Source organism: Magnolia sinica, chromosome 17 (assembly GCF_029962835.1).
Source record: "Magnolia sinica isolate HGM2019 chromosome 17, MsV1, whole genome shotgun sequence".
Classification (NCBI taxonomy): Eukaryota; Viridiplantae; Streptophyta; class Magnoliopsida; order Magnoliales; family Magnoliaceae; genus Magnolia; species Magnolia sinica.
This window is the reverse complement of record NC_080589.1, coordinates 1556696-1628784: the sequence shown is the minus strand read 5'-3', so window position 1 is coordinate 1628784 and position 72089 is coordinate 1556696. Positions and strand designations below refer to the sequence as shown.

The window sequence follows — 72089 nt, the reverse complement described above, 5'->3', positions numbered from 1 at the left end:
CTTGGATTGGTTAGGAAACTTGAGGAGAGACGGTAGCCCCATTGGTAGGGCTACCCAAGTCTAAACCCATGAATTTGGGCGGGTGCGCGTGGGCGGCAGTAGTTCTACTACATAGGCCTCTTGTGCTCGATGTCGTCCGTCACGTGCTCGCCTGACTCATGCGGTTTAGCCTATTTACTGTCCAACCCTGGTTTACAGCCTGGAGTTCCTGGAACATGAAGCACAAATGCACCTGTCGACTGAAATGAAAGAGAACTAGCATATATATACAAATATACACACATATACATGACCAAGAAAAATATAAAGGGTCACACATGGTGTCACCCAACAAAATCACAAAGAATAATATGTCAAAAAGGAATAAAGCTGAGCCCTCTGCGCAACGATCCAACGACCCATCTACTGATCCGACGGGTCCTACTCATCAACTGGAAGTAAGGGAACTCGTCCTCCTCCTCGAGGTTCGCATCGCCAGGCTCCATGAAATCTGTATTACCTGCATCTATGAACGGGTCTGGTTGGTGTTTTAAAACACCATCCCAGAGTGGGAGTGAGTGATCAACTCAGTGGATGCTATTAGCCTTAAGTTGCAACAAGCATCAATTATAATAAGAATTTAATGAAAAGCAATCAATCATAAACATCTATCTAGTCTTGTTAATGTGCATGGATGCAGGATGATATGATGTATGCCCTCACCACAACGCTCCCTCGTGCGACAACATCTAACGATCGCCAATGCAACACTCCCTCGCCAACCTAGCTAATGCCATGCAATGATGATGTTAACCAGGTTTTTAATTAAGTCCATTCATCCAGCAGATTTGGGAATCTGATACACCCTACGTATCAAATGCCCTGAACTAGTTGCGAGGCCAAGACCCCCCAATGTGTGAGGCCGAGACCCCACGATCCTTGACCCCGTCGGGTTTCCCCCATCCCCGACTTCAAGCACATGGGGAGTCTAAGGTGGGATGACTCGCGGTCACTACGGGGAGCGCATGACCCGGCGTAGGCCGACGGCTCGGACATAGTGTCCCATTCCACCATGCCCGGCTCACGAGGCGTGGATCAATATTCTATCCGGTATCGATAGATACAACGGTGGTGGGGTGTTCCGATTCCATACATGTGTGAGCAAACAAGGTTAACAAACTAGGTGGGTCGGCCAGTGGACTGAACCGCACGAGCTCAGAGGCAAGTATGTGGCGGAGCGACATCGGGTACAAGCGACTCATATAGCCTAACTCTGCCGCCCACACGTACTCGTCAAACCCATGGGTTTAGCCTCGAGGTGGTCCTACCAACGGAACCACCTTCGCTCTCCTCATGTTCCTTGACTAACCCAGGGGTAGGAATAGTGATTCATAGCATGCCAACTACTAATGTAACATTAAACATATTCAACACCATGCTCTCATGTTGTTCAACATACAACTCAAATTTTCCTATAAGCCAAAATCATCAATATTATAATAAAGTGTATGTGTGTGGTGTGGGTTATTGAGGAAGTTAACACTTCCTCCATGTTGAGAAATCATACACACAAGAGTAATGAAATCATACGAATTATGAAGCAACAACGTATAAAAATCAACACAGCATGAGCATGAGCATGTAATCATTCATACACTAGATCATGAGAGAGGCAAAATTAACATCAAAGAGAAATAAACATGCAAATCATACAATTCCAACAACATGTCATCCCTAGGTTCCTCTAGATTCTTCCATACAACATACCAAGCAAACAAAATCATTAAACTCTAACTATAATTGGTGCTAGGCCACCTAAGGATAATAGTCCGCACCTTAAGAGGAGATTTTCATTCTTTGAGATCTTAGGGTTTGGGGATTTGGGTAAAACCACCATTTCCTAAATCAAAATCAAGAAGACAACATTAATGCCTATAAATCTACACTAAGTTGCTCTATTGAAGAGAAATATACCATTCTTACCTCCTCTTCTTGGCATGGTGGGTTTGGTGGAGGTTTCCTTGAAGAATAGGTAGAGAGTTTGCAAGTTTGAGCTTCCTTGGGCCCCACCTCCTACCACATACTCTTTTCCTTTCTTCTTCCTCTCTCTTTCTCCTCCTTTCTCCTCTTTCTCTTCTCCCTTTTCTCTCTTCTCTCCTTCCTTCTCTAGGGCAATTTCGTATGGGGAGAAGGGTGCCCTAAATGAGCCCCTTTTATATAGTGCCAGATTTGGTGACAATGGCCCCAAGTGTTGGGTTGTTACTATATTAGACCTATGAGAGGGTTTTTCTAAGCTCTACGGGCCCACTATGAGGTGTACAAGTCAATATACACCGTAGGATAGCTAGCCCTAATGATGATCTACGTATGGATATGATCGGCCCGCCATTTGGATGCGCCGATCGACAGATATGATAAGAAGTCTGTTCAACGGTCACCGATAGTCGATCAGGGCCGCGGTTATACAGATATGAGTAGAGAAATATCCTTAATCCATGGGTAAAGTTTGGTCGCAAACCGACGGTCCGAAATCCTCAACTTTGCATAAGAGTGGACGACTCAATTCACTTAAGTTCCAACTCCTTCCTTCAGGGTATTTGCACTTCTCATGCACTCATCCTTCAGCTCAAGTTGACCGGTTCTGGACCGTACCCAGGTCCGATTCCTGCGATGGATGTCAAGCCCAATGAGACGGACATTATTCTATAGTTAGGAACTAGTGGTCCACCAACGAGCTGTAGAGCTTGTTTGGATAACTAAGGCAATTTCTGGTGGTCCTCTGGCCATGAAACTTATACGATAGGTGCTTCATGGCCCGATGAAGGGCCATGCAAATTTTGGGAATGATCGGATATGGGGTTTGGTCGCACGGGTCTGATTCGCGGTCACCCTGCCACGATCGGGACCCAGAGTTTTGTGGGCGGGTGTAGAAAAATACATTAGACCCTCATCATAAATTATGAAGAAATCGATGGCTGAAATGTCTTACATTTCGAGTTTTATTTACTCGTGCGGTTAATTTTGGCATTGGTGGGCGCATCGGCAAGTGCCGATTACACTTACAGGTGTCCACCGGGTCCGTGGTCCGCGATGGTCCTCAAGCCCGGTGAGATCTATGCTCCTCAATTTTTATAATTTTCGACCTTCCTATGTCGCGATATAGCCCGCACGGGTTGCCAAGTGTAAATGGTCATTTGACTTGACGGCCCGCACTTGGCCCAATCACAACCCGACCGGTCTACTCTAATGGGCCAATCCTAACTTAATTTAGTTATGGTACCAAACCATGAGTAGTTTAAGCGAAGCGGTCTTGCGGAAAATCCTGAGGACGCCTCGGTACATTGCAGTTAGACGGGACGTTACATGATTAACCTGCGGACTTGTGCGGTTCTTCAGTGGTACACCCATAAACTAACATTGAGTCTTAATGGTCATTAAGTAATATTTAGGTTAATTAAATAAAATAAAAATTGATGGATTTTGGAAATCCAAAAGCAGTGAAAATCAAGGATGTTACAACATGAGCCTCTTGTGCTCGATGTTATCCGTCATGTGCTCGCTTTGATTCATGCGGTTTAGCACATTTCTTTATCGTCCAACCCTGGTTGTTAACCATATTTGCTCACTTATGTATAGAATCTAGAACACCCTACCACCATTGTAGCCTATCAATACCGGATAGAATATTGATCCACGGTTTCGTGAGCCGGGCATGGTGGTATAGGACGCCATGTCCGAGTTGTCGGCCTACTTTGAGGTGAGCCTCTCCGTAGTGACTACGAGCGATCCCTTTCTCTCGGCCTCTCCATGTGCTTGAAGTCGAGGACGGGGAACCCGACGGGATCAAGGATCGCGAGTTCTTGGCCTCACACATTGGGGGTCTTAGCCTCGCAACTCGTTCAGGGCATTTAATACGTGGGGTGTATAGATTTTCAAATCTGCTGGATGAATAGACTTAACTAAGAATCCGGTTAACATCATCATTGCACGACATTAGTTAGGTTGGCGACTCGGCGGTCGAGGTCGCTCTAAGGGAGTGTTGACATATGCGATCGTTAGGTTAGAGTCGCTCGAGAGAAAGTTGTGGTGAGGGCATACATCATATCATCCACCATGCATGTGCATTAATAAGACTAGTTAGGTATTTGTGAATGATTACTTTTCATTAAATTTTTATTATAAGCGATGCTTGTTACAACTTAAGTCTAATAGCACCCATGAGTTGATCACTCACTCCCACTCTGGGGTGGTGTTTTAAAACACCAACCGACTCTGATTTAGATGCAGGTGATGCAGATTACGTGGAGCCTAGTGATGCGAGTCTCGAGGAGGACGAGTTCCCTTACTTCCATTGATGAGCGGGACCCCGTCAGATTCAATAGATGGGTCGTTGGATTGCCGAGCAGTGGCTTAGCTTTATTCTTTTTGGCATGTCATTCTTTTTGTGATTTTGTTGGGCGTCACCTTATTGCCCGTTTATATTCTTTTGGATATGTATATATAGTTGATTTTCTTCCATTTCAATAGACTTGTGTGATTGTGCTTCATCTAGGAAATTTCAAAATGCGCATTTAGTGAATTAATCGCATATTAATGAAAACCGGTTATAAGTGACCCAGGAACTCGTGAGTCGAGCGTATGCACGACCCACGATTTCTAGGGCGTTACATATATTAAAAGGCTTATGCTGGGGTACCGCGCCTCCCGTAGTGACCGCGAGCGATCTCATTTCTCCCGGCACTCCTCATGTGCTTGAAGTCGGGGATGAGGAACCCGACAGATCACGGACCGCGGGGTCTCGGCCTCACACATTGGGGAGTCTTGGCCTCATAACGGTTTAGGGCATTAATATGTGGGGTGTACCAGTTTCCCAATCTTGCTGGATGAATGGACGTAACTAATAACTCGGCTAATACGATCGCATTGCATCGCACTAGTTAAGATGGCAACTCGACAATCGAGGTCGCACTGAAGGAGTGTTGTCATACGTGATTGTTAGATGAAGTCGTTCGAGGAGCGTTGTGGCGAGGCATGCATCATATCATCCTGCATGCATGCACATTAATAAGATTAGTTAGATATTTATGCTTGACCTGCTTTTCATTAAAGTCATATTATAATTGATGCACTGTGATAACTTAAGATTAATAGCACCATTTGAGTTGATCACTCACTCCCACTCTGGGGCGTTGTTTTAAAACACCAACTGGACCGTTCATAAATGCAGTGACTCGGGTGGAAGAGCTGGCGAGGCGAACCGGCGAGGAGGATGAACTATCCTACTTCCCAGTTGATGGACGGCTCTCCATCGGCTTGATGGGCATGATTGGGATTGCTGAGCAGTGGGCTCGGTATTATTATTATTTTTGGATATAGGGATCTTTTGTGTTTTGGTTGGGCAACACCTTGTACAACCCAATATATTTTGGACCCTTATATATGATAGATTTCTTTCATTTCGGTAGACTCATGTGGTTGTGCTTCATGTTCCAGAAAATTTCAGGCTATGCATAAACCGGATTAAATACACATTAATGATTATCTGTTAATGGTGACTCTCGGGGACTCGGGAGTCGAGTGTATGCATGACTCCCGATTTCCAAGGCGTTACAATCCCCCATGGGTGCATCTAGGGGTGCACACGGCTGGTTCGGTCCTGGTCACCCAGTTTCGAACCATTACTAATGGTTATGCAAATATTGAAACCGAACCGGACCATTAGAACTCTAGAACTGAACCAGAACCGGATCGTGAAAAACGGTTCGATCCCAGATCGGTTCCACGGTTCTGAGCTTTTGATAATCCAACCCAATTGCATGTTTAATTTTATTATCTAGCCCATGTTCATCCATGTTGTGGTCCATTTGATGAATGATTTAGATATTGTATAAGGTGTGCAAAAATACATTTATAAAAATAATTAAATAGTATATTATAAACCATAAATCATGAGTCAAATATGGAAACAATCAAAGGGTTCTTGGTTCGGCTCCAAGTTCGATTCTAGGTTCAGTTCCACAGTTCGGTTCTACGGATCGAATCCACAGTTTGGTTCTACGAATCGGTTCATGGTTCGGTTCGGTTCTACATACCCCCAAACCAAGAACCGAACCGATATAATCGATTCTTTAATTTTTGATACTGGAACCGGAACCGGTGCATCAACGGCGAACTCGGCTCAAACTTGGCTCAAGCTGCCCAAGCTGTTGACCGAACTGAGCCGAGCTGGCCGGTCAAGTTCGAGGACTGAGCTGAGCTGAGGTCAGCCAGTGGCCGAGCTGAGTCGAGCTGGCCTCAGCTCGACTGGGCTAGACTCGATGTACACCCACCATCATCATCTAAGGATCGAGACTATATCCAGACCATTCATTTGTGTCAAATCCATCTATCATGTGGGCAGTGGGCCGCCAAGGGAACCTGGATGCTTCTGGATTATTCTCCATCATTTCCCATGAATGGACTGTGCGTGTTGTGTACATGCAATCCAAGCCGTGCATGATCTGAAAAATCAAGGTGGGCCATACCATTAGAAAACAGTTGACAACCATTCAAAAGCCTCCAAATTCATGCGAACGGTCTGATTTTTGGGGCATTTGCTTTTATAGGTTGGAACACCAAATGAACGGCTTGGATGCTATAAACGAACCCGCCTAGCAACAAGGTCCTGTTGAGTAACCGACCTCGGATACCATCCACGAGGAGTGTTGAGTCAAACTATGGACTTCGGAGGGGACGCGGACAGTGTACTCAGTGGCTCACGGACTAAACTTTGTGGGCCACCAGGATGTATGTGTCATTATCCAGGCCGTCCATCCGCTTTTCCATCTTATTTTGAGGTCATGAGCCTAAAATTGAAGTATATCAAAAGTTCAGATGGACCACACCAAAGAAAACAGTGGTAGGGTCCACTGTTTGAATGGTATGGATATCTATCTGATCCAAGTCGTACGCTGGTAGGAGAGAGATGAACATAAATCATCAATCTACGTCCTCTATTCCCTTTTCCTGGCTAAACGGTCCATCCTAAATAAAATAATGATTTTTTTGCCGATGGGCTATTTTGAGCCATGGATTTAAAGCTCGAGCTTGGTCCTTAGGCCAGGGTCTAGGCATTCATCCCTATGTGAATTACCTTATGAACGGGCCGGATGGCACCTGAACATCAAGGTGAGCCACAAGAAGGCTTCAACGGTGGACATTTCCATCCCCACTATTTTGTGTGCTGCACTCATTTGGATTGCCTCATTTTTAGGACAAGTCCTAAAAAATAAGCTGTGAAACGGATAGATGGTGTGGATATAACACAAACATCACGAGTGGGCCCCACAAAATTTAGGGTTACATGGAAATTGGCGTCCTTGTATTATACTATTCAATCAATTAAAATCTAGACAAATTTAGGACCGTGGACCCCACCTTTTATCCCGCTGTTTTTATGAAACAATAGACCTGCTCGTACGGACAGCGAATTTGAGGCAAAAATACCCCTCCTTTCCCGGAACGGATTGGGTAATCCGCCTGCCACCAGCCAATGGCGGATGGTCGGTGGTCTGTGGGCCTCACCATGATGTATGCTTTTCATCCATGCCGTCCATATATTTTTCTAGATCATTTCATGGTATGAGACCAAACATGAGGTATATCCAAATCTCAAGTGTACCACATTGCAGAAACAGTGTTGAATGATCGTCGACCATTAAAAACTTTTAGGGAGCCCACTGTGATGTTTGTGAGAAATCCTCCCCGTCTAAGTTCATTCATAGGGTCGCAAAGATCAGGATGAAGAGGAAAAACAAATTTTATAATGATCCAAAACTTCTATAACTCCTAAAAGGGTTTCAATGGTATACATTCAATTCCCCACTGCCTTTTACATTGTGGTCCACTTGATAGTTAGATTTATCTTATTTTTCGTCTCAAGCCTTAATATGAGCTCGCTAAATAGATGGACGGTTTGGATATAACACAGACCTCATGATGGGACCCATAAAAGCACAAAAAAAAAACATATAGGCAGCCACGGCAGTGCCGCTGAACCGGCGGCAGTGCCGCAGAAGTCTGGCAAATTTTTTTATTTTTTATTTGGGGAGAACTTTTTCTCCTTTACATTTTTCTCTAATACATAATTATGTGTGTGTGTGTATATATATATATATATATATATATATATATATATATATATATATATATATATATATATTTCTATCTTTTAATTCATTTCTTTATCTATTTATTCAACAAGCATATCTCCTAAACTAGAATGATTTACTTAAGTTACCATATATGATTTTGAGGTAGGAGATGCTAATTTAGCCAACTGTTAACAAGCATATCTCCTAAACTAGAATGATTTACTTAACTTACCACATATGATTTTGGGGTAGAAGAAGCTAATTTAGCCAACCAACCTAGTTATTTTCCAAGATTCCATCGAGGTTGATGGTGGAAAATCCATTTCATTCACTTCGTAGCCAATTTCAATCACTTTGCGGTCAAATTGAAAATTCAGCGATTGACCAGAAATTGGGCGGGACAAGCTGGAAATTGAGCGAGGCCTAGAAATTGAGCGGGATAAGCTGGAAATTGAGCGGGCGGCCCAAATTGAGCGGGACGACAAGCGTTGGATATACATCATTGAGGTTTACTGATAATCTTGGAGTGCAAAAATTCTCAAATCTGTGCATTTCAGTCCGAGTTCATTCTCTAATCACGATGGCCTTGGGAGGGTTGATTGACTACAAAAGGGTATGCACTCCAAGATTACTGTAAACCTCAACAATGTATATCTAACGCTTGCCTGTCCCGCTCAATTTCCAGTTGGCCTGCTCAATTTTCAATTTATCCCGCTCAATTTTCGATTTTGATTTGTCGTGACTTTTGTCCCGCTCAATATCCGATTTGTCCCACTCAATTTCGATGGAAATGTTTGAGGCAGTTTATCCCGCTCAATTTTCAGTTTGACCGCGAAGTAATTGAAATTGACTACGAAGTGAATGAAATGGATTTTCCACCATCGACTCGATGGAATCTTGTAAAATAACTAGATTAGTTGGCTAAATTAGCTTCTCCTACCCAAAATCATATGTGGTACTTTAAGTTAATTATTCTAGTTTGGATCTTTACTCTTGCTCGGGTGGTAGACTCTTAGGAGCTTCAACGATCGATCAAGTGTTCGAGTATCCATAGGTGGTGAAATTCCACTAGTGTGAGTGTGTGTAAAAAAAAAAACATTCTAATTTAGGAAATATGCTTGTTAAATAAACAGGCAAAGAAATGAATTAAAAGATAGAAAAATATTTTTATATACTTATATATACATATTTACGTAGTTATGTATTAGAGAAAAATGTAAGGGAGAAAAAGTTCTCCCTTAAATAATAATAATAATAATAATAATTCTGCTAGACAGCCGCGGCACTGCTGCGGTAGTGCCACGGCTGTCTGTGCCTTTTTTCTTTTTTTTTGCTAAGTTGCTTTCATGGGTCCCATCATGAGGTGGTGATTGCATAGCTGTACACGAGTCGAGTTAGCCCGGTCAGCTCTCTCGGCTCTCCGAAAAGCTGACTCACCGTCTACCATTGAAACCCTTTTAGGGGTTACAGAAGTTTTGGATTATTATGAAATTTGTTTTTCCTCTTCATCTAAGCCTTTGTGACGTTATGACTAGATTGGATGGAAAATAAATGTTATGCTGGGCCCTACAAAATTTTTAACGGTGAAAATCAATTTTCCCGCTACTCTTTGTGGTGTGGTCCAGTTGATCTTTGGATATGATTTTTTTTTTTTTGGATAATGCTCCGAAATGATCTCGAAATATGGATGAACGCTGTGGATATAATAAATACATAGCTGTGGGGCCACGTAACTTTGATCTCTTTTGAGCCGTTCGTGCAACTCTCGGATGGAGGACCGTCGGCGCTCGTCTTCGATAGGAAGGGAGGGGTATTTACGTCCTCAAATTCGCTGTCCGTACGAGAAGGTCTAAATTGCCCAACAAAGTTTGTATTGTTTTATAAAAACAGCTGGATAAAAGGTGGGATCTTAAATTTCTCGGGAATAACGGAAACGGATTTGACTACTACCCCTGCCACTAGCCCGGTGGCTGATGGTCAGTGCTCCGTGGGCCCCTTCATAATGTATGTGTTTCATCCATTCCTCTAGTCCATTTTTACAGATCATTTTTAGCGCTTGATCCAAAATTTTGGCAGGACATAAATCTCATTTCGAACACACCATAGGAAAACAATAATAACCGGATATACATCATTAAAATCCTCCTAAGGCTCACTGTATTTTTTATTTGACATCCAATCTGCTTATCAGGTTATACAGGCCCAAATGAAGTTAAAAAACAAAAATCAGCTTGATCCAAAACCTTTATGCCCCCAAGAGGTTTTTAATGGTCGACTATTATTCAAAACTGTTTCCTGTAATGTGGTCCACTTGAGTCTTGATATATCTAATTTTTAGTCCCATGGCATAAAATGATCTGGAAAAAAACAGATGGACGGCATGGATGATACACATACATCATGGTGGGTCCCACAGAGCACCAACCATCAGCCATTGGCAGGTGGCAGGGAGAGTAGCCACTAGCCAATCCGTTCCCGGGAATAACGTGCTATCTGACAAGTGGAGCTATACCACGCCGGCCGGCAGAGTACGACAGTTGATAGTATTCGTCCATAGAAACTGTACACGTGGCATGTATTGATTCGAACGAAATCTTTTAAATTTATGCACCCATTGCAGATAAGATCATCCTCCCCGAGTCAGATTCGTGGAAAAATGCTAACCTCTGATTGTTGGAACCAAACCGGTAAAGTTTTTGATCTTAGCCGCCCATCAAATGTCCACAGATAGGCTTTAGATAGATATTGAAATCAGAATAATTTTGGGTCCATATCTATCCAAAATGGTACGGATGTTGTGGAATGTTTGAGTTGGTTAGTTGCATTCGCTGCATACAATTTGTTGGCTCCTGCGTATCAATTACCGTACTCTGCCAAACATTAAAAAATAAAATTATTCAACGGTCCAAATTCAATCAGAGTTTATAGCATTATTCATCCAAATCAGATTTGTGGGTTATGATCTACCCACAGCGGGTCCCGGAATTTGGATACTAATTGAGATCCATGTATGCCACGTGGCCAATTTGAGTGAATGTGTATGAACGAATCATCGCGCTCGGCCAAAGTACCGAAATAATACGAAAGAGAACAAATGGGGTTGTTGAAATTGAATGGAGTACCCTGTTGGGAATTTATGCCCTTATATTAATAAAATAAATAAATAAAATGCCATTGTCGATTTTTGGACGCTTATGACCTTTTATTAGTAACTAATAAAAGAGCTCTCAAGTCAAACTAACCCTAATTTACTAGCCATCTAACGGATAACTTCCAACCTATCTCAGACATCCAACCTTTCCAATAGATTGGCCCCACCTTGAGGATCACCTTATCGAAAAATCAGCCCCATTCACTCATCAGGTGGGCCACCCATGGAAAATAAAGTCCAACCTCTTATAAATAATAAAAAACAAATTGTGGTCCACATGATTAGAGGATGTGGCTGTTTTTTGCACAAGGTGATCATAAAGATAGGTCAAATCTATTGGACGGTCTAGATGTTATGTGCACATGAAAGGTTGGAAGTTATCTACTAGGCAACCATAACTTATGGTCCATCCAAATGGACTTAGGCATTCTCTTAGTTAAAATATCCTTGGATTAATAAAAATATAATAAAGATTGAAATGACAACCTACTCCTTGGGAGAATCTTAATCATACCTATTAATTGCTTTCCTCCTATATTTTTACTCCCCTAACTAACTGTAACTTTTCTTTTCTAACTTGGCTTTTCTTTGTCATTTTTATTTTTATTTTATTTTACTACGTTGCTTTTCGTTGGATATCTTAATTCCAAATTTGCCCTCATGGTCCAATAAGATCAAGTGGAATGTGTTCTTTTATAAGGTGGCCCAACCCTTTTTTTAAAAAAAAATTTATTTTTTACACATGCACAGACAAGCTTACACATGCACACACACACGCGGTGGGATTTCACCACTGATGGGTACTCGAACCCTTGACCTGGTGTTGAAACTCCTGGGAGTCTACCACCCGGATAAGAGTAAGGACCCAGGTGACCCAACTTAGATAGCCAAGGCTTTAGCTCCTAAACTTGGCCTGAGGGCTGAGCCTTAGAGCTTGAAATGTAGGTCCAATTAGGGCTAAAAGTTGGGCAGGTTCAACCTAGTCGATCCATGACCGACTTGACATCGGGTTAGGTTCTAACAGGGTGTGTCAGGTTCAGTTTCAAGCTTAGGCTATACAGACACTAACTCATTAAAACTTGGGTCGAACTCGAGTTAAGGTCTAGGGTTGCCCAACCCAACCCAACCCAACCCAACCCAAACCCAATCGAAATGTAAGTTACTTACAAACTATAATTGAGTGTAAATCATCTATGTTAAAGGCACTGGAAATTCCAATGCCATCGGGTCTCATCAGTCCGCATCATTTTGAGTGACTCAAGCTAACAAGATACATTGGATTTCTCTCTCCCAAATAGATCGTGTGCTACACAATGCGACTTCAAAGGAGTAATTTACCTATATTTTAGTTTATTTATTTAGAAAAATGAAGTTCTTTATGATAAATAATTACATATATAATTAATAAAATTATAGGTACAAAAAATAAGATTTGTATTAAAATATAATAGACTAATGTAATAGCAAAAATATTAGCGCGAAGTGCCTGGAAATGACCATGAAGTGAAGGTAATTGACCGTGAAGTGCATGGAAATGACCGTGAATCTAAACAGAATCGCCAGAAATGACCATGAAATGCATGGAAATGACCGTGTAGTGAAGCAAATTGACCATGAAATGCGTGGAAATGACCGTGAAGTGAAGGGAATTGATCGTGAAGTGCATGGAAATGATCATGAATCTAAATGGAATCGCCGGAAATGACCGTGAAGTGAAACGAATTGACCGTGAAATGCGTGGAAATGACCGTGAAGTGAAGGGAATTGACCGTGAAGTGCATGGAAATGACCGTGAATCTAAATGGAATCGCCGAAAATGACCGTGAAATGAAAGGAAATGACTGTGATGTGAAGCGAATTGACCGTGAAATGTGTGGAAATAACCGTGAAGTGAAGGAATTTACCGTGAAGTGCATGGAAATGACCGTGAATCTAAACGGAATCGCCGAAAATGACCGTGAAATGCATTGAAATGACCCTGAAGTGAAGCGAATTGACCGTGAAATGCATGGAAATGACCATGAAATGAGGAGAATTGACCGTAAAGTGCATGGAAATGACCATGAATCTAAACGGAATTGCTGGAAATGACCATGAAATGAATGGAAATGACCTTGAAGTGAAGCGAATTGACCATGAAATGTGTGGAAATGACCATGAAGTGAAGGGAATTGACCGTGAAGTGCATGGAAATGATCATGAATCTAAACGGAATTGCCGAAAATGATTGTGAAATGCATGGAAATGACCCAGAAGTGAAGCGAATTGACCGTGAAATGCATGGAAATGACTGTGAAGTGAAGCGAATTGATCGTGAAATGCATGGAAATGACCGTGAAGTGACGCTAATTGACCATGAAGTGCATACAAATGACTGTGAATCTAAACAGAATCGCCAGAAATGACCGTGAAATGAATGGAAATGACCGTGAAGTAAAGTAAAATGACCATGAAATGCGTGGAAATGACTGTGAAGTGAATGGAATTTATCGTGAAGTGCATGGAAATGACCGTGAATCTAAACGGAATCGCCGGAAATGACCATGAAATGCATGGAAATGACCATGAAGTGAAGCGAATTGACCGTGAAATGTGTGGAAATGACCGTGAAGTGAAGTGAATTGACCGTGAAATGCATGAAAATGACCGTGAAGTGAAGGCAATTGACCGTGAAGTGCATGGAAATGACCGTGAATCTAAACGGAATCGCCGAAAATGACCGTGAAATGAATGAAAATGACCGTGAAGTGAAACAAAATGACCGTGAAATGCGTGGAAATGACTGTGAAGTGAAGGGAATTGACTGTGAAGTGCATGGAAATGACCGTGAATCTAAACGGAATCGCCGAAAATGATCTTGAAATGCATGGAAATGACCGTGAAGTGAAGCAAATTGACCGTGAAATGCGTGGAAATGACCCTGAAGTGAAGGGAATTGACCGTGAAGTGCATGGAAATGACCGTGAAATGCATGGAAATGACCATGAAGTGAAGGGAATTGACCGTGATGTGCATGGAAATGACCGTGATGTGAAGGCAATTGACCGTGAAGTGCATGGAAATGACCGTGAATCTAAACAGAATCGCCGGAAATGACCGTGAAATACATGGAAATGACCATTGACCGTGAAGTGCATGGAAATGATCGTGAATTTAAAAGGAATCGCCGGAAATGACCGTGAAATGCATGGAAATGACCGTTGACCGTGAAGTGCATGGAAATGACCGTGAATCTAAACGGAATCGCCGAAAATGACTGTGAAATGCATGGAAATGACCGTGTAGTGAAGGGAATTGACCGTGAAGTGCATGGAAATGACCGTGAAGTGAAGGCAATTGACCGTGAAGTGCATGGAAATGACCGTGAATCTAAACGGAATCGCTGGAAATGACAATGAAATGCGTGGAAATGAGCGTGTAGTGAAGCGAATTGACCATGAAATGCGTGGAAATGACCGTCAAGTGAAGGGAATTGACTGTGAAGTGCATGGAAATGACCTTGAAGTGAAGCGAATTGACCATGAAATGCATGGAAATGACCCTGAAGTGAAGGGAATTGACCGTGAAGTGCATGGAAATGACTGTGAATCTAAACAGAATCGTCAGAATTGATCGTGAAATGCATAGAAATGACCATGAAGTGAAGCGAAATGACCATGAAATGCATGGAAATGACCGTGAAGTGAAGGGAATTGGCTGTGTAGTGCATGGAAATGACCGTAAATCTAAACAGAATCGCCAGAAATGACCATGAAATGCATAGAAATGACCGTGAAGTAAAGCGAATTGACCGCAAAGTGAATAAAATGAATGAAATTGACCACGAAGTGAATGAAATGGATTTTTGACCATCGACCCGATGGAATCTTGGAAAATAACTATGTTGGTTGGCTAAATTAGCTTCTCCTACCCCAAAATCATATGTGGTACGTTAAGTAACTCATTCTAGTTTAGGAGATATGCTTGTTAAATAAATAGACAAATAAATGAATTAAAAGATAGAAAAATATTGTTATATACTTATATATACATATTTACATAATTATGTATTAGAGAAAAATGTAAGGCGAAAAAGTTCTCCCCGAAAAAAAAATAAAATAAAATCTGTCAGACTGGCACGGCACTGCCCCCGACAGTCTGGGCTTTTTTTTTTTTTTTTTTTTTTACCAGGGAATTTTCATTGCTTTTGTGGGTCCCATTATGAGGTCTGTGTTATATCCAAACCTTCCATCTATTTGGCGAGCTCATATTAAGGCTTGAGATGAAAAATAAGACAGATCTAACTATCAAGTGGACCACATCGTAAAAGGCCATTGAAACCCTCTCAAGGGTTACAAAAGTTTTGAATCATTATGAAATTTGTTTTTCCTCCTCATCCAAGTCTTTGTGAGCTTATCAATAGATTGGATGGAAAATAAATGTTATGGTGGGCCCTACAAGATTTTTAACGGTGAAAATCCATTTTCCCACTGGTCTTTGTGGTGTTGTCTAGCTGATCTCTGGGTATGAATTTTTTTTTTTTTTTTTGATAATTCTCGTAAATGATCTCGAAATATGGATGAACATCGTGGATATAATAAATACATAATTGTGGGGCACATGTAATTTTGATATCTTTTGAACCGTTCGTACAACTCGGAGTTCGAGGAGCGTCAGCGCTCGTCTTCGAGCACCGGCCGATCCTCCTTCGGATGGAAAAGCACGGGCATTTTCGACTTTTTAGAAGCCGTCCGTACGCATGGGGCTTATTCTTGCTGGAGAAAAACGAAGTGGGCGTACAAATGTAAATGGGCATAGATGGGTCGTACAGTCGCAAATTTCTCTAAAATCCACATGGGAATAACGGAAACGGATTTGGCTACTATCCCTGCCACCAGCCCGGTGGCTGAGGGCCCCTTCATAATGTATGTGTTTCATCCATTCCGTTCATCCATTTTTACAGATCATTTTATTGGGCATCTAAAATTTTAGAGGAATATAAATCTCATTTGGACCACACCATAGGAAAACAATAATGATTGGATATGCACAAGTAAAATCCTCCTAAGGCCCACTGTACTATTTACTTGACATCCAATCTGTTTATTAGATCATACAGGCTCAGAAGAACTTAAAAAACAAAGATCAGCTTGATCCAAAACTTTTATGCCCCTAAAAGGTTTTTAATGGTCGACTCTCATTCAAAACTGTTTCTTATAATGTGGTCCATTTGAAATTTGATATATCTAATTTTTAGTCCCATAGCATAAAATAATCTGGAAAAAACAGATGGACGGCATGGATGAAACACATACATCATAGTGGGTCCCACAGAGCACCGACTATCAGCCATTGGCTGGTGGCAAAGGGGAGTAGCCACTAGCCAATCCGTTCCCGGGAATAACGTGCTATCTGACAAGTGGAGCTATTCCACGCCGGCGGGCAGAGTAAGACAGTTGATACGTATTCACCCATAAAAACTGTACACGTGGCATGTATTGATTCGAACAAAATCTTTTGAATTTATGTACCCATTGCAGATAAGATCAACCTCCCCAAATCAGATTTGTGGAAAAATCCTAACCTCTGATTGATACGCAGGAACCAAACCGTTAGATTTTTTTCATCTTAACCGCCCATCAAATGTCCACAGATAGTCTTTAGATAGATATTGAAATCAGAATAATTTTGGGTCCATGATCTATCCAAAACAGTACAGATGATTTGGACGGTTTGAGTTGGTTAGTTGCATTCCATGCATACAATTTTGTTGGTTCCTGCGTATCAATTACCGTACTCTGTTAGACTTTAAAAAATGAAATTATTCAATGGTCCAAATTCAATCAGAGTTTATAGCATTATTCATCCAAATCAGATCTGTGGGTTATGATCTATCCACAGCGTGTCCCGGAATTTGGATACTAATTGAGATCCATGTATACCACGTGGCCAATTTGAATGAATGTGTATGAACGAATCATCGCGCTCTGCCAGAGTACCGAAATAATACGGGAGAGAACAAACGGCGTTGTTGAAATTGGCTGGAGTACCCTGTTGGGCATTTATGCCCTTATATTAATAAAACAAATAAATAAACTGCCATTATCTATTTTTGGACGCTTATGACCTTTTATTAATAACTAATAAAAAAGCTCTCAAGTCGAACTAACCCTAATTTACTAGCCATATAGTGGATAACTTCCAACCTATCTCAGACATCCAACCTTTCCAATAGATTGGCCCCACCTTGAGGATCACCTTATCAAAAAATCAAGCCCATTCATTCATCAGGTGGGCCACCCATGAAAAATAAAGTCCAACCTCTTATAAATAATAAAAAACAAATTGTGGTCCACATGATTAGAGGATGTGGCTGTTTTTTGCACAAGGTGATCATAAAGATAGGTTAAATCTATTGGACGGTCTAGATGTTATGTGCGCATGAAAGGTTGGAAGTTATCTGCTAAGCGGACCATAACTTATGGTCCATCCAAATGGACGTAGGCATTCTCTTAGTTAAAATATCCTTGGATTAATAAAAATATAATAAAGATTGAAATGACAACCTATTCCCTGGGAGAATCTTAATCATACCTACTAATCGCTTTCCTCCTAGATTTTTACTCCCCTGACCGTAACTTTTCTTTTCTAACTTGGCTTTCCTTTGTCATTTTTTTATTTTTTATTTTGTACTGATGTTGCTTTTCGTTGGATATCTTAATTCCAAATTTGCCCTCATGGTCCAATAAGAACAAGTGGAATGTGTTCTTTTATAAGGTGGCCCAACTTCTGTAGCCAAGGCTTTAGCTCCTAAACTTGGCCTAAGGGCTGAGCCTTAGAGCTTGAAATGTAGGTCCAATTAGGGCTGAAAGTTGGGCAGGTTCAACCTGGCCGACCCATGACCGACTTGACATTAGGTTGGGTTCTAACAGGGTGTATCGGGTTTAGTTTCAGGCTTGGGCTATACACACACTAACTCATTAAAACTTGGTTAAGGCTCGAGTTAAGGTCTAGGATTGCACAACCCAACCCAACCCAAGGTCTAGGATTGCCCAACCCAAACCCAACTGGAATATAAGTTACTTCAAAATTATAATTGAGTGTAAATCGTCTATGTTGAAGGCATGAGAAATTCCAATGCTATTGGGTCTCATTAGTTCACATCATTTCCAATGACTCAAGCCAACAAGATACATCGGATTTCTCTCTCCCAAATAGATTGTGTGCTACACAATGCGACTTTAAAGGAGTAGTTGTCCTATATTTTAGTTTATTTATTTAGAAAAAATGAAGTTCTTTATGGTGAATAATTACATATATAATTAATAAAATTATAGGTACAAAAAATAAAATGTGTATTAAAATGTAATAGACTAATGTAATAGCAAAAATATTGGCATGTATCCACCTGACCAACCCCACCGAGCCCGCTTGGGTTGAGGTTGGGTTGAGATTTCCCAACCCTAGGTTAGGTTGGGTTGGGTTGGGTCGAGGTATAGGAACCTTGGGTTGAGATAGGGTTGAGCACCAATCCGACCCAACCCACCCGACTTTCAACCCTAGGTCCAATGTAAGGGTTGGACCAATGACAAAGGGTTTAGATCAAATATCAAATAGGCCACCATTGCACAAAAAAGAATGAACCATTTAGAGCATTTATACCATCACATGTGCATCTTAAAAGACACTTGTTTTTAAGATGCAGATTGCGTCCTAGCCCCACCTGTCTCTAACCACAAATGGACAGTTATATAAGTGGGCCTACCATGATGTTTCTATTTATTCATGCCATCTGTCCCTTCGCTAAGATCAGTTTTAAGTATGTGCACAAAAATGAGGCAAATCCAATGCTCAAGTGGACCATGCTAAAAATGACTCTTGCATTTAATGCAACCCATGCTTATTATTTGGTGTGGTCCACTTAAGTGTTGGATCTACCTCATTTTTGTGCACATACCTTAAAATGAGGGATGAACAGCATGGATAGACAAATACATCACTCAACAATCCGCATCCTTGTTTTTAGTGCAGGTCATTGTCGGCCAATTAGGGCTAAGGTGGCCTAACCCTAGCTGGGCCAGACTATGACCCATAATCTTAGATGACAAAATCTTTAAGGGATAGAATGGTCATTTGTCCATCTAATAGGTACAATAAGGACAAGTTTCTTGTGAGCTCAATTACCAGTATCTAAAGTTACGTGGGCCGACATGAATGCTTGTGACAAATTTACTTTGTCCATCCTTTTTTCAACATCACAATAGGATAGGATTCCAAAAAATTATATAGCTCCAAAACTCAGGTGGGCCATGTTGCAGGAAACAGTGAGATAGGGAACACCTGCCATTGAAACCTTTCTAGAGCCGACCACGTTGCTCATATGTCATCCAAACTGTTCATAGGATTATTACCACTCATATAAACTATGGGCACAAGCATCATCCTGACATAATTTCTATGGGCCCCACCAATGGTGGGCCTCCAATCCTGGCTGCTTCATGTGGTGTGGCCCACCTGAATTTTGGATCTGCTTGAATTTTGGGCTCTTGTCTTGTTTTGGTCCTGAAAAAACTGATGGACAGAGTGGATTTGTCATACGCATCTTTGTGAGCCCCACATAACTTCAAACCACATGAACATATAGTGGGGGCACGCGCAATGCGCATCCAGCCCATAGCCACCCTTACATAAATTGGGCACCGGATGACTCAATTCACCCAACTTAACTCGTTCGACTTGTTCAAACTTGACTTGACCTGAACCGAATTAGTGAGTCGATCCAAATCGAGTAAGTTTCGCCCAATCCGAATTCAAACCGAGTCGAGTTCGAGTGACCTAGTAACTCAACCAAACTTGACCCAAAACTCTATCCGGTCAGACTCGACTCAATCTGAAACCGACTCAACTCGGATTCTTAACCCTATACGCCGTACCCGACCTCGACCTGAACCGATCTCAAACTCTCTCTCTCCCTCCATCATCCTCCTATTCCAAGCCTGGCAACCACCCACCACCATCACCACCTCCTCCTCCTCTCTCTCCTCTCCACTCCCTCCCTCCCTCCCTCCTCTTCCAAACTCGGAAGCCACCCACCACCATTACCACCTTCCTCCTCCTCCTCTCTCCTCTCTACTCCCTCCCTACCTCATCTCCCGAACCAACTCGGTGCCAACTCAAACCAACTCGGTACTTTTGACCGCGTCAGACTCGGTCCGGATTAATCTAGGCTAGACCCGAACTTGGATTAGTTAAGGCATGCTGGACTCGGTATCGAGTGGAGTCGAGTTTGGGTCAAGCATATTTCAAAACCGGATCGAGTCGGGTCAGCCCTAACTTGGTCGGACTCGACTCGATGCCCAGCTCTATCCCCACTGTTGGGTGCCAAAATCTTTAAAGGGTAAAACAGTTCTTAGACCATCTACTGGGTAAAATGGTCAATTTGTCCCTCCAGATCTTCAATTTCACGTCGCTGAAGAAAGAGAGTCGTCGAGCATCATAATGGAGATACAGTGCATTCGGAGAAAAAACAGAAGGGGTAGTTTTGTCATTTTGTATAATTTTCGTTGGGTCAAAGCGGATATTATGCGGTCCTCATCCTTCCTTTCTTCTTCTTTTTTACCCTTTCGTATCATTGAAATGGTCACGGGGTATTTCTGTAATTTACACAAACTAAAGTGGTAGCCGAGTACCAAATCTATTTTATATCCAAGCCGTCCATCCGTTTCGACAGCTCATTTTAGAGCATTAGCTAAAAAATAAGCAGATCCAAATCTCAGTTAAACCCCACTATACGAAATAATGGTGATTAAACGCCCACCAATAAAAATTTCTTAATTCGGTATACAGACCTAGATGAAGGAAAAATACAAATATTAGAATTATCCAAAACTTAGTGGCCGGCCAGCAGATTTTAAAGGATAGGACGTTCAATCACCACTGTTTCCCGCCTGAAATTTAGATCTGTTTCATTTCAGCACTGTTTCCACGGCATGTCCCACCTGAGATTTAGATCTATTTCATTTCGAGCCTTGTAACCTAAAATTGTGAGACTTATGTGATATGCGGAATTAGCCCACGGATTTGGCTGTGCAAGGAAGATGGTGACAAATGGAGGGGACAAACAATTTAAAAGGACATGGCTAAAATAGAATATAATAGGATCAAGGACCCATCTATGTTATATAGTTGATGGGGAAAGAGAGTTTAAAACCCATCACAAGTCTCTCACATGGCTCCACACTTGTCCAATCCTAATTGTATACGCAAATACACCACGCGGATGACACTAAAGTGAGGCTCACTAATTTACTCATTTACACAGTCCAACCTTTAGGATAATTCAGACAGTTGATCAATAAGGCTGACCCTATAGAATTCTTACAAAAATTAGTTAGAAAAACAAATGAATAACATGCATACACAATACATACATCAAGGTGGGCCCTTAGCACCGCACCATGGGACCACATTAGGTGACAGTTGGGTCCTTTATATACCATCTTGATACATGTGTTTTATATTCATACCATTCATCCATTTTCTCAGATCATTTCATAACTTAGGCAAAAAAATAAAATAAAATAGTGAAATATATTCGACTATGTCAAAACTTTTGTAGTCCATTATAAATTATTAATAATCAATCACTGTTTTCCTATGGTTGGGTTCACATGAGATTTAAATTTATTTCATTTTTTAGGTTGTCCTAAAATTATTTCTCAAATTACATGTATCAAAGTGGGCTCCACAGGGCCGGATCTAATTAGCTCCATTTTGGGTGTTTCAGTTTGTGCAGGTGGCATTATGGTTCAGTGATCTAGAACATTGGCCTGATGGGGCCCACCTCAATGGGTGAGAGTGGATTAGGTGAGACCTGATCCATCGAGGTGGATGGGATCCTTGACCACGGGGCTTACAATGATATATGCACTTTGAATCTAAGTATAACCACTTTGAAAGCTTATTTTAGGACATGACCAAAAGATGAAGTAGATACAAATTTTCTATGACCATGTCATAGATAACAAGAAGGATTGAAACCCTACTATTAAAATTTTTTGAATCTAAGTATAACCACTTTGAAAGCTTATTTTAGGACATGACCAAAAGATGAAGTAGATACAAATTTTCTATGACCATGTCATAGATAGCAGAAAGGATTGAAACCCTACTATTAAAAATTTCATGGGGCCACCGGAATGTTTATTTGCCATCCAGTTTGTTGATAAGGTCACAAAGATCTGGATGAAGAGACCACACAAATATCAGTTTGATCCAAAACTTTTGTGGCCCACAAGAAGTTTTAATGATGGATTACCATTGTTTCCTTTGTTATGGTCTACCTAAGATTTGGATCTGCTTCATTTTCTGGATCATTCCCTAAAATAAGCTTTCAATACGGATGGATGGCGTGGATGTAGTAACATACGCCACAGTGGGCCCCACAGTCACCTAATCCGCTCCCAAAAATCTCCTCTACAGGGAACAATCATAACCTTTCGTTGTGTGGCCAGCAAATAGACGGTTGAGAAGAGAGATCATAAAAGGTCCAATTTCGAATCAAAGAAAGACCCAACATTTAGCGGCTAGGATGGTCAATCGATGCTGGGGCCAAACAGTCGAATGATCTGGATCACTATACGATGGGGCCCACTTGTACATGCACCTTATTTTTTATGGATTTTCCCACTTAAATCAGATGACTCTTGCATGAGATTACATGCACCTTAATCTCTGTTTAGAGAGAGAGAAGACCCACCATCCGAAAATCTCTCCAACCCCCCAAAAGCAGCTTTCTCTGCACCGCTGATTTTCAATGGATTTTTTAGCTCCAGATGCATGAACTCCATCTGGGTGTTCTCTATTCTGGCAGAATTTTCAAGTAGAAGCTCAGTAAAAACAGGGATCATCTTGGGTGGTGGGCCCCAGGACTGTGTGTTCTTTGGCGGGCAGCAACGGTCAGTGTCATGATTTTCATTGGGTGGTGGCTCTCAAAGGCCCATCTAATCACTTGGATCCTGCTGACAGTGTTGATCAGATCCTCCACCCAGAGATTCTCAATGCGTTTTATTGGGTTTTTCTTTTGAGAAGGAGGAGAGGTTTTGTTTGGGCTGGTGCAAGGGAAGAACAGATCTTAGTCATATGAGGAGATCTGTAAGTAGGTTGACTGGGACTGTTCCTTTTTTTTTTTTCTTTTCTTTTTTTTTTCTTTTTTTCTTTTTTCATTTTTTTTGTTGGGGGAGGTTTGTTATGCTTGCTGTAAGAAAATAAGTTGAGAAATTGATGGATTTAAAAAAAAAAAAAAAATTTAACTTTTCTTTTTCATTTTTCTGGGGTTGGAATTTCTTTGATGTTTGTAAAGTAGACTTCTTTTTTTTTCGTGGGTTGCTTGTAGTTCAAGTGGTCAGGATTTATCCTAGGGTGATTTGGATTGGAAGTTTTGGGCCGCTTTTGGATACCCATTTGGGGGCCGGAATTCAATTCTCCAAAAGTTGCATTTTCTTGGATCTTGATTGGTTCAAAAATATTTTTCTTTTAACAGGATACAGTGTTCTTAATTTGGGTTCTTTTTACAGTTTTTCCCTTACATGATTTTGGTTAATTAGACCATGGTAAGCTCTCTGAATTACCTAATACGTGTGAATTCGCAGCCGATATAAGAGCAAATTACTGTAAAGAGCATGTGCAGTTGGATCTCCTTCTTTATGAGTTTATTGAGCTTGAAATTAGCGAGGATGCGAATGCATTTATGAATGAAATTCTTTGTATGAACACAGTCAATTCATAAACTGGGATTTTGGTGGTAATTCTAGTTTAATTTTCTTTCAGCTACTGGAAGTGCTTCTGGTACTCGCAACGATCAGTGAGGCTCCATGGGCTGTCAATGGCAGCTCACAATGCAACAACTCATGGGCAAGGGCATTTCGACCTCACAACGTTACAATAACCGAATTCGGTGCTGTTGGAGATGGAATCACACTCAACACAAATGCATTCGTGAATGCAATATTTTATCTTCATTCATTTGCCGACAAGGGTGGCGCTCAGCTTTTTGTGCCAGCTGGGAGGTGGTTGACTGGAAGTTTCAGTCTCATCAGCCATCTCACATTGCATCTGGATGAGGGAGCGGTAATACTCGGATCGACGGTAAGTCTCCACGCCTGGTATTTCTTTGTTGTAACATATGTAGTTTTTGCTATGTATGCAAATGGGTGTTTAACATGGCTATTTGATTTGTGTTTGAGATACACAGTTCAACAATTCCCCACTGAAATCTTAGGTTGCTTTTGCATGCGTCATTGAATTGAATTGCAAAATATTTAGTCCGAGTGGAAATGACCATACCGAATTTACCTTCCTTTCTATCTGTATTGAGGAAGTATGCTAAGATTCGCAATTAATTACATTAGTCTCAAGTTGAATACCAAACAGGTGCAACTGCAAGTTGAGGGATACTTCTACAGAGGTTTGCTCAAAAACATCCTGAAGAATTGCAATATGATACATCGGGATATTATCCATTTGAATTGGGCTTTTTTCAATGACCCAAACTGTTTATGTGATAGGGCAGCCCTTAGATTGCGATGCTCGAAACATTTATCAGATTGAATATTTCAACCCTTTGATTAAACAAAGCCAATGGTGACTGTCCGTTTTCAAAGCAAAAGAGAGAGATTTCAATTGGTTGAAATCATCCAATTCAAGAAATTTTATTTGTTATCCACCATACAATTTGAAACTCATCATATCAACTTTGGATCATTGGAAGATGATCCGGATTCAAAGGCTGCAGTCCTGACATATCACATTGCAATATGTCGGGCAGTGTTGTCAAAATTCTACGATTTATGATTTACGATTCGAGTCGGATCTTAAGCAAAACGATTTGAATCCCTTTTTATATGAATCCTACAATTTTATGATTTGAATCCTTCGATTTACAATTCAAATCCCAATTTACGATTCAAATTATACTTGTTTTCTTCTGTTTTAAGCTTCACTTGGCTTCCATTTTATGTTTTTAAATTGGTTGGGGCTTTAAGAATCATATAGAAAAAAAAAAAAAACCTTTCAACAAAATAAAAAGAATCGTTTAGAAAAGGTAAATTAGTTCATTTTGTTCTTTATAAGAGATTAAATGATACATATTGTATTCAACCTTAAATCGTAGAGTTTTTTTTTTAATGATTTCTTACTTCTTAATTGGTCAAAACACAAAATTGATGCATGACTCATCTGAAATGTTTTTATGGATGGGTATGATCATGTTGACTTATTTATCGTGGAATGATGGTTAGAAATCAAAATGTCTTTTTTGTCGGTCTATATAATCAAATGCCATTTTTCTAATGCGATTCTGGATTCAAGAAAGGTAACAAGAACATAAATTATTAAAGGATCATTGTATATTTTTTAAGGAAAATTTCTTGAAAGACAAAAAAAAAAAAAGAGAAGGAAAGTTAAGAATCCTTTAACACCATCATGACATGGTACTACTTGGTGCATATTAATGGCAAAAGGATGATTGGTAAGTTTTAAATTTTTTCTGATTTATTTATATTTTTAAGAAAATCATAAAAAATTCTTACAATTTACGATTCAACCCATTACGATTTGCTATACAATAACGATTTTAACAACATTAACATCAGGATGTATTCGAGCAAACATCTACTTCCACATTATGAATATTATGGTAACTACAATTTGTTCACTTCCCCTCTATTGAACCAGTGATTGCAACTCAATTCAATAGCACATCCAAACGCAGCCTAAATCAGTTTGCAATATTTTGTCAGGTTTGAGCGAATGCCTTTGTGAATCTAAAATTCATGCAATATATCTAAATCTACTGGTGAATGACGCAAGAATCATCTAGCAGTCCATGGGCTTCACACTAATCCATATGATGTATGGAATTCATCTCCATTGCAAATACCTGACACAAGTCTGTTTTCAGGACTCTAGTGATTGGCCGGTCATTGACCCATTGCCATCATATGGCCGAGGTAGGGAGCTACCGGGCCGAAGGCATCAAAGCCTCATTTACGGATACAATCTGACAGATGTCGTAATAACAGGTCAGTATCATTCCGGCCAATTCACCTCAAAGATTTGATTCTTTCTAACCTGGGCAGCTCTTTTTTGTGTTGTCTTTTGGTTCTTGAAATGAATTCTACAACAAAAAATAGATGATGAGTAAGTATGAGATTGTCTCTGTTATGATTTCGATCATTTCATGTTTCAGGTGAGAATGGAACTGTTGATGGTCAAGGCTGTGTCTGGTGGGACTGGTTCACAAACCACACGTTGAACTACACACGTCCGCATCTTGTTGAGTTCATGCACTCGACTGAGGTGGTTATCTCAAACTTAACCTTCTCAAACTCGCCGTTTTGGGCCATCCACCCCGTATATTGCAGGTTTGTCACTCCAAGGGTTTATTGCATTTGTCTTCCTTGTTCATCGACTTTTGGGGTTCCGTCAATCGATGCACGATTGGAGTTTTATGTGTTAGGGGAGAGTTGAGACTATTTTTGGTGGATGAACAGCCAAGTCCATGTTCACAATGTCACAATCCTTGCTCCTCTTGATTCTCCAAATACGGATGGAATTGATCCAGGTGAGTGAATGCAGCCTTTTTAATCAGGTGAAATGCCATTTCTATCAACTGCTTTTTTGGGCTGCCATTTGGATGCGCAAGTGAATTGAATCGCAAACATTCTGCTTAATCAAACTGCACATTCTGCTTAATCAAACTGCAGTTAGGCTTCTTTCAAGTCCAGCTTGATAGTACTGTGATTGCAATTTGGAGCAGCAACCCCCAATATGAATACTAAGGAAATTGGAGTTTGTTTATATCCCCTTTATTGGACTAATGATTTCAATTCAACTTGATCTCCGAGCGTGCCTCATCTGTTCCATTTTGCATGCTATAGCACTGTTAAAATCCTACTATTTAAGCATCAAATCCCATAACAACTTCATAGTTTAATCCAACTTTAATCGCATCTGTTGGTACACACACGGTTCCCTTTTTTAGCGATTTTTTAGGATGCATAAGCTTAAGTTTTGAAAATTTCCAGATTTTACTGTTTAAGGATCCCCATGTACATACAATCAAATTCCTAAATGTCACTTCTTCCCTCACTCCGTGAATCACCATGCATGCACGTCACTTCTTCTCTCACTCAGTGAATCACCATGCATGCCTCAAACTGTGTTGGCTCCATACGGTGTAGCTCTGATCCTACTTTTGTAAATGCATTCAGATTCGTCGAATGATGTCTGCATTGAAGACTGTTACATTCGTACTGGCGATGATCTTATCTCAATTAAAAGTGGGTGGGACGAGTACGGCATTTCTTATGCTCGACCAAGCTCAAACATAACCATCCGTCGCATCACTGGAGAAACTCCATCCAGCGCCGGTGTTGCACTCGGGAGCGAGATGTCTGGCGGTATCTCAGAAATTCACATATTGGGTCTCCAGCTCTTCAATTCAAAAAGTGGTATCAGAATCAAAACAGCACCAGGCCGGGGCGGTTACATCCGCAACGTTTACATTTCCAATGTGATCATGACGAATGTAGAGATAGCCATCAGATTCAGTAGCCAATATGGTGAGCACCCAGATGATAAGTATGACCCAAAAGCACTTCCCATCATTAACAGAATCACATTCAATGATATGATAGGAGAAAACATCAGCCGGGCAGGCCTTCTACAGGGCATAGAAGGGGATGATTTCCTCAACATTTGCCTATCCAACATCATTCTCAATATAACATCTGATCCAACATGGACCTGTTCACACATTCGAGGCTATTCTAGCTTTGTTTTTCCACAGCCATGCAAACTGCTTAGAAAGAGAATTCCAGAGGAGGATTCATCAGCTTGTTATGGATTTAATCATTTGGGACCTGAATCATATGAAGGGAATTCCTTGGTGGGTGCATTGTGAAGCTGATCACGCTGTGGCCATGATGCTACCAAGAGAGTGAAGCGCTCATGAGAGTGACCATTCATGGTCAGGATTGAACCATGCCATTTTTCAGCTTGGCCATCTTTATCTCATTATGTAATTAAAAAAAATATGCACTGCTGATTCCAAGGATGACTTGTTTCTTGTAAGTTGTAGGTAGCAACAAATAATCAAATGAATTATCAAAAACAGAGAATACAATGAACTTCTAACATATTCCCCCCTTTTTTGGTTCCTCTTTTTGGTAAAACATCCTAAGGGCCTCTTCGAACACACTTCTGCAAAAACAAATAATAGCGGTTTTTGCAAAAGGGTTTTTATGCCTACTTTTTCAGTCGACTAGATAAAAACCAATCCAATTGGTTTTCATTGAGTTGGCTTTTTGGTGCCTATTTTGCCAAGTGGGAGATGAGAAGAGGTTTGAGAAATTACATCCAAACAGACAAAGTAAAGTGGGTTTTAGCTCATGAGTTTAATGCCTGCAATGTATGAGCAGGAAACATATTGTTCATGATCAGATAATAACCATTGCAAATAGATCAGTATAATGGAAATCTCAATTTATCTAACACTTACCTGAACTTGGAAATTCTTCCTTTGCTTCTGGAGTCGATTCTAAGATGATCAGCTTACACATTGCAGGACATGTTAATAGCGGGCTATCCCATCCACTGAATGTCCTGCATCTTGCACACATGCTGCGGCTGAGATTCTTCAATCTCCTTGAGTGAATCACCTTTCACCAATAGGTGACCCATCAACAATATCAGTGGCCCACTTTTGGTGAACAATAGAGCTAATGCCTGATTTGCTAATTTAAATAACAATGTTATTAAGCATGCCAAGTTGCCAATATAGAATTACAAATTTTCATATTATTTATGGGAAATCCGGCATGGTGTGTATTCTGAAAGAAGCTCAAGGAGAGTCCCAACACGATTATCAGACCATCTTGTTGGGTGCACCTTTGAGAGACGTTGCCCCAGATGTCTCCAGACAATCTTATGCATATCATGAAGGATGTGTTATACAGTTCTGTGGACGGAAGGTTTGTGCAGTACCATCTTTCAGTTTGTACAAGTCGGCCACATTGTTCATTGGTCCAGAATAGATATATGGGACCCATCATCGATGGCATTGCAGAAAGAATATTACAGACGGAAGAACCCTAACCCTTCATAGGTGTCTGAATAGATAGACAGTTAAGAAAATATAACAGTGGTTCACATTCAGCCAAAAAATGACCGAATATTCTATACCTAGGATCTTCCAATGTAATGAATTTCCTGTGCATGGGCCATGTTTGCACAATTCAAAAACTCAACCCGGTGTCTAGTCAGGTTGGGTTGACTCACAGGCTCAACGAGTATATATATGATTCAATATTTTTTATAATTAAATTAATAAACTAAAAAATATGCAGAGGAATATTTAAAATGGTTATTATATACAAGTAATATCAAATCGCTAAGAATAAACTTCAAACATATGGAGCACTAGTTAATGCTTTGCCTTTTGTGAAAAGGGAGGGGGGGGGAAGAGTTTGAATTCTCCCAATCCGCCTAAATAAAGAACAGTTTGTCCAGCAAGTGACTTGGCCTAAATCAATGCGATTTGAGTTCACTGAGCCAGCAGGCCAACTTGATGAGCGTTGTCAAGTAAGAACCAGGTCACTCTCTGAAGTGAGTTTCTCAATGAGTCAGATTTGCTGAGCTTCCGGTTGACTCAGCAAGTTTCAGAACTGTGCATGTGGGTTGAGGCACCATTGACCCCACTTGAACAAACTGAAAAACTCAGCCCAAGGAATTTATTGTATACTTCTTATCTGAATCATGTCATAGCTGGTTCAGGCAAGACCCGAACAAGTACATTGTCAGGACTCCATAACCAGCCCACCAAACAAGCTGGACACCTACCCAAGCATCGTATGGCACCCCTTCATCAAGACACTACAAATGGACGATCAATATGTAAAATAAAGTGACAGACCGCATCAAACAACCAAGAATCCATTGATCGAACTATTCGAATCTCATTGGATGCAGGTGATATTTCTCAGGAGGCAATCCAAAGGTGAGATCCAAGCATCCAGTATATGGGAATTGCATGTATAGTGATACACGAGTTGGGAGTGGATCATTCATTCCTTCTCAAGAACTCAACTTTTACAAAACAATTTGAGAAACCAAACATACACATCTCCCATAAAAGACGGTAACCGTTGGCAGATAACATATTACATGTGGGGATGTACCATTGTTTAGATCATTTTCGAAGGGATTTGGCCCCCATTTCAAAATTACGGTACCTCCCAGGAATCTGATATACAAAAACAGAAACGTTGTTTATATTACTATTATACATTGTACACTTACATGCCTTAGTTTCTGGGATTTTTTGGTTTTCCATGATCACCTGCTTCTTTATCTATAGTACCATGACAACGTTTCAAGAAAGAGTTGGGGGTTAGCTGCTTTGCAGGACTGCTTCTTGTTTGGCCGACATCAATTTCCAAGGTGTTTTCATGGCCATCAAGCATCTGAGTATATCCACAAAAAATCATCATATATATCAGAAAGCAAATCAACAAGAAAACCAACCAAAAATTAATGTCAAAAAGTTCAAAATGCAACCAGTAAAAATCATGGTTTTAAGACTCGGATGAGCCTGAAAATTCATGGTCCTGTTTTCCATGACCACGTACTTCTTTATCTATGGTACCATGACAAGGTTTCAAGAAAGAGTCGAGGGTTAGCTGCTTTGCAGGGCTTCTACTTGTTTGGGTACCATGACAAGGTTTCAAGAAAGAGTCGAGGGTTGGCTGCTTTGCAGGGCTTCTACTTGTTTGGTTGACAGCAGCTAAAGAGTTACGGGCTAGCTGCTTTGCAGGGCTTCTGCTTGTTTTGTTGACAGCAACTTCCAAGGTGTTATCATGGCCATCAAGCATCTGAGTATCCACAAAAATTCATCATAAATATCAGAAACCAACCAAAAATTAATGTTGAAAAGTTCTAAATACAACCAGTAAAAATCATGGTTTTAAGACTCAGATGAGTCTGATGCAACTTGTCCGAGTCCACCTTGTGAATCCCGACTCCACCCAGACCCAAACAAGTTGGGTTGAATCCCTGAGTCCTGAACCTCGACAAAAATGGGCAAGAACGTAGAGTTCTAAAAATGAGATGAAGAAAAAAATTCAGTCCACCATAAGGAGAATGGATATCCTTAGAAATCTTTGACGAAACAGGATGCGTAGAGCTCATTGCAAATAGCCAGGATGTGACTATGAAGATGATACGCAGAATGGATGCCCTCACAATATATATCCACCATACACATAGACATGTGTACAGTGTAGTGTGCCCAGACTGTCGATCCCTGTAGGTCACACCAGTCATGGTCCTCATGGCCCAAAAGTCACCCCAATTGGATTATCCTGTCCTGTGGCAGCCTGAAAGTGGAAGATTAGCAACCACCTAAGTTCATAACTATTGAATCCGCACATCGACAAATACCTAATGTAGCCTTAAGGGCCCGTTTGGCCGGGTGGATTGGGAGGGATTGAATGGTATTAGGGTGGATGGCATGGATTTCTAGGTAATGATGGTGTTGTCAGTGGATTGTCTGGAGATCCATGGGATTGCTATATCCCTGGATTGCTATATCCAATCTGTTTGGTGCGCCCGGCCAATCCTGGGATTAAACCTTCTCATCCCTTCCAATCCCTCAAACCAAACACGTCCCAGGCAAATTTGAAAGGATTAGGTTGGATTGGATGGGATTTAGAGGTAATGATGGTGTTGTCAGTGGATTGTCTTAAGATCCATGGGATTGGGATCAGATCACCGACTCTGTTTGGCACGCCAGGCCAATCCCGGGATTTGACTTTCAATCCCTTCCAATACCATCCAAGCCCTTCCAATCCGACCAGCCAAACGGGCCCTAACATAATTAGCTAAGTGTCATTGGGAACAGAGTGCCAAAGAAATGCATTCTGATCAGTGGATTCTGAGTATTTAGATAAATCAACTCAATGAAAAATTCAGAGAGGATCGAATAATCTGAAAATGGCAGAGACCACAGCCAAGTTCTTGAAGCTTGAGAGAGAGGAAACTGGGGGGGGTTGAGCTGTGGTGTTTCTTTGCCGTCTTTTGAAGCTTTTCATCTCTTGATTCAAGGACAATACAACAGCTTTTTGTGCAGCAAATGACAAAGACAACTAGGGATAGACTGTGTCAAGGTGCTCAAATTCTTCGTAAATGCTGGACTAGACAAGTGATGTGCACTCATAATTGACAGTGAATGGAGATCACTGAAATGAACAAATTTGGACTGCATGAGCTTTTAAGCTATTTCACCTCTGAGACAACCATTAAAATATGAAATGTGCATGACGCATGAATCAAGGGCAGATTAACTTTCAGGAAATGTTGAAAGGTATGATAAACCAAAAGAAAGACAAATTAACCTGGCCCAAATTTTCCAACTTGCTCTGAACAACATCCCTAGACAAGAGAATCAAAGGTTAGTAGTCCACAGAAGAAACAAATGAATAAAATAATAAATCCTTGAAAGCATAATCAATAGAAATGGGCACCAGATTATGTCGTCAACTGTGTCATTGGCAAGCAGGTAGTATATGTTAACAGATGATACCTGCAAAAAAGAAAGAAGGCCACCATCAGAACAAATAAATATGAGAAATTATGCAATTCAGTACATGAATTGTCAATGCTGCAATGTTCTACCAGTTATCATTTTCCCAACAAATTTTTTTGCAAAACGAGAAATTTGAGAGAGCAGAAGCACATAAATGTTCGAACCTCAGTAACTTTTTCATCCCAAACTGCAAAAGGAGAAGAATGCCTCTAGACCAGCATCAAGGTATTCAAAATCGGTTACATAACGGCTGTTATGTAACAGTAACGGGCATAACCATTATGCGGTCGAAACGGCCGTTACAGAAAAATAGGCCGTAACAGCCCTGTAACAGTTTTTTCAAAAAATAAAAAAGGGCCGCAATGGCCCATATCATAACAGTAATGGTGGTGGCCGTTACGGCCACCGATACAGTTTTGGAACACCTTGACCAGCATGGGGGCTGGAAATGGGCCCGGATGGCCTGGCTAACCAGGTTTCTGGGCCTGACCCACCAGAGACCATAATTGGGCTGGATTTTTAGGTCCACATATCGAGCACAGGCCTCAATGACAGTTCTTCTTCTTTTCTTTTCTTTTCTTTTTTTTTTTTGTGGGGGCACTCCATGATTTGATGACTTTTTCTTTGAGGGCCCAGCCAGAGCCTTGTGACTATTACAGGTCAGGCCCAGACCAGAATTTCAGCCTAATTAATGAATAGGCAGTGCTCAGGCTTGACTTTCTGCCCGATTAATAAACAGACTACCCAGCCCATAGTTGCCTCTCACCAGCGCCTATATGAATATTATTCATTTTTTTACCTGGCCAATACGATGAGCACGGTCTTCTGCTTGAATTATATCACCAGGAGTCCAAGACAACTCGGCAAAGATGACTGTGCTTGCCGCTGTTAAAGTTAATCCAACTCCTCCGGCTTTAATAGAGAGCTGCATGTTGCATTTTTCAGTCAAGGAGTTAGAGGAAACAAAGCAAGTAAAGATGACAAGGCTTGCAAGAGGAATCAAATTCTTGCAATTGCATGAAAACAGCCAGAAGGGAAGAAAGAACAACTGAAAAGTGGCTAAGATATTACCACTGCTGCCCTTATATTCTCTCTCTCCTGAAAATCTGAAACTAAGGCTTGCCTTGATGATGACGGAGTAGTACCATCAATTCGAATACAACCCACTTTCTTTTTCTGAAAAAGTTAATGTTTGAAGATGAGATGGCTTCTTTTTTCTTTTGTTTTCTTTTCCCTTTTTTTTTTAAAGGTGAAAAGATATTGAAGGAAGAAATCGAGAATTGAATGATCTTACAAGAAGAAACTGGTGTATTGAGTTGATCATAGACTGGTGATGTGCAAATATTAGGAACTTGCAACCTGCCTGCACCAATGAGCAGAGAAAAGTGTTGAAACAACACCTGCCAGGGAATACAACCAATAGGATGCTATCAACAATTTACACTTTATATTACATCGTGTGCTAGCCACCTAAAGATGCAAAGCAAAATACAATAATTACTAATATAATGCATTACCAGTATTGTCAACTCCTAAGATTTACGATATACAATTTTAGTCAAATCTTAAGCTAAACAATTTGAATCCCAACCTTGAATCTCTTTTTATATAAATCCTATGATTCTATGATTTGAATCTTATGATTTACGATTCAAATTCCGATTTACGATTCAAATTATACTTGTTCTCTTCTATTTTAAGCTTCACTTGGCTTTCATTTTATGTTTTTAAATTGGTGGGGGTTTTGAGAATTGTTTAGAAAAGGAAAATTATTTTATTTGTTCTTTATAAGATATTAAATGATATTTATTCTCTTTGACATTATATCGTGTAGCTTTTTTTGTGATTTCTTACTTCTTAACTGGTCTAAACACCAAAATTGATATATGACTTGCCTGTAATGTTTTTATGGATGGTTACAATCAAGCTAACTTATATGTATTATGGAATGGAATGATGTTTAGAAATCAAAATATCTTTTTTTTGTCGGTCAACAATATCAAAGGTGCGTGCGTGCGTGTGTGTGATTTATTTATATTTTTCATATTTTTAAGAAAATTGTAAAAAAAATCTTACGATTTACGATACCATTTGCAATTCATTACAATTCAACCCCTACTACGATTTGCGATACGATAATGATTTTGACAACATTGTGTATTACATCAAACATTGGTTGGGAGAGAGGACTTTCCTGGATTATCCTCCAGAGGCATTATAATTAAATTTCAAAATAACTTCCTTTTAGCACAGCGACTGTCTATAGGGATGTGCAGGATGCAGCCAATCGAAAACTTTTTCCAGGTGTCGACCACCATTTAAAAGCAGGCTGCAAATTATTGGAAAAGGCTAAGATGATTATGATAATGAAGATGACTGCACATATGGAAGAGGGGGAAACCATCCTAGCATAACCTGTGAAGATTATCATAGCAGTTACAAGAATGAGATATGCAAAACAAATGGATGCTAGCATATTAACAAGATGGAAGAAGTTCGAAATGCAGCTTTCCTATCAGATATTACATTAAAAAAAGAAACAAAGAAAGAAAAAGAAATCAGGATTATTAAAATTATGTAACTACGAGTTGAGGTAATTCAGTGAAAGCCAAAAGATTGAAGTTGTAGAGAGACTTCAGGAAATATGCTTAGTCTCTCACAAAATTGGGTATCCGGCGGCTTTCCTTTTGTATACAGACTTCCTTTGAATTTCCACAGCCTCTTTTGTTTTTATTAATAAATTTGTTTTCCATAGCCTCTTTTGTTTTTATTAATAAATTTGTTATCTTGAAAAAGAATGCAGATACCTTTCATCACATTGCAGATGGATTTTTTAAAGAAAATATGAAAACATAAAGGAATATAAAGAATGAAAGCAAGTACCTCAATGACAGTTCCCAAGTAGTCTAGAACTGCAGGAATCTTGGCTTCAGAAGAATCATTATAGATCTGGAGTTCAATGGTAGAAAACAAGGAATGAGGGAAAAAAACAATAACATGGAGATTTATGTGAGGGTGAAAAGGACTAAAATGTTTGGAGTGTTAACAATGTAACACAGCACGAAGAGGTGTTGTGTATGAGCAGCTGCAAATATTTATTATACCAGTTTAACCTAGACGAATACATACATCAGTATAATACATGAAGATGTATTAGACATTGTCATCTGTAGAAAAACAACATGTGGAAAATCTGTGCAGTTAGTCCATAATACTAGAGTATATCTTAGCATAGTAACTAAAATCAGTCTACCAATTTTAACAATAAATTACATTTAAGTATATTAACTATATTTAAGGGTGTGTATATTATAAAGTTAAGAGCAAACAATAGGGAAAAGTTAAAATTCTCTAGCTGTCGTGTCCACTGACACAAATCTGACAGCAGCACAATTTTCTCTTTTCTTTATTTCTTGAGAATGGAGCTCCTAGTAGCAAACTTACAATGACCCACAAGAATACCTATGCACATTTATGCCATTGTCCCTCGAAGTTTGAGAGAAACTAAAGGAAAATTTGGAAGGTAGTTCTCTCTGCTTGGAACTTGCCTTAGGCTCTGATCGCTTGGTCCGCATATTGTGATGAAACAGTTAAAAAGTAGTAATGTGCCCGGAAGACAATTGCTAAGGGGGTCACAAGAATCCAAAATACATATATGGAAAATCCCCTGAAACTCTAATGTGGAAAATAGTGGTAATATGAAAGGTCAATGGTCAATATATGTTGTTTCTTTTGCACACTTGATTTCCATGAAAATGTAGAAAGGTCATCAATCAACGCCAAGAGGCATCTCTCATTATCGTGAACTGCCCATGGATTAACTTTTTTTTGGGGGGGGGGGGGAATCAATTTACTTATTTTCTGGGGAAAAGCAAAATGTTGACAGTCAATTTCCAAAGCTACTTCTTACCATTAAAATAGTAAAAAACACCATATCCATGGAAACCAATTTCATTTCCAGCTACCCAAGAAACTGCGATTGCTGTATTATGTAATTGTATAATTGCCTTCATAATTGTTAGGAAGTCCACAGAATTTTCTTTCTTTTCTTTTCGTTTTTTAAACTGAAGTGTGTAGAAGTAAATCTTAGAGTTCACAAACCTTGTTGATAAGATTTTTTTCAGAAAACTTGAGTGATTCAACTTCCTCTTTGGATTGGCAGGCCTTGATACTGCTTTTTATGAGCTCCAACTGCATAAAAAAACATTACCACCACAAATAAGACAATCCTCCGCAAGCGATGAAGCGGAATAGATATCTGCAAATAACGCAAAGGAATGGAACAGCAAGACTATACTGTGCGGCACATGTAGACCACATATACCAGAAGCTGACCAGTGACCACGAAAAAGTAAGATCCATCAAGATTGCATACAATTGGTGACAAAAATGGTCATAGTGCTGTTTTGAACTACGAAACCAAAGTGGACCATACAACCATCCTTGACACAAGTAAGGGAACAAGACCATTGGAAGTTTGGAACCTTCATAGATCCAATATGCTAAAAGCAATCATAATCACAGCATGCCAAAGCGGGTTATGTAACGGTAATGGTTAAGTGTTGTGGGGCCAAAACAGCCATTACAGAAAAAATGACCCATAACGACCATGTAACTGTCCCAAAATAGATTTTCTGAGAGAGAGAGAGAGAGAGAGAGAGACGCAATCACCATTACAGATTTACAGCCCATATCGTAATGGTAACAGCGGTGGCCGTTACAGTTACCGTTATAGAATACCTTGATCATAATAACCCTAGTAGTAGCAAAGGCTAGCACTAAAACTCCAGACATGAAGGGATAAAAAAAAAGTACATGTTTGGCAATTGGACAACACAATCTTAGCAAGAACTGTCTCACTTCAATAAAAAATACTTTTGGTTGGCCTGTGGGAAGGATAAAATCCTCATGATTGACCACTTGCGGACGGGCATGCAAATGGGTTGGGTCGTGTTGGATCAAGGGGATCTCCAGACCCGACTGATTTTAGAATCAGGTAAGAATTTTGGACCCAAACGCAACCCACTGAGATTCGAGTCGGGTCCAAGTAAAAGAATAGCCAGTCGGGCGGGCCTACAAATTACAGTTGAGATTTCATACAAATAATGTTCCGAACCATTCAATTGAGCAACAATCCACATTCGATGGAAAAAATGCCAAAGATTGGATATTTACAATCTTCCAATCTGAGAGATTTTTGGGGCATGGCCCTTCCAAAGTGGGAACCATTAGATCAGGATGGATCACCAAACCAAGGGCTTTACCTGTATGGACTTAGGCCCAGAGGGTAAATGCTATTTTCTATCATAGAATTCCTCTACTTCAAGGACAACTGAATGGAAGATCAATTATGCAGCATGTTGTAAATGTTGTTGATTAAACTGAACCCAGATCTTATGCAACAAAACCCATATCCAGCTAGTAGTAAAAAGTTCTCTCATGTTGTGTTGCTACCTTTTTTCCCTGCTAGAGGGTAAGAAGTGATAGGCCTGATTCTTATATGACGCAGGACAGCCCTAATTATGATGCATGCTCATGGAGATAATTAAACAACGGAAATAAAAAGAATAAATGATCTAAAATTCTAACAGTAATCATCATAACTGAGAAAATCATAAAGGAAACATGCAATGGAGCGGGCCATCACTACAACCATGGAGTATGGAATTCAATTACTACGTAGGTTGGATCCGGCGAGGGATGAGACCTCCCGATCTTGCATGGTCACACCCAATCGATCAATGAAGATCACTAGTTCGAAGAACCAAGAAGTTTCTCGGATTAGGGATTTGAGAATTTGGGGATTTAGGGTTTAGATCGGTTCTCAAGATTTTGATCGAAGAAGAATTAACCAAAACTGAAAAATAGAAGGAAGAAAGTTATTACCTTGAGGAAGTTAGAGGGGCACAAGAAGAAATTAGAAGAAGAAGATCAAGGGAAGAGAAGAAGCACCATTAGAGAGAAGAGAGGAAGGAGGCAACCAAAGGGTTTGCTTTTCATTAATCAATAGTTGAAATTCGTGTTTAGGGCTTTACCCCACTTAAATAAGCAAATAAAGACATAAAATTACTAAAATACCCCTAGGATAAGCAAATAAAGATATAAGATTACTAAAAGACCCCTAACTAAGTCAAAAAACGTGCAAATAACATAGTATGGGAAAGTTTGGGCGCTCGGTCTTCTTTCTCCAATCTTCATTCACATGTGTCTTCCCTAAGTGGGGTCTTCTATATGTCCAATCACATGTGAAAGGTCTTCAGCTCCTCAATATTCGCCTATCCACAAGGACGGCACTTGTGGTTGGCGCTTTCTTCGTTGGTACACCTTGAATGCACCCGTGTCCGCATCAATTCCCCTCGGGTGAGAAAAACTCGACCCCGACGAGTTGAAACTTTTGTAGCGCTCAAGTAGATCTGGATCAATACCCTGCAATGCGTCGCCCGACAGCCACGTAGATTCAGACGATGGTTTGTTTTTCCACCTAACAAGATACCTTTGGAAACCCCCATCTTTCGTGGATACTATCTCGTCATCCAAGATTTCCTCAATTGCTTCTTTATGGGTAATGGGTGGAGGAGGGGGTGGAAGGGGTTGGGTAGCAAACTCAGAAAAAGGCCATGAAAGGGACGATGTATCAACAATGGGAGTATGGGCACGGACTAGATCTTCCATATTAAAAGTTGGATTAATGCTCATTTCAGATGGAAGGTCAACCCGATACGCGTTGGACCCAACCTTTTGCAATATCTTGAATGGTCCAGCACTACGCGCTTGTAATTTCTTTCCAAATCCTTGAGAGAATCGCTCTGGCCTTATTCGCACCATTACATAGTCTCCTTCTTGAAATTCTTGCACTCTACGATGAGAATCAGCTGAAACTTTATAATCATCATTGCTCTTATTTAACCGCTGTCTAATATGTGTATGCAAATCATGAATATGGCGTGCGAATGCATCGGCTGACTCAGAAGACCTTTGGGTAACAGACATAGGTAAGAGATCTATGGGCATTCTAGGTTTATAACCACTTACAATTTCAAAAGGACTTAACCCTGTCGATCTATTAACTGACCCATTATAAGCAAGTTCAGCAGTTGGTAAAATTAGGTCCCAAGTCTTAACATGTTCACCCACTAGACAACGTAGAAGATTTCCAAGGCTACGGTTTACCACTTCAGTTTGACCATCTGTTTGTGGGTGGTAAGCAGTAGAAAATTGCAAACGAGTTCCCATAATGTGCCACAGTGTCTTCCAAAAATAGCTAGTAAATCGAACATCACGATCAGACACTATGGTTTTAGGTAACCCATGGAGACGCACCACACCATCAAAAAAGATACGAGCAACATGAGACGCATCTGACGTCTTCGAACATGGGAGGAAATGCGCCATTTTAGAAAAACGGTCCACAACGACAAAAACGGAATCGTGCTTTTCTATAGTCTTGGGAAGCCCGAGCACGAAGTCCATACTAATGTCCTGCCACGGAGCATGTGGCACTGGCAATGGCGTGTACAACCAAGTATTTTGCTTTCTTTGCTTTGCCAGCTGACATGTTCGACACTGCCCTAAAACTTTGGCTACGTCTCGCTTGAGGCTTGGCCAATAGAAACAATCTTCCACGAGGGCAATGGTCTTATCACGACCAAAATGTCCAGCTATCCCTCCTGAATGAAGCTCCCAGATGAGGAATTCACGAAGGGACATACGGGGAATACAAAGTCTGTCTCCCTTGAAAAGAAAGTCATCTTTAAGAACATATTCACCCATAATATGCTGGTCACTAGAGAGCGACGCGTAAGTACCCCCAAAATCAGGACATATGGGGTATTCATCTTTCAGTTGCTCAAATCCGACTACCTCTACACTCAAGGAGTTGAGCAACGCCACTCTCCTACTAAGGGCATCCGTTGGTTTGTTTTCAACCCCGGCCTTGTGTTTCAAAACAAACGAATATTCTTGAAGAAACGCTACCCACTTGGCATGTCTTGGGTTGAGTTTCTTCTGAGAATGCAAATATCTCAAAGCCTCATGGTCAGAAAACAAAACGAATTCTTGCGGTAGGAGATAGTGTCGCCAATGTCTCAGGGATTGCACTACCGCATAAAATTCTTTGTCGTAAGTGGAGTATTTTTGTTTTGCCTCATTCAGTTTCTCACTGAAATAGGCCACTGGGTGTCCTTCTTGACTCAACACTCCACCTATACCGACACCAGACGCATCGCACGCTACTACAAAGACTGTAGAAAAGTCAGGTAGACGCATGACAGGAGCTTCCACCATCTTGCCCTTAATTTCTTTAAAAGCCTTGACGGCGGCTTTAGACCACACGAACTCTCCCTTTTTCATGCACTCGGTAATGGGAGCCATGATCGTGCTAAAACCCCTAATGAACCGACGATAAAAAGTTGCTAGGCCGTGAAAACTTCGCACCTCATAAATGTTCCTTAGTTCTGGCCACTCAACTATGGCCCTGACTTTTTCAGGGTCTGCGCGCATCCCTTCAGATGACACTATAAATCCTAAGAACACAACTTGGTTAGACATGAATGCACATTTCTTAAGATTAGCGTACAACTTTTCCTTCCTAAGGACACTACAGACCTTCTTTAAATGTTCAAGGTGTGATTCCTTAGTGGTACTATAAATAAGAATATCGTCAAAGTACACCACTAGGAATTTTTCCATAAACGGCCTCAAAGTTTGTGTCATCACCCGCATGAAAGTACTGGGTGCGTTAGTCAAGCCGAAGGGCATGACCAACCACTCATACAACCCATCTTTCGTCTTAAACGCCGTCTTCCACTCATCTCCTGGGCGTATACGAATTTGGTGATATCCACTCTTGAGGTCTATCTTAGAGAATATAGTGGACCTAGCCATCATGTCAAGCATATCATCAAGTCTAGGTATAGGGAACCTATACTTGTGATAATTTTGTTTATGATACTGTCCACACACATGCGCCACGTGCCGTCTTTCTTTGGCGTCAACAATGCAGCACGGCACACGGGCTCATAGTCTCTTGGATGAAACCCTTTGCGAAGCTCATCAACTTGCTTCTTCAACTCGGCATGCGCCTGCAGGGTTCATCCCGTAGTGAGGAAGGTTCGGTAGAGTAGACCTTGGGACAAGATCAATGGCATCGTATGTCCCTCATAGGTGGCAACTCATTTGGTAAGTCTTCGGAAATACATCACCGTATTCCTTCAGGACCGAGGTCACCTCACGGGGCAACTCTGATGGAACCTCATGTGTAATTTCTCTAGCCACAAGGGCATACACCATAGAATCCTCCTTAGCCTCTTTTTCAAATTCTCTTGCGCTGATTATATGTAAAGACTTAGGTTTGGATTTCCCCATTTCTCTAGGCTCACTTACCTTCTCATCCTTCTTCTTCCCTAGTGTATTCTCAGGTGGCATGGGATTAAGTTTGATCTTTTTACCATGATACATAAAAGTACACGCATTCGAACGGTCAAAGATCGTGACATCATTATCGAATAGCCACGGTCTACCTAGGATAACATGTCCCACATCCATAGGTAAAACATCACACCACAGGGACTCTTTGTATGACCCAAACTCGATGGGGACTAGACATTGCTGGGTGACAGGTAGGGATGTCTTGTCAACCCAAGAAACTTTATACGGGTCTGGATGAGGTGTGGATTTCAGTTTTAAGCGATCTAAGGTGCTAGTGGAAATCACATTCTGACAACTTCCACTGTCCACTATCACCTTACAATTCTTTTCACCACACTTGGCAATAGTGTAGAAGATAGTGCTTCGACGCCAGTCAGCACTACTTCTAGACTGAGCTAACACACGCCTGACTACTGCAAGCGTTGCTTCTCCATCCACTTCTTCATCAGTAAATCCTCCTTCAGGGTGATACTCTTCAACTTCATCATGACCCTGGTCATCTCCACCCTCGTGGGACTCGCCTATAACTAAGGCTCTCCCACGGCTCTTCGTAGGACACTGATTAGACATGTGGCCAAGGTTGCCACACTCATAGCACCTCACTTGGCTCATGTTACTAGGACCGGCACCAAGAACCCCTTTGCCCTTGTCCTCCCTAGGCCTAAGCGGAATGGTCGCCTGTGCCCTAGGTTGATTACCAATATTAGGTCTAGTTCCTTGGGAACTAGATCTAGCATTGGAGTCTCAGGACTCAAAACGACGAAAGACAGGAGCCTTCAGATACTGCTCTAACTCCTGCACGACTTGATATGCTTCATCTAAGTCTGTTAAGAGCCGAGTAATAAGCTCACGCTGAAGATCCGCACAAAGGCCCGTCTTAAAACGCGAGAGCGTTACTAGAGGGTCTTCTCGGATATCACATCGCATCACATACTCTTCAAATTTAGCGATGTAGTCAGCGGCAGGCATTGACCCTTGGCGTAAGGATTGCCATTGGTCAAGTAGCTTCTGACGGTATGAGAGAGGAAGGTACTTCTCCTTCAACTTCTCTTTCATCTCATACCAATGTGTGATAGGGGCTCTACCAACTCTCTCTATCCTACGCTCGGTGTTGGTCCAGAAGAGCTTGGCTTGACCCACAAGCTTCATCTTAGCAAACCGCATTTGACGGTTTTCTGACATGCCATACCACTCAAAGTAGTGGTCCATGTCAGCAACCCAGTCAAGGAATGCCTTGGGATCCAAGCGTCCATCAAAACTCGGGACCTCAACTCTCACACTCTTCATCGCACGCTCATCTGGATCATAACGGTCTTGATGACCACATATGCCTCGTGCCTCTTGCACCACACCACGACCGTTACCACGATCTCTATCCTCACTACCACCACGTGTGGCAGCACGTTCTTCAATGATCCCTTCCACTTGGGAGTGCGCATCTTTCCCTACAGCGGGGTTTTCCTTTTGGGACGCCTCTAGTTGCTCCACCTTAGTCATGGTAGTGGTAATTTGGTTCTCAAGGCGGGCAAATTCACGCCTTTGACCCGCTTCTAGGGCGGTTATCTTTTGTATCAATTGAGCAAGTTGCTCAGATAACTGCTCATTATTCATGGTAGGTTGAAGTCCGAAACCTCTACCTCTTCTCGTGGGCATACAATGAAGACTTGAACCAAACTCTACCTAACTAGACTACTAGGAGTTATGACTGTCAAGATGAATGCGATGAATGCAAAACTACTATGAACTGACACAATTAAGTTGAAACAGGAAACAACTCAAATCTGAAAATTTTCCAGATTAGGAACTTTCTAAAATTGGAAAGTTTCTAAAATTGAAAACTTTCTAAACCTGGAACTTTCCTAAGTTAAACCTAAAAATCAAAACCCTAATTTGATAACTCGATCTAGACAAAAACCATGCAAGCCTAGGCTTTGATACCAAATTTGACGCAGGACAGCCCTAATTATGATGCATGCTCATGGAGATAATTAAACAGCGGAAATAAAAGGAATAAATGATCTAAAATTCTAACAGTAATCATCATAACTGAGAAAATCATAAAGGAAACATGCAATGGAGCGGGCCATCACTACAACCATGGAGTATGGAATTCAATTACTACGTAGGTTGGATCCGGCGAGGGATGAGACCTCCCGATCTTGCATGGTCACACCCATCGATCAATGAAGATCACTAGTTCGAAGAACCAAGAAGTTTCTCGGATTAGGGATTTGAGAATTTGGGGATTTAGGGTTTAGATCGGTTCTCAAGATTTTGATCGAAGAAGAATTAGCCAAAACTGAAAAATAGAAGGAAGAAAGTTATTACCTTGAGGAAGTTAGAGGGGCACAAGAAGAAATTAGAAGAAGAAGATCAAGGGGAGAGAAGAAGCACCATTAGAGAGAAGAGAGGAAGGAGGCAACCAAAGGGTTTGCTTTTCATTAATCAATAGTTGAAATTCGTGTTTAGGGCTTTACCCCACTTAAATAAGCAAAGAAAGACATAAAATTATTAAAATACCCCTAGGATAAGCAAATAAAGATATAAGATTACTAAAAGACCCCTAACTAAGTCAAAAAACGTGCAAATAACATAGTATGGGAAAGTTTGGGCGCTCGGTCTTCTTTCTCCAATCTTCCTTCACATGTGTCTTCCCTAAGTGGGGTCTTCTATATGTCCAATCACATGTGAAAGGTCTTCAGCTCCTCAATATTCGCCTATCCACAAGGACGGCACTTGTGGTTGGCGCTTTCTTCGTTGGTACACCTTGAATGCACCCGTGTCCGCATCATTATATAAACCAGGAATGGACTACAGAGGTAACCTCCTTTTGTTGATTCTCAAATCATTAAATCAAAGTTCTCAAGCCAAAGCAGCTAATGTTCTTTTTCTTTTTCTTTTTCTTTTTTTCTTGTTTGAAGAGTAACACAGTAATTGGAAAATCAAGGAAGAGGGAACCTGAATGAGTAGCCAATACAAAGGGACAGCTGGCTTATAACCGACTTAGCCAGCTACATCATTAGCCCCTGTATATAAGCCTGGATAAACCAAATTCTGTTGTACACAATAGCAAGTTTCCATGAGACATGGCTCTCACTGGACACCCACATCATAACACTTTTGAAGTCGCCCTCAACAATGACCGGACCGAGAATTTAGAGCTAAAAATATCCAAACTTTGCAAAGGGCTCTAGCTTCTACAGCTTGCACTATGTCATCACTAAGGGCCCGAAAACAGATAATGTTTTTCACAAAATGGCATCTAGTATTAAACACACTGAAAATAGTGGAAATTATGGTTTTTTTTTTTTAATTTTAATGATTGGTTTTGTGGGTTTGTGTTTAATCTACTCAATAATGCAAATGGAGTTCACGTTGAATTCTTCAAAGATGACTTCCCAATGGCCTCCTAATCACATTGTGGAAACTGTTTCTCTCCAGCACATCATTTCCAATCTATCATGTCAGAACAGTATATATGATTTTGCTGACTACAAATAGTCAAAGACATGCAATCTGGAAGTTGTCATGCATGATTTATTTCTCAGTTGCTGATAAAATTCAAAAGAGATATATAAGTTCAAACTTCAAAGAGAAAGTACAAGCCCTAAAGAGCACTGATTAAGATTACCTCTCGAAAAAGAACACGAATTTGTTTCATATCTTTCTCATCCAAATCAAGAAAGACCTGTGAAGTTGAGACAAGTATGAGAAGAAACTTACAGACTAGTCACCCTTAATGAACACTTCCCACCCCCAATTAAATGGAAATACAAGCTAAGAGACAAGCAAAGCATAATCGATGTACATATGTGAATATTTCGTAATATAATGATTTCAAACTCAGCAAGCCTAAACTTGTAAGATCTTTCGTGAGAATTTGTTATTTTTGTTGATAACATTTCTTCTTTTTTCTGAAAAACAAAATTGATTTTATTAGAGAAGAAACTAGAAGACTGATCCACACAACCCAAAAGTTGTACATTGATGATGAGGAATCATCTCTAGAAAAAATGAGGATCCTCCCCCCAAGACGCGTCTATTTGCTCCCTACTATATGCTTGAAAGACTCTAAGGCTCTTCAGCAGTTCATTACCCTACCACTGGTTCTTGAAAACGTTGCCTTCTACATCTCTCCTCTACTACAAAACATCATGCTGTTGCATTTATCAACCAAAGCTCATAAGCCAGGTACACATGGCATTCAAAAACAGTTTTGTAATGGGCCAAAACAGCTGTTATGTAATGTTAACGGTAGGAATTGTTACGCGATATGGGACTGCAATGCCCATTTTGAAGAAAAAAAAGGCAGTAACAGCCGTAATGACTGATATGGGGTTGTAACAGGCTAATACAAGACTGCTGAATTTTCTTCCTTAATTTTTTTTTTTTCTTAAAGGCCATTACTTCCTATATCATAACAGCCATAAGACTGGCCATTACAGCCACAGAGATGCACCTTTTTCTCCATCAGAGCCTGTGCAACATTCGGAGGACAAAAAAATCATCAATTCTTCATGGCATCACCCATTCTATCCCAAACAGAGAGAAACTCTGACCCCAGAGAACTCATAATGCAAGAATTATCAACTGATTCCTTGTTCTGAAGGCAAAGATTACATTAGGGATGGCCATATTTGTGCTTGTCAATTGATTGACAGTAAGTACTTAGTCCCTCCCAACAAGCCATTTGAATGTCATCACCATCATAGGGCCTAGGCCATAGGTAGCTCTTCCATATATGTATTGTCGGGGTGATTGGCTGCTGTTGGAGTCGCCCGAATCATTGGATAGAACTACTGGTGAAATCCCCTCCCCTATCGAAAGTCCAGCTCCAGTTCTCTCATGAGTCTAAAAAATTCCACAATCTCTCTATCGCTAAGATCCCTTCCAAAAACCAGTGTTGACACCACCTGATAACCTGTAAAGTCATAGACTTCACTTGAGATGTCATGACATCTTTCTCAGGAATCACCTGCTAAAGCCTGGAAAATGTTTGGAACAAAGCTTCATTGTTGCACCACAATTTTCCCAAACTGGGTGCATAGTCCATCTCCAATTTTCCCCACGATAGCCTTTGGGAATTCCTTCTCAATCCAGAACACTTCTAGCCACAAACCTGAAGCATGCATAGTCCCATATTTGCATGTTATCACTTGCTTCCACATGTTGCCTCTCTCCAAAACCTCCAGAGCTGTTCCTCTAACAACATTGTGTCATATGCTTCCACCCATCTTTTTTGGTTTGTAAGCTTTCCACGTGGGAGACTATGCTCCCCTTTGCTCCTTGCCACAGGATCTCCCTTTGAAGCCTTTCTAACCTTCAGTTGACAATCATTGGAATATAACTCCATAGGCAACACACCCTTCTAATTTAAGTTTATTTCATTCTTTGTAGGATAATATCAATACAAAAGATGGAGTCAATCTTCAGAAGCATGAGATTAGATAGTGTTATGAGCCTCTTCACGAAGATGGGGGACCTCCAAAATGCCACCCAGGGAGCCCCAATATATATATATATATAGAAAACAAAAAAGCAAAAAACATCAACGAGTAACTCTTAGCTCAAGACATTTTAGATGGCTCTTAAGAATGAAACTTTTGCTAGAATAATTTGTTGAAGCATCATCGATGGTTAACATTAACTGACAAAAATGTTCACATTCAATTAGGGGTTGACCCGAGATCTTGAACTGATCGGTTGGGCTTCTTCAACATTTTGATTTTGATCAGTCTGGCTCCAGCCAATTGGCAACCCCACATTCAACTATATTTCCATGTGGAGACTGGGGACACTAAGCACACCATGATTACCGGACATTACCTGCTGTCTGCGCTTTACAGGAAGCTCAGAAAGAACATCTTTCTTAAGTCTGCGAATCATCACAGTTGCTTTCATCAAATTGTGCAGCTCCTCATGGTTGCTAGCACCTTGGTAAATGCCAAAGACACCCTACATATAATATCAAGACTAATAGGCAGTTCATCTCTAAATATGATAGCAAGTAAAACTAGGTAAGATAAGGAGGTTTTAAGATGAGAAAGTGTGAAGAAACACATACACCCTTGCAATATCGGTTTCCATACTCGTGAACATTTTTGTATACATCAGGATACAAGGCTTCCAACTGGAGATTTTGTACAAATTAATATAGAATTTTAAGGAGATAAATAAATGTATATATCACCAAATGAACAATGAAAATACCAAACTAAATGTCAATTTTACAAAAACAATAGAAAGTCACCTGTTTGAATATCTCAATTGGTCGTGATAAAGCAGGAGTCCCAGTCAGCAGAATAACATATTGAGCTTTCTAAAATTTTAACACATCATCAGATTATTAGAAGTGATCAGATGCAGAGGTGCAAAAATATTAAAATAAATAGATGAAATAGGAAAGAGCAGTCGTGGTCTATCTTTTTCTGTGACTCAGTATCATTAGTGACCAGAGAATTTTTCCCTTTTCAGTTGATGTGAAACAGACGATGACGGCAGAAAGATGGGTGACGGCGGCAGCCAGGAGGCCAGCAGGCATGGTGTGCCGTAAAGGCCGTTACGTAAAGGTAACGGTGGCAACCATTACACGTTACGGGGTCGTAATGGCCATAACAGCCGTTATGGAAAAAAATGACCCATAATTGCTGTTAACGGCACGTTACATCCCCTGTAAAGGCTATAATAGCCCCGTAATGGTCTATTACGGGACATATATAGGTTTTTCATACTTTTTAATCAACATTACGAGGCAGATACAGGTTTTTCGAGGGGGGTTTTCAATAAATAAAAATAAAATAAAAGAGAGAGACCGTAACAGCCGTTACGGGGCCGTAACAGCCGTTATGCCCCGTATCGTAAAGGTAACGATGGTGGCCGTTACGGCCACCGTTACCGTTACGGAACACCTTGCCAACAGGCTGCTGTATGGCATGTCTCAAAGAAAGTTATTGCTTCCCTGTTTTATAAGGATGACTTTGGTGGAAGATTTTCCAATTGTTTGTGAAGTACTCAATTCTCAATGCGAGGACATTACTCGCAGAAAATCTTAAACATCACATCTCTAGCTTGGAAATGGATGGCTATAAAAAAAAGAACGGGATCTTACTCAAAGAACAACCATCCAACTGGGGTGAATTTGCATGGTAGCCAATGAAATGATGGGACATTATGGGCAGCCCAGATCTGTCAATAGGACTATACTAGTGTCCTGATGGAGTCGATAACTCGATACCACTACTATTGTGGCGGTAGCAATACCATGTGATCATTTACACAGGTGCACACGCACAAGACGTGCGTGCAAATGCGCGCACGCACAAGCTAGTTACTTTCCAGAAGAATTATATGATATGTGACCAAAGTCATTCAGGAACAAGATAAAGGAGAAGGGAGAAAGGGAGAACAAGAGAAAGGAGAAGTGAATGGGAGAGAATCGTGAGAAAGAGAAAGGAGAGAAAGTTTAGGGCAAAAGGACCATTGTGTTAGCCACAAATGATTAAAACTACTTATATATTGAGGAACAAAAACATATGGTACTCCACAGGATTACAATTGCACGCGCGTGCGGGCATGCACTATCAACCATGCCCAGCTTGGAACACATGCACAACAAATGATGATGACCAATCCCCTTGGTTAAAAAGTCTACAAGTTGATCATCACGCTTCTTATATGACACGCAAATATCCTTCGATACCACCCTTTTGCAAAGAAAATGGCAACAAATCTCAATATGCTTGGTGCATTGACGATCAACTAGATTAGAGGAGATGGGAATCTTGGCGAGATTATCACAATAAAGCATCATAGGTGAAGAAACAGCAAGACCTAACTCAGCCAACTTGTTCAACCAAAGAAGTTCACATACACCATGAGCCATAGCCCAAAACTAGAACGGGTGACAAAAAATTATTTTTTTCACATGACTAGAGTACCACCTACTAAAGTGCGATAACCAAAAGTAGAATCGCGATCAAAAGGGGAGCCGACCTAATCGACATCCATATAAGCCTCAGCATGAAGATGACGATTCTTGGAATAGAAAACTCCCTGAAAGCAAGCCTTTGAGGAACTTCAGGATGCAATAAACAACATCTAAGTGATTGTGCATGGCACTTGCATAAACTGACTTACTGCGCTAACTACATAGGCAATGTAAGGACGAGTAATGGTCAAATCGATGAGTTTGCCGACAAATCATAGATACAAGCCGACATCAGCCAAAGGGTCACACTGTCAAGCTATAGGCAGTGATTATACTCAATGGGAATATCAATAGACCAAGCACCAGGGAGCCCCTATCATGGAGGAGGTCAAGAGTGAACTTCCTTTGGGAGATCACAATACCACGCCTGGACCTTGCAACTTCAATTCCAAAAATTATGGAGAGATCCAAGATCCTTAATATTGAACTCTATGCCAAGTGACTTTAAAGATTAGATTGTAGGCAAGATAATGGCTTGTTACAATCATATCATCCACATATACAACGACAACGAAAAGGCCCACGACACGCTCAAAGAAAAGGGTTTGATCAGAATAGCTCTGACACCAAGTAGAAAGTGGAGAAATTGATGGGAAGAGAAGGAAGAAAGAGAGAAAGGAGAAAAGGTGGCAACAAGCATTGTACGACAACATTCCTTCACAAACATCATCATATGTCTCTCAATCTCAACAGAGTAAGATGATTTTTGTGTTCAGAGGTGGCAACTGATCAGCCACATCAAATCAATGTGGAAAAGTTCCATAAAAATTCCTCAGAAAAATAATATACATAAAAACCGAATCGGACCCATTTTTTGAGGTTTTTTTATTTCAAGCAAAACACCACCAAATACTTACAAAAAAATCCCAAATAAAAATCACCTTAATTCTTCTAAAATCATTCTCTTCTGGATCCCGTACTTCCTTCTTCATGGGGCCATCTGCCTGTACACTGTTGACGTCACGCGTAGGCCTGATGACGTCAACAGTGAGCCCCACCAAAGAAACCTCCAATCAATGCAGGAACATACTCTCTGATGCCAAGTAGAAAGGGACAAAGGAGAAAGAAGGACGGGGGAAGAGTGAGAAAGAGAAAGGAGAAGAGGAAGTTAGGGAAAAAGGAGTAAAACACTGTTGTGTTAGCCCCAAATGACTAACACTACTCATACCATAAAGAACAAAAGCATATGATATTCCTTGGGATTACAATTGCACACATGCACACGTGCGCACACACTATCTACAGTTTTCAGTTCTGACAAGAGAGGTCTATATTTGGATACTCTATAGTCCTAGATCACTGGTCTATTAAGCTGCACCTTGGAAGGACTGTAACCAAAAATCTTTTCAACAGAACAATCGTAGCCTTTCAATTTGAGGCTTACATATAGGTGGTTAAGAGGCTAAGAGCATTAGTCCAAATTTAACTGAAATCAGTCCCAATGTTGATGGCTAGGATCTTCAAATATGGGAGACTTTAGGAGCATGATCATCCGCAATGAGATAGCACGGATCAATCCTCTGGATTAACAAAGCAGGATGCCTACTTCTCAGAATTGAAAATGTGTGTGCTTTGCAAAGATAGGGATTTGCAGGACAGTGAGGTGAGAGGAAAGAGAGATTGCAAATCTCACGAATCACTTTGGGAGTAAATGTATGCGATCACTCAGGTCGCATATCCTATAGTTCCTCCAACTCTCAGATGGTCATGTTCATGGGGAGGCCAATGGTAATTCCACTAAATAGCTACTTGCAGGGTCTAAATGTCTTCACTAGGATTTTGTGGATATTTTCCATTCATTGTCATCGTCATATCCTTGCCCCAGCTACTTGGGATCAGATTCTCGTGGTTGCATGGCAAAAAATTAGCGACCAGTTGTCTACCTGGCATCAACCCTCCTCTACCCAGGCTAGGGACTGATTGGCACATCATTACCATGCGGAGATCATCAATCTTTAGTAATATTTCCATTAGCAGCACATATTTGGTGATTATCTCCTCATTTCTTTTGTCTCTTTCACTGAAGTGTCACTCTATTGCTCGATGCTAATAATGTATGTATAAACAAGTAACAGCATGTGTATGCATTTGTCTGTGTGTATTTGTGCATCCAATAATTAAAAAAGTAGGAAGAACCTTTAGAACTGGAAGGGAAGCAGTTGTCCTCTTTGCTTGAGGATTCTTCAAGAAGTGTGACTCATCTGCAATCACAATCTGAATAAAGGTACAGTTACTCAAGAAGTGTGTCTACCCAAACAAAATGTCGAAATTAACAGGTATTCATAGCACGGGCATAACTTTTCACTCGAGTAGTATGTTTACATGAGAGCCTCTATGGGAACAAAACAAGGCTCTAAATTACTTTTGCTATGTGCTTAGGTGCCCTTTGATAAAACTTATTTCAGTACTTATCACTTATTTTCAGCACTTATACAATTCACATCATTTGGAAAATCCATATTATTAATAGCTTAAACTAATTTTCATTAATATGAGTCTTTCTCTCAGCTCCCCTACCTTCACTAAATGCTGAAGGCTGAATTCTGAAAGGGGTGGTGCATTAAATTTTCTTTTCACTATTGACTAAAATATCCCTAACATTATTTCAAATTACAATCCAGCACTTTTAACTTAATTTTCAGAGCTTATTTTCAGTTTAACAAAGAGCACCTTAGTTCGTAATTTGAGCTTGCTTTGGACTTGCAGTTTCATGTTGTACCATATCTGTTGGAAAGGTCGTCATCATCATAATCAAACCCTCATCCCAACTACCTCGGGTCCACTTCTGTTAGAAGGGCACTTCCATAATTTTGTAATAGGGCAGGATTAGTGTTTGATTAGTGGAATACATATGGTTTATCAGATCTGTTATTCACAATTTTTGGAATCTTGATTATAAAGATATTCAACTTTTAGCTTTCTCCCTTGAGAAAGCATACATTGGAGCACATCAAGTTACTATTCTGCCCATCCATACCATTGAATTCCAAGTGAAGGCTAGCATAAACACTATTATGTGAGGAAAAATGTGAAAATATGGACAGCCATAAGCTTACAGTAACAGTGTACAGTGTACTACAATTTTGGCATTGCAAATACCTTGAAATCTGAAGCCAAAAGCACATGTTGTAATTTAGGTACAACATCATAAGATAAAATGTTGAATTCGCCATCGAGATTAATAGAATCCTTAGCATTTGAGTATACTATTCTGAATCCTCCCCTGTTTGACCCTCCCCCCTGGGATAAAACCACCTGCAGGGATAATAGACGATTCACTCCCTGAAAAATCTAAAAACAATCTTGATGCTTGCTTGTAGAAATAGAGGCATTCCTTACTCTTCAGTGAAGTGGACAATTACTCAAACGAGGGGGGGGAAAAGTTATATACATGTGTGCATATACATGCACACATGGGTGGGGAATCAACAGAAAGTCGCGACTTATTCAAGATGAAAGAATATATATATATGCACTTGCTTATTCATGTTTGCATGTACGGTGGGGTGTCAACAAAAAGCATGATGAGTAGGAGATTTGCTAATCCAAATTCTTAGCTGCACAAATCATGAGGGGACAGGAATGGATTTTGGTTAGCGAGCAGGGAAATGACAGTTTCAAAATGTTAGTAAATGTAAATGCTTGGGGGCACAGAAGCAGAGGTGTGGCAGGGTGCGCCAGTGAGAGACCTTCAGCAGGTTCTCGCAGCTAGGTTTCAAATATGCATGGAAAGAGGTGGCCAAACACCCTTTGATTGGTTCACATGGGCAGAGGAACCTACACATCCATGGCATCTTTTTTCTACGTGGGTTGACTGACTACAGGACCAATCAAAAGGTGTGACAGCGTCACTCTAATCATGCATCTGGAATTAGCATACTTATAGGGAGTAGAATCATGCATCTGGAATTAGCATACTTATAGGGAGTAGAATGTGCCGATACTCTTTGCACATAGCTTCGCAAAAGAAGCACTAATGATGCTACAACATATAGAAAATATTGGCATCAATTGTGACTTTGTACGAGTATTAACTCCAAATCCCTGCTATAGATGTCTCTTGTACAGATAATATAGATTACATACTCTCTCATTTTAATAAAAAGGGGTTTTTGCAGATTCCCACATCAATAATAGAGTATTTGCAAATACCAACATAAAAATATATGGTTTGCAAATAACCACATTGTTAATTCACTGTTATTGCAAATATTCACGTTCAGCTAATTTTTTTCGTAACTTCCGTTGGCAACTATTAGAAAAATGGTGAAAATGCCCGTATGGAACATACCACAAAAGTCTCCTCCATGGGAAGAACATAAACCCTTCAATTCTCCTCCACAAAGAAAATACCACAAATTTTCTTTTTCTTTTTTTAGTTGCAGAGAAGGAAAGAGGTTTAGTATAGTGGTAGTTTTGTCATTTTTCAAAATATCTGCCAATAAAGTTAGCATCCGTTAGAAAAAACTTTTAAAAAAAACTAAAAACTAAAAATTTTAATAAATAAATAAATAAATAAAAAGCAAGTAATTGCAATAATCACGAATTAACAATATTGTTTATTTGCAAACGTATTATTTTTTTGTGGATATTTGCAAATATGCTATCATATAGATATAGGGTGGTTGTTTGCAAAAACCACTAATAAAAAAGAATATGTTTCAGCAAATAATGGAATGATTTTCTTAAGAAAGCTAAGAAGCATATCACAAGAGGTATTTGATTAAGAAACATTGAATGCCAATATTTTAACTACAAGATCAATGCATTGATATCCCTACAAGAGTCAAGACCTAAGAACCTAAAGAAGTCATAGCCCCAACACTGTATTTCCTTGCGTAGTCTCTATCCCAATCTCCCTATGGTCCCAAAGTTCAATGAGGGGGCACTATTTTGAGCAATCAAAAAACAAGAAGAATACTTGAATTAAATCATTTAAACTATGCACTCCAACAATACATTGGAGTTGCCATAAACCAAAAAACAAAAACAAAAAAGAGGTATGCTGATGATGTTGGGTGTCACAATATGCAGAAGCTTTTCAGAGAAACAAAAGAAACCCAAAATCATTCCATGAAAATGCATGAGACAGGATAGAAAAGAACAGCTTTCACAAAAATAAGTCATAAACAACAGAAGAATAAGTGTATATTTTGTCCCCTTTTTGAGAAGTGCGCCAATCCAGGTGAATGCCAATCCCATGCTCACCTTCAACCATTAAAGCAGTGCATCTCTGCTCATCATGCACGCAATTAAAAAAAAAAACAGAATTTCAAAACATAAAAAGTGAACAAATTGAATCCAAGCAGGGATCAATAATCAAATGAAGGACTGGTAACATGACAGAACTCACAGCAAATACTCTTGGCCATATATGCACATTCATCTCCCAACGTAGGGCGAGAATTATCAAGTCTCATACAAAAATATAGCATGGCAATGGCAAAAAACGATATTTGAAAACAACTGTGGCTGCCAAGACTAAAGAGACAATTAAAGATTAATTGAGGCAGCCTATGGGCACGTGTGTTTCTGTAATGAGAGAGAGAGAGAGAGAGAGAGAGAGAGAGAGAGAGAGAGAGAGATCTTGGAAAAAAGGCTAAAGAGAACATGCCAGTATATCAGTTGAAGAAAGATTCAGCCATTGTTGAATCATCTGCAAAATGTAGAAACGCATTTACAAATAGCACTTCATGTCACTGGAAGGAGGAAATTTCAGTATGAAAAGTCAGTAGAAAATAGAAATGGATGTTTAACAAGGAATCATCGATGAGGAACTCACAGAAGCCCAATGTAAGCGCAAGGAAGATGGGGTGAGAACAAGAACGGGCCAAGACTGACGAACACATGCAGCAACAGCAATTGCCTGCAGGAATGAAAAAGATTATCATAGCCACTGCACAAGAAACACTGTTCAGATAATTACTAGTTGGGTTGAGTTACATGACACTCACCAATTGTGGTTCCTTAGGACAGATTAGATGCTAAATGTTTAAATGTGAATTTTCTACATGATTTTGTTTCCTTGTTTTACCTTTTTCTTTCTTTTTTTTCCCTTTTTTCCCTTCTTTTTTTTTTTTTTTTTGATAAATAAGATTACCTTTTAAAAGGCAATGAGATTTTATTCAAAAAGACCTGAAGGCAAGACCACAGCCGGGCAAAAGCCCATCACTCAACAAAACAAGACACCCCTCAAGACGCCAGAGCTAAGCAGCCCACTCGGACACCGCTAGCTCCACTCTTCTAACAACCTCTGAAACCGCCCTGCAAAATTTTTGTAACACTGGTTTGTTTTTTTTTTTTTTTGAAAGGCAACGAAGATTCATTAAAAAACAGTCACCCAAATTGACCAAAAACCAGCCAGTCTCCACTTCTTAGGGGAACCTCCCTGACCTCCCTTGCACTAAGCAAGGACCAACAAGACACTGAAAAACGCAAAAGAGTCCCAAACTGATCCAGCAAACAGGCAGTGGATGAATAAGTGGTTGACTGATTCAGCTCCTTGTAAGCAAAAGCTGCAAGTTGATGGGGACATCGTGCGCACACGCTGCCCCCCCTACGCACGTACGCAAGGAAAAGGAGGGCCTCACCGTTGATCTGGCTCGATGATGACATCCAGGGAGGACCTCCTAATTAGAAGATGGAGTTTTGGTTCAAGAGAGTGGGCCTGATAGTCAAGTAAAACCCATCATGGGATCTCATGATCGTGACCCACTAGTCGGATTAAGTTCATATTTTAGGTTTTGCTTATTTATATTATTTAGAACATCACGAACGCTTTAGATTTCTTTGATTAGTTTTTATTTTGGTTTACTTCATCGCCAAGTAATAAGTTGCGCACAAGGCACGAGTTTTGGAGTATAGGGTTTTCTTATAAATAGGCACCCCTTGTAGTTTTTTTGATTCATTGAAGTTGAATAAAAAATTCTTGCATGTTCTTTCTGCTCTCTAAGTTTCTGAGTGGAAAAAATTCAAGTGGGTGCGAAGCCCTCCCTTTTCGAAGGGCTATCTACCGTGGTGCGAAGCCACGTCTATCCCAATCCGCCCCCATCTCATATCATCTATATTTCTCCCATTCTATGATCATCCTTGCATCAAATCCGTCCGTTTTGCAGCTGTTCATCTCCCTACAACCAATTTTCAGAATCTGGCCCTACAGGAGGGTCGAAACTTCGACGGAGCACTGCGCCCCAACCACACGTCGAATCGCCATGAAATTTGGGGGTTTGTAGTCCCCCCCTGGCCAACCAAAGCCTAGAAGGCTGTTTTGGGATTCGAGCCCCCAGCGCACGTGCGGTCAGCCTCCTGCGCACATGCGACAGGTCCAGGCCGCAGTCCACACGCGGAAGCTATCGTTTGGTTCAGGTTTTCTTCCTATTTTTCCCTTTTACACTAGTTTTTCATAACCCTAACCCTAGATTGCATTATCCCTAACTTATTTGCTCCTTTTCTTACCCTAGGGTTCCTTGAATTGAAATTGGGGAATTCCTCGGGTTAGGGACCGATTGTTGTGCATGTGTGGCTGAATTCTATTTCCCTTTGAGCATTGTTTGGTCTATAATTTTATTGATTCAGTCCTAACCTGTGTAGGCCTGGACCCGTGCAGATTCCCCTTTACTTGAATGTTTGAGCTTTTGTGTGGGATGTGGAATTATTATGTGATTGTTCTGAATTAGTATGATCTAAGCCTAAAATCTTGCATATTATATTTAAATTTCATATCCTGCATCACAAGCATTTATAATAATCATCTACCACTACCTTAGATTGTTGATAGTGAGCACTTGAGTCCTTCCCACCAACCATGCAAAAGCCACAAACTTGGAAGGAGCTCCATAATGCCTAATGAAGGCAGTGTGGCTACACTGCACTTCCCCAGGGTAATGTAATAGTAAACCATTGAAAGACCAGACCATAGCTTCAAGGAATGTCATAGGAACTTTATACTTGCTTGTAAGTTCTGATAAGAAAACAAAATGAAGAGATTTTAAATCCAGACTCTTTTCGGTATTTAGGGTTCTCTTCTAGCTTTTCTCCCCTATAAACAGGTTCTGATAATGTTATTTGTACATCATGCAAATACCATAAACTTTCAGCTCTTGCAAACCTAGAAGACCTTACCAAGTTATAAATTATTATTGACAATGAGATATTAGAACCTTAGATTTAGAAGTGAATGTGTGCTTATGATATGTTTCAAAAGTTAAAAGGAAATTATCTATGGGATAGAAAAGATGACGAATAAGTCTGAGACTACAAAATGGATGCCTGTAAAGTCTTCCCAAGACCCATCTCATCTGCTAAGAGAGCCCTTCCTCCATGCTGCAACACAAACCTGAAACAATAAACAAATAATTAAACATTAGACTGTACAATAGAAGAAAGCAAGGAAAGAAAAATAAAAATAAGAACTGAATGGAAAGATGATACCAAAATAAATTGATAAATAACACTTTACAAAGCAGAATAACTGAAACTATCAACCTGATTAGGGGTGGCAACAGGCTAGGCAGACCCAGGCTTGGACCTTTTAGCTAGGCCCATGGGCTAGGCTTGGGCTTCACATTTTAGACCCAATTAACTTTTGGGACAGGCTGTTAGAGTTTATAAAACACAGTGGAAAATTAATAAATTAATAAATAATCAAAGGTTCATGTTAATCAATTAAGCCATACAAATCACCATTTAGATATCATCAAGTTTCTGAAGATAACTAAAATGAGAGATTTCAGAGATGCCTTTTGATCATTGCGTTCAAAAACCGTTTAAATGTCAACAACATACCTTCAAAATAGAAGGTTTTCTCCCAGATATATCTTAGATGAGGAGAAGACGAAAGCTAACATGCAAAACCCTAAAGCAAGGTTAGGGCAACACACAAACAATGGACCCAGCAGGTGTGGACAAGTGGATGTAGGGAAGGAGAGAGGGCTCTCTCTCTCTCTCTCTCTCTCTCTCTCTCTCTCTCTCTCTCTCTGTGCACACGCACGTGTGGTGTGCCTTAGAGGCTAGGCTATGGGCATCCAAGGCTCTCTCTTTCTATGTACTCTCGCTCTAGAATGGGATCTTATTTAAAAGGAGTTCAGGACTTTTGGGAGAGACTATATAGTGCTCCACCACCCTACAAATTTTGATATGCCCCACTACATTTGAAGTCTGCAACCTACCTAACCATATACCCAAATCGACTCTACCCCTCCAATGAACATGGCCATCTACCCTCAATCCAATTCCCATGCAAAACAAGTAATGGATCATAAAATCTCAACCATCGGGATTACCATCGAGCATAATTAAAATATTTTAATGGTTAAAACAAAAGATTAATGGTTGAGAACACTCGTAATTCATTTAAAGCCTTTCGAGTATCGCCATTAATAAATAATCGCTTGATGATGATCTTGTTTACCAGATTTTTGGCATAAGATTAGTCTCTAGGAGACTAGTGGATCCCTTATTAGATCATATGGACCTCTATATATTGTAATGCATGAACCCAGAAACCCCAAATCACATAGGTTCCACTTCACACAAGCCACCCGTCTCACACGGGCCGCCCACCCCGAGTGTGCCCCTGCATCACACAGGCCACCCCAATCGAGCCCGGTGTGAAAATGCCCATGCATTAGAGATCAATCAACAAATTAAATTAGATAATCAAAATCACAAATCACACCAAAACCATCAAATATCTCAAGAATCCAACATGAAACTATGAATAGTCTAGGCCACAATCAAGAAACTACGACATGCATGATCATTAAATACTAGATATTAGGATTTAATGATGTAAGAACACCCAACTAGCATAGGAATAAGTCTATTTCAAAAGAGAATGACTATTACTACCTAGGGTTTGCTTGATTAGAATGTAAGTTAACCTAGGGTTTGAGGAAATTTGGAGAAAATGTAGAATTAAGGTTTAGACAGTTTAATTGGCTAAGGGATTTAGGGGTATACGTGTTACTTGAGGGGAATTAGGGATTTAAGTGGTTGGAGGTTTGGAGTTTTAGGTTAATTAGGGAAATTGGGATTGTAGAATTTGGGGATTTTGGAATTGGGGTTTTTAGAAATTGGGAATCTAGGGGTTTATGGTAGGGTTAGGGATGGGAAATCAAGGGGTTTTAATGGGGGAAGCAAGGGAAAATAAAGGGATTGAGGGGTTGTTCGTATGGTCGGCCTGGGGGCTCGCACGTGTTGTCGTACGGTCACACGTGTGGGTCGTTGGATAGAGTTTTGGGGTCCTCAATGGTTGGGTTCAGTTGGGGTTGAAGTTGGATAATGAAAAGTTGAAGAAAAAGATAATTTGGATGGTTTTGGATGAGAAGGGAAAAGATAAAGTTTTATGAAAATATATCTTTTGGATAGAAACGAAGAGAAAAGAAAGATGATAGATGGGAAGCCCCGCACCTTCGTTGAATGGGGAATGGAATCACACCACACCCAAGCTCCAAATCACATGGAGTTTTCTCTAATCACGAAAAGAAGAGGAAACACAAAGGTCTTTTTTTTTTCAAAATAATGGCATTAGGGCTCCCCCCTCCCTCTTTTTTTTTTTTAAAGTCTAAGAAATAGACTTTTACAAAAAAAAAAAAAAACCCCTCTCAAGAAAGAATTCTCATAAAAACAACTATATCTCAAGTAAAACATAAAATAGTCCAAAAATAATAAAATAAATGATAAAAACTACTCGAAACAAATAAATCTAAACTATCCTAAACAATTTATGGCCAATGGGGTGGTTCACAATCAAGATGGGCTACGATCAAGAGTGGTTGAAAGGCCCATTGTGCGCAATCTAACCGTCTGATCGATGCGTGCTCTTAATCCAACGGTCCAAACACCTCAAGAATGCAACTCACTTGCATCTTCCTAGTGTAGGGTCTTCAAAGATGCATTAAATGCATGTGGGGTCTTCAAAACGGTCCACTCGGGCCCAGGTAGTGGTCATCCATCCAGAGGGAAACTGGTGATGATATCCACCTCCTCTGGTAGACCCTAAATGGTGCTCTGATGTCCTCATCACCCAATTAATTGAGATAAGGCTTAGATGACGATGATGATCCATTTCTTCATGCATGTGTTGCCCACCTGGTAAACGGATGGATTAGGAACAGTCATTGTGGTAACCAACAAATAGGAACTTGATCAATTGTTGGGTTGAACTAGGTAAGGCACAAACCCAACCAACATTTTCAAACTTGGGCCTTGGACCTTATAGTGTCAAACAAGCCCAGGCCTGGCCCAACCCAAACATAGCACGTTGCCACCCTAAACCTGATATTCTTGTACCTAGAAACACATTATATCTGAAGCATCTAGCAATGTTATCAAATACATACCTGACTCCATCTCTTTGAAATGATAGGAGCTTTGATTCAATAAATCTTGGCATCCTATCATATAAATCTAGTGAAAAGGTTTGTCAGTTAGTACCCAACTATGGCGATAATTATTCCAAATACACATATCTATATGGAACATTAAAAAGGATGGCATATGAACATAGTTGATTATCTTAATTTACAAATGTACCTAGTTTTTTTTATGAGAGAGAAGTAACCTTTAGGGATTACAATTCATGCAACCACATAGGCAAAGAACCATAATTGGATAGTATTGGGAATACAAGCATAATAGCACAAATAAGACCAAGAACTACACCAATTAGGAGTGAGTTGTTTCGAGTTGAAGGCTCTAATAGGGCAAGGGGATGACCCAAAGGGATGATGGTGAGGTAGTAAGAAAAGACTCAATGATCTATTGTTTAACTGACAATATTGTCCTTGATAGAATGAAATGGCAGAACAAGGTTTTTATAGGTAGCCCCAATTAGTTAGGATAAAGCTTAGATGATGATGATGCATTTATAGATAATAATAGGAACATAGCAGTTAAGAAGACTACATAAATGGATGCAGCTGCATGGCTTACTGCTAGTTTGCAAGGAGGTCGAGATTTAGAAAATTATTGGAAGACGCTTAGGAGCTCATACCAGTTTGGAAGTGGGTTCAATTATGTAACGGGACGAGCTTTGCAAGGATGAAAGTAGAAACTAGAAACGGAGGAATTGTCTTCTTGATCATGCCTTAGGGTAGAAGTAGCTAAGCTTGAATTGGAGTTAGAGGACACGAAGGAATGTGCAATAACAATCATCGGGGGACAACTTATGCTCTAAAGATATTTAATTGTGGGGTAGAAGGATTTCCAAGGATAAAGTCCAAGCAACACAAAGCCACCAGAAGTTGAGATAAAAGACCATGATGTGGTCTTTTATCCGCAGCTGCAGAATACTGCCTTTATGTTGAGTTTGGGTGTTTGACAACATAAAGGAATGTTTTATGTTGAAAATTGTGGCCCATCCAATAGTTCTTATCAAGTTCATAAAACATCAAACTCCCAAACTCAACATAAAGACAGTATTCTGCAGCTATATGGCAATCTTATGCATGATTGTCACGCATTCGCTACACAACCTAAAATAATCAAGTATATGGGCATGCAATAAAAGATTTACCTCGAAGATCTGGAACAAAGGAAGCAGCAGTGAGAGCAGATTTTACCAAAGGATCTAACTTCTGTACCTGTGAGAAACATGCCAACTCAGGGCAAGCTAGAACAGGAAGTACTTAAAGTTTCAGATGGTGGCTAAAAATGAACTCCAACGCATAACAGATCATTAGTCCTTGGCCAACTCAGACTAGAGAAATTGCTCTTAAAGAAGAATGCCACAAGTACAGATTTTTGAATCATTGTGGTAAATGGAAACACATGACTGAAAAACAGACATGCTCATAAGATGGCAGTTTCATTCTGGTAAGAGTAAAAAATTTCAACACCAAATAAAGCATGCCAAGCAAGATAAAAGAATACAAGAAAAATAACACTTTGAAGTCCAAACAGTTGTGCCCCCACCCAGTGGATAAATCTTCTTTTTAGAAAAATCCAAGGGAGGAATACCCAATGTATTACCAAGTCTTTTCCAATTTTTCCATCTTTTATAAGTACCAAGCCCTTATTGAGTTATTACCTCAACATTCACACCAACAATCTCATCGAAAACTTTTTCCGCTGATTGCAAAGAAGAAGCAGGGAACATCCATAATCTGCAAGCTTCAGCAGAAACTCATCAAAGTCTGTGACAGTGAGCAGTCAGTGGGTGCCTACATATCCGAAGCTGATAAATGAAAGTTCAAAAGTTTCACATAAAGAGCTCGAACACCTTTCTTTCGCATGCCAACTAGCTTTGGGGATCTTGTGGAATGCCCCTACCAGTATCTGCAGAGATAGAAGCATAAGTATCTGAGTAATAGAAATTAACCAATAGGTCCAGAAGAATACAATTCTACAAGTGAAAAGCAGCAGTACTTGATGGTAAGTAAACTTTGCAGCAATGTTTCCACTTGCATGGAGAAAAAGCCTGATGGAGAGCTTTGGAAGGTCATTTACATTACTGCTCTCTTCGATACGTAAAACAACATAGCATGGTCAGTGCCAAAATCAGACAAAGTAAAGAATCAAGAACTGGAAAAGTACAGAAAAAATAAATGTTAGGCAGTGTCAAGTATACGTAGAGAAAAATTGTTTACCAGATTCTCTCCGTGCATCTGAGTTGGGTTGCACACAATGAGGCGTAGCTTCCACCTAGTTCAGGAAATAGGGATCGGAACGTAAGCTTAATTGACAAATGACAACTTACAAAGTCCAACCTGGAAACTTTGAATACTTGGGATACAAAAGCCAGCAGAAATGCACTTATTCCCTAAACATGATTTTAAAAGCATGAGCTTTGCTAAGCATGCATGCATGTACAAGTCAGCTAATGCACAACCACCACACATGCCAGGAAAAAAAAAAAGATGTTAGTGCCAAAAGATAAAGGTGGCTCATTCAGTAGGTGTGCCCTGATATTAGAAATAAGTTGACAGGTGAGAAAACTTCAGTTGATTTTTCACCACCATACATTATTTAAGTTAATTTTGAGCCACCTAACTAGTGAACTGACCTGATTCTTAGAGTAGGGAAACTAAATAGCGTTACCTTCTAATGGATGGCTTGGATATTGCACCCGTCTAACACGGTCACATATGTGGTGGTGTGTGCATTAGCAGACTTCTAAGCACGTGTGGGCTTAAAGTTCTAAAAACATCATAAAACGAAGAGATAATGACCAAATGATACATTAAGGTGTGTTTGGTTGCATCAAATATCATGATATTTGGTGCAACCAAACGCGCCCTTGCGCAATACTTATAATAGGAAATGCGTACATGCACATGTGTGTGGAATTGACCCCAGAATTTAGATTAAGGAAAGCCAGGCAGTGAAAGTAAGAGCACGACTTCAGAGCACAAGGTGAGGAAAGCCAGGCACTGAAAGTGAAAGCATGACTTCATTGCACAAGGTGCGCACCAAAGCTGGGTGTGCACATCATCTCCACCATCCAAAGATGGTTGGTGCATTTTGAAATGAGTTTTAAGATTCACGCCCATCCTATCATCATTGGATGGTGGGAGATGAGTGAGCACTGCTCACACCATACACTCCGCGTACTGAAAGTTCTACATAAAAATAACAAATGAGAAGGATGGAAATTTCAGAACCGCTAGCGACATTGTACACGATTCGAGTAATGCTTTAAGTCACAAATATCAACAAATTCTCTGCGGAGTTTGAAACCTAGGAATGAAATTAGGAGAAGAGGCCTTGAAAAGAGCTATTCTTTACCTTACTGAAGCGTGTTTCTAGGGCAGTTTTGACGGGAAAGCGATCGAGATTCGTGAAAGGGGGATTCTTGGCTGGAATTGGAGGAGGGGAGCTGACGGAGGCGGAAGAAGAAGAGGATTTCCGCTCTGAGATCTTTCTAAGAGCGTCTTTCTCAAGAGAATCGAGATCTTCCGCGCTCAAATCCCAGTTGTCGAATTCCATCCCTCTCTCACTCTCTCGCCGGGAAGAGAGAGTGCTGGGGTTTTTAACTTTTGAAAGGTTTTGCGGGGATTGGAAGAGGGAAAGGAGGGAAAGTGATGAGTCACGCACGTGGTCACGTGCGAGTTGCAGCAATGATATGCGGGTCGCATGGTGAGTCACCGGTTTGTAGTGGACGCGGATTGGTTACTACTCCGCCTGTCCCAGGCTCCGAACAGACTGGATCTGAGGAACCCACAGTGATGTATTTGTATATCCAAACCGTCCATCCATTTTTTTTTTGTATCATTTTATGGGTAATTTTAAAAAGGGTTTTTAACTTTTGAAAGGTTTTGCGGGGATTGGAAGAGGGAAAGGAGGGAAAGTGATGAGTCACGCACGTGGTCACGTGCGAGTTGCAGCAATGATATGCGGGTCGCATGGTGAGTCACCGGTTTGTGGTGGACGCGGATTGGTTACCACCCCGCCTGTCCCAGGCTCCGAACAGACTGGATCTGAGGGACCCACAGTGATGTATTTGTATATCCAAACCGTCCATCCATTTTTTTTTGTATCATTTTATGGGTAATTTTAAAAAATAAGTCAGATCCAAGGCGTAAGTGGACCACACAATTCGGATTAAACTCTCGCCATTAAAAACCTTGCGGAAGCCAGGTTGATATTTGTGTTTTGCCTTCATCCACGTCCATACGAACATTATGAACAAGTTGGATGGAAAACAAAAATCACGGTGGGCCTTAAGAAGGTTTCAACGGTGGGCGTCATTATCACTGCTGCTTTTTGTGGTGTGGTCCACTTGAGCGTTAGATCTGCCTCCATTTTGGTCTCACGAGCTAAAATAATATATAAAAATATATTAACGGTATAGATAAACCCATTCATCACGATGGTACCCCTCATAGCTCCAGCCTCTTCTTACTTGGGACTAGAGTTCAGCATTTTAGATCCGATTTGGTGGATCCGACCCTTTTCGAACAGAACTGATGGTCCCCATCCAGATTCAAAACAATTTCGGGTCGGGTATGGATAGCGCCTGTTCCGAACCGACCCGATCCATAATTTGATCCGAACCGTATTTTTATTTTTTTACTTTTAAGTTTTACCCGACCCATTTTTTTTACCCTACCCTAACCGCACCCGAAGAACACTCGCCGCCGCTCCAAACCTTAAATTCCCAAATCCTTCCTTCTCTACCCTACCCAACCCACACCCGCAGATCTCAAACCTTCCTTTGCAACATGCTTTTTACCCTACCCGCACCTGAAGAACACTCGCCGCACCGGATCCGGAATCCCCAAATCGTCCTGATAAATCTCTCTCTCTCTCTCTCTCTCTCTCTCTCTCTCTCTCTCTCTCTCTCTCTCTCTGCAACTCTTTCTCTCTCTCTAATCGGGCGTGATTAGCTACTTAGAGGTTGAGTAGCCAGAGTCGCTACTGAAGTGATGTCACTAAGTTTCGTAAGCGCCACCGTGATGTATGTTTTGTATCCACGTCGTCCATCCATTTGGAGAGATCATTTTAGGGCAAGATCCAAAGAATGAGTTAAATCCAAAGCTCCAGTGGACCCTAGCAGAGAAAACAGTGGGGCAATGACGCCCACCATTAGAAACTTCTAAAAGCCACAAGAGTTTTAGATCAACCTAATATTTGTGTTTTCCCTTCTTTCATGTCTTTTTTAACTTTTGAGCAGGTTGGATTTCAAATAAACATTATGGTGGGCCCTGGGATAGTTTCAACGATGGGAATCACTCTCCCCACTGTTTTCTGTGGTGGGGTCCACTACAAATTTTTATCTGCTTCATTCTTTGGTTCACTCTAAAATGATATCTCAAAATGGATGGACGGTGTGGATATAACACATACATCATAGTGGGGCACACAGAACTTGGTGACATCACTTCTAGCCTAATCCACGTCCCATCTAATCTCCTTTGAACCGTTCGGACAACTCGGAGCTTAAGGGGCGTCAGTGCTCATCTTGGCACGACATGTACCTAGAGCTGCTATACAGCCGGTGTCAACTAAGCTACAGAGAGTAGTAACAGTGGTACTCGAAGCTTCTTCAAGAAGCTATAAGTTGCCTATCATTCATGTCAACATAATATGATAGAAACGCATCTATGGTAATAAGATAAGACTCTATCCTTTCATCTTCCATTTATCTGGATAAAGTTGAATCTGAACCGTAATTATAGTGGACCCAACCATGTATTATCATAAATATTCATTTATGACCATTAATTACTAAGCACAAAGAAAAATAAAGATTGTTAGTGCTTGAAAATTGGAGAGCATGATTATAAAAAAAGGTGGGAAAAATACCCTATTACTGTAGTTTATGAACCACACAATATAGGATGTTGGTCCTACTAGTTGGACGGTTTTGATGGCTCTATATATGTCTCTATTCAACGTGAATTGTGGAAAGTGGCTTTATCATTAGGATAGAGGCGGTTCCACCATATATCATTTCGCGTTATTTTCTTTGCCTTGCGAATTAAGTTACGAATCTCGTGAGCTGGTGTGGGCTTTAAAAAAGCATTACGCTTTTCTTCTACTGAGTAAACTGTGGGGTTGTCTTGAATTTTTTTGGTTTATCCACACCGTCCATCAGTTTGTCCAGATCATTTTAGGGGTTGATACTAAATTTTAAGTATATCCGATAATCAAATAGATCGCACCATATAAAACAATGAGAATAATGATTGCCACACCATTGAAAAAAATGAACGATCCGAATCTTGCCCAATCCAATCCGACTCGGGTTTCCTAACAGAGTCGGACTCGGATCGATTCAAGCCAGCAGAGGTTCGGATCGGTTTGAATCCGATTACCTGGACTCGGTACCGAATCGAATCGAGTTCAGGTTAGGCCCTGCAAATTTTGAACCGAGTCGAGTTGGACCCAATCCGATCCGACTGTCCCATGCCCCCCGTTCTACTTGGGACAGACGGGGTAGTACATTATCGGCGTGTCGTTTGTAGTGAGATTGGTCTTTTTCTTTTTCTTTTTGGTAGAAGTAGATGGATAGCCTCTGCATCTTACACGTCGGAGTACACGGATGAATCTGGTCCTCATATGAAGTGCACGATACGGTGGATAGAAAGGGTTCAAAACCTGGAGTAACTGGATGATCCAAGCCATCCAATTAATAGCCCTCAAACTAACGGCAGAAAACAAGCATAATTTACGGTGAACATTTGTAAAACTTGCAAAAAGCTGATCGACAGGTAGGTGTGATTTGTAAACCGTGTACTATCTACATTAATTCTCAATGGACGGACAGCGTTGATTGTTATCTGATCTCGCAAGATGCACGGTGGATTGATGCCTCTACTACGTTCGGTTACTCTACGGGATCATTTCCCTGGTCGTGGGGCCCACCTTGATGTATGGATTGGGAGACGGATTGGCTACTCCCCCTGACACCAGCCACGTGGCTGATGGTCGGTGCTCTGTGGGCCTCACCATGATGTATGTGTTTCATCCATTCCGTTCATCCATTTTTACAGATTATTTTTGGATTTGATACAAAAAATGATAAGGATATAAATCTTATATGTACCACACCACAGGAAAAAAAATAATGATTGGATATCCACCATTAAAATCCTCCTAAGGCCCACTGTACTGTTTATTTGACATCCAATCTGTTGATTAGGTCATAAAGACCCAGATGAAGGAAACAATAAATATCAGCTTGATCCAAAACTTTTATGGCCCCGAAATGTTTTTAATGGTCAACGTTCATTCAACACTGTTTCCTGTAATGTGATCCACTTGAGATTGAGATATACCTCATTTTTTTCTGTTGTACCATAAAATAATCTATAAAAATAGATGGACGGCGTGAATGAAACACATACAACATGGTGGGGCCCACAGAGCACCGACCACCAAGCAATGGCTGGTATCAGGGGAGTAGCCAATCCGTTTCCCATGGGTTGTATATCCACACCGTACATCATACATGATTATTGCGGAGAAAAACTGATGAAGAGGAAAGCGCCATCCATCATTCTAGTGGATGTTCTCAACTTGATTATCGCAGGGTTTTTCCTTTCATCACTTTTTCCTGCCTCGTGACGGGACTACGTAGGCCCACCGTGGTGCATGTATTTTTGTCCACGCCGTCCATACATTTTGCCTGCTCCAAAAACATGAAGTTGATCTAAATTTCAAGTGAACACAGGTCACTGAAGGCCCACCATTAGAAACTTCTAATGCCCACGGTAGAATTTATCTGTCATCCAACCTGTTAATAAGGTCATATGGATATGGACGAAGGGAATACACAAATATCAGCTCGCCAAATAAAAACGTTTAATAGTGGGAATTCAATCTTTACCATGTGGTCCGCTAGAGATTTGGATTCGCTTCATTTATGGGACCATGTCGTAGATTGCATTAGAAAAATTATTCGAGGACATGCATATACAGCACATTCATCAAGGTGGGACCAACGGTCAGGGGAACACTGTTAAGGTGCGGATTAGGTGCTTCTAGGGCAACATTGAACTTGGTGTGGTGTTGTTTTATTGGCCTTCGATACATATTTGACTATGCAATCATTTAAAAGTTGGTGATCCTTTTGACAAGAGTTCGAAAATCAATGAAATGGCACCACGGTATGGCTGGCCAACTTTAGTATTACTTGGGAAACAAGTAAACCACTCGGTACAACATTGACAAAATACGATGTAAGGTTCAACTTCAATAGTATGGACATAATGAGGCCAAGGAAATACCAACTTTAGTGAGGTTGTAATTATAGGGCTACCTTGATATATATGTTGTATATACTATGTTCATTTGTTTTGCCAACTCATTTTAGGGTTTGACCTTTTTAAGCTTTCCTATATAGTTACCACTCGGGATTTTATATATTTGACTTGGAATCACCGCTGGCCAACTATGTTGACTTCCACAGCTATAGAAATGTAAGTTTGGGATTTAGAGTATCTATCTCCTTTAAAATGATTCATGATTTGGGACATGAATCATTAGGTAAGGGACTATAATGACATAAAGGGAATGTGTTAGGTATAATCTCTGCTCATACAAATGTAAGGTATTTAATTTACAGGATTCGGCAAAATACAATGGATTAGGTTTGCTCTTGCGCATGAATGATACGGTTTAGTGTGTGATAGTGTGGAAATGCAAACTTACTTCAAATGATGGATAGGGAAAGACTTCTCTACATGAACTCACATACGTGGAGGAGCAATCAAAATCTAGTCAATCGAAAATTTTGATAAGTATAACGTGGTATTCGGGCAAGCTGTAGAGCATACCTTTAGATAGGCTAGCATGGCGGATTTAACGTATATTGATATATAAAATGTAAGGATGATGCGAATGCAATGTTTGACTCAAGATAGTAAAAACCAATAAATCTCGGTCGATCCAAGTGCCTAAGGGATAAGATTCAGGATTTTGGCCAGTTGCAAAACGTATGCCCAAATAGATTGAAAAACCAAGGTGTTTGAGAAGATTATGAATGTTGCAACTAGGTATAAGCAAACTGAAAGAGAGTAGTAATGTACCATGTGAGATGACTAATAAAACAGATATGTGGGAGAGGGAATAAGAGACTCGACACTCTTTATAAAATATATTGTCAAACATCTTCAACCCTAACTTTACTCCACAAGATCTATATCATTGAGGTGGCTTGCATGGGTTGGATGATGGCTTTGAATGGATTTGATTGGCTTGGATATGAGTTAAGCCTTGAATGGACGGCTTAGATTAATTAAATTAGTTGGAGGGTTTAGATGAGCTAGATGGGCTAGGTTGAGACAGCATAATTTTGGTGGCTAGGTTGAAATAGGTTGGGATAGGTTAGGCTAAGTTAGGTAGTTAGGGTAAGGTCTTAATGAAAAAAAGGGTGCACGTGAGACCAGGTATTGTAGGAAAATTGTCTGCCATAGATCTTATGCACATGAGCCTGATTTTTCCATATAATATCTACACCGTCGGATTGCTTGGCGAGATTGCATAGTGGGTGCAGCTTTTCGCTTATACATGTGGACTCATATCTCAGTGATCTGGGACCAGTGATGTGGTAGGCCTTCCTCGAATACAGTGTTACAAAATATACAAAATAAGAGAGAATTGCATTGCCTAAATTTCGGATCATATGTGATTCTTATATGATAAATGTGTTGGACGACCCTTTTAAATTGATAATTTAAAGTTCATATCACATGCTTTTGTTGGTCAAAAGTTGCAGCCGCCCTGACTTTATATAGAATCTTGGAAAATGTTAAGAATAAAAATAGATCTTAAAAGCTTAGAGGTCTGTAAATAAAGTATAACTGATCTCCTAGGCTCCATAGAAGTGGACGTAGATTGTCTGCAACAAGAGAAAGCCAGGTGAGGCCCCATTGTGATGTTTGTGACAAATCTATCATATCCATTGGTTTTGCTAAAAATTCCATAACTTAAGTGGGCTGATAAGATAAGAAAATGTGGGTAGGAAAATGCATGCTGTTGAAACTTCTTTAGGTCCACCATGATGTTTATGTGCCATTCAGGCCCTTCATAAGGTCAGTCCTATTGGGATGAACTAAATACACAACAATATTAGTCTCGTCCAAAATTTCTTGGCCCATGAATGTTTTGACGTCTTCGTCGGACATTCAATCCTCACTATTTCCTGGTAATGTGGCTTGCTTGAGTTTTGGATCTGCTTCTTTTTTGGGCTCATGTAATACGATCTGGCAAAACCGATTGATAAGGTGATTTCTCGTAAACATTACGATGGGACCCCTAGCTTCATGGTGCAGGAAAAAAAGGCTTTCCTAGGCAATCTGCATCCAATAGAACTCTAATTGGCACTTTTGTGTTTGCAAGAGGCAT

General features: G+C 40.4%; 2 protein-coding genes across 8 annotated transcripts; one reads left to right on the top strand and one right to left on the bottom strand.

Annotated features, from left to right (window-relative positions):
* The first annotated feature begins 23027 nt into the window (after nt 1-23027).
* On the top strand, nt 23028-28439 carry LOC131230781 (probable polygalacturonase). Its single transcript, XM_058226748.1, has 6 exons — nt 23028-23394; nt 24070-24387; nt 26201-26321; nt 26489-26663; nt 26793-26863; nt 27513-28439. Exons 1-6 carry the CDS (start codon nt 23383-23385, stop codon nt 28202-28204), a joined length of 1389 nt encoding a protein of 462 aa, XP_058082731.1. The 5' UTR covers nt 23028-23382; the 3' UTR covers nt 28205-28439.
* A 1962-nt stretch (nt 28440-30401) lies between these two features.
* LOC131231432 (uncharacterized) lies at nt 30402-65303 on the bottom strand. 7 transcript variants are annotated; one of them, XM_058227610.1, is made up of 25 exons: nt 65025-65296; nt 63887-63941; nt 63666-63757; nt 63520-63575; nt 63328-63403; nt 62815-62881; nt 61640-61706; nt 58566-58632; nt 56080-56163; nt 55912-55953; nt 53397-53552; nt 52434-52511; nt 48561-48629; nt 48375-48440; nt 48137-48265; nt 45942-45998; nt 36986-37075; nt 35768-35833; nt 34179-34247; nt 33956-34060; nt 33684-33809; nt 32823-32881; nt 32694-32730; nt 30930-31172; nt 30402-30764 (listed from the first exon to the last, which is right to left on the bottom strand). In XM_058227610.1, exons 1-25 carry the CDS (start codon nt 65223-65225, stop codon nt 30606-30608), a joined length of 2316 nt encoding a protein of 771 aa, XP_058083593.1. In that variant the 5' UTR covers nt 65226-65296; the 3' UTR covers nt 30402-30605. The 7 variants fall into 7 exon arrangements, with proteins under 7 accessions (XP_058083593.1, XP_058083594.1, XP_058083596.1 ...); XM_058227612.1 differs by having other exon boundaries at nt 30551-30764; nt 30859-31172; nt 65025-65299; XM_058227611.1 differs by lacking the exon at nt 55912-55953.
* Nucleotides 65304-72089: the final 6786 nt, after the last annotated feature.

Coding starts and splice junctions, on each gene's coding strand:
- LOC131230781 (XM_058226748.1), top strand. Junction 24,388..26,200: donor CGGTAATACTCGGATCGACG/GTAAGTCTCCAC, acceptor GTCTGTTTTCAG/GACTCTAGTGATTGGCCGGT. Junction 26,864..27,512: donor TACGGATGGAATTGATCCAG/GTGAGTGAATGC, acceptor AAATGCATTCAG/ATTCGTCGAATGATGTCTGC.
- LOC131231432 (XM_058227610.1), bottom strand. CDS start 65,225: ATGGAATTCGACAACTGGGATTTGAGCGCGGAAGATCTCGATTCTCTT. Junction 48,266..48,374: donor GAAACCGATATTGCAAGGGT/GTATGTGTTTCT, acceptor TATTATATGTAG/GGTGTCTTTGGCATTTACCA. Junction 35,834..36,985: donor AAAAAAATCTTATCAACAAG/GTTTGTGAACTC, acceptor ATTGAACTCCAG/ATCTATAATGATTCTTCTGA.